The following is a 72,089-nucleotide window of genomic DNA, read 5'->3' on the forward strand; positions in this document are numbered from 1 at the left end:
CCTTCAGTGACCTTCCTCGTGATAAAACAGAGGTACCTGCCAAAAAATAAACGAAAACCGTTGCAAAACGAATGTTCCGGGGCCAAAACACGCAGTTCGGGGTCCCGAAAATGGGCTGTTAAGCACCGAAAATGGTATTCGACCTCGAAGTGGGTTTCTCAACCCCCAGTGTCCCTCAAAAGGGATGAAATAAGATGTATGCCAAAAATCAGAGCAATAGGAGATGGTTAAGCGGTCCCGAACCGAGGCACACGGCCAACGGTCCCGAAAACTGGGAACCGGACTCCGAAATGGGCAAAATGGCCTACGGCCACCAAATGTAGCCTACGGACATTGAGAGATGGCCTACGGGACCTCTCCCTCCCCTCAGGAAAAAAAACAGAGAAAACCGAGTCTGGTTCGCAAACCGAGACAAGGCACAGAAAAGGGTTCGGAAGTTCGGAGGCAGGGCTCACGGCCGCGACTCTGAAACTTCTGAATGAGCACACTATGCAACATCACCAAGTGCTCAATCGGTGACGTCTGAGTCTTAAGGTTGGTCAAAAATGGGGTGTCTACAACAACCCTTTACTACAGCTGCATCACAAGCATGTGATAAGGACATGGAAGCAATGAGAATTGAGATGGAGGCAATTCGTGAGGAGCGACAAAAAGATTGTGATGAGTTAATGAAAGAGCGAGAAGAGCGCGAGAGATATTACAATGAGATGTTAAAAGAGCGAGAGGAGCGCGAGAGTTTGGTAAGAACAATTTTATTAATTTCATATATACTTTGTTAAAATATGTTAGCTTTAAGAGGTGAAAATGTCATAAACTTAGTCGGAAAAAGGCGTTTGGGGGGTGAAAATACAGAACAACCCCCCAACCACTATTTTGATGTAACGGAAAGCTTTTCGGTGCCAAATGTGACCTGTAGGGATAGACGGTACGTAAATACGACACGTAGGTTGGGAGTTAGAGTTAAAAATGTCATAAACTTAGTCGAAAAAAGGCGTTCAGGGGGGCAAAAATGCAAAACAGCCCCCAACCACTATTTTGACATAACGGGAAGCTTCCCGATGCCAAATGTGACCTGTAGGGATAGACGATATGTAAATACGACACTTAGGTTAGGAGTTAGAGTTCAAAATGTCAAAAACTTAGTCGAAAAAAGGCATTCAGGGGAGAAAATGTAAAACAGCCTCCCAACCACTATTTTGATGTAACGAGAAGCTTTCCAGTGCCAAATGTGACCTATAGGGACAGATGATACCTAAATAGGACACGTAGGTTGAGAGTTAGAGTTGAAAATGTCATAAACTTAGTCGAAAAAAGATGTTTGGGGGGCGAAAATGCAAAACAGCCCCCCAACCACTGTTTAACATAACGGGAAGCTTCCCGGTGCCAAATGTGACCTATAGGGATAGACGGTACGTAAATAGGACACGTAGGTTGGGAGTTAGAGTTGAAAATGTCATAAACTTAATTGAAAAAAGGCATTCGGGGGTGAAAATGCAAAACAATCCCCCAACCACTATTTTGACGTAACGGGAAGCTTCTTGGTGCCAAATGTGACTTTTAGGGATAAACGGTACATAAATAGAACACGTAGATTGGGAGTTAGAGTTGAAAATGTCATAAACTTAGTCGAAAAAAAGCGTTCGGAGGGCGAAAATGCAAAACAGCCCCCTAACCACTGTTTTGACGTAACATGAAGCTTTCCGGTGCCAATTGTGACATGTAGGGACATACGGTACGTAAATAGGACACATAAGTTGGGAGTAAGAGTTCAAAATGCCATAAACTTAGTTGAAAACGATTTTTTAGTTGCCAAAAATGAAAAAATACTTAAATTATGTAAAATGATTACTTGTAAAATTGTACTGGTTGCCTAATATATACATTTGAGTTTTCCAAATTTTTATTTCGTATGTATTCAAGTATGAAAAACTAATAATTAATTTGAAAAGATTAATTAAGTTTGAGCTTTATATTTTTTTTTTTTTTATAATTTTAAATATGCCAATATTTAGTCAATACTAATGATTAATTTTATTTTTACAGATGATTTTTGACGTAGAATTGTGGATATGACTTTTTTTGACAAGTACAGAAGGCCATTGTTTTTATACCTCTGTCCTTATAATGGTTCATACAAATTATTTTTTTAGTGTGGTAAATATCTAAAATTTGGCCTGGTATAAATTAGTTTTTGGGGCGGTACAGATTATCTTTTTGGTGTGGAATAGATTTCTTTTTGGATATTAAATTTGGTTAATCCTCTGTTATGTATGGAACTAAATTTTTGAGGATGAATTATACTTAGTTCGTATGGAATTTGTATTACATTTAGAATTTGACGTAGAATTTGTTGGATGTTTGGAAGTGAAATGTGTGCACGTTGTTGAATGGTTGATAATATAATCAGTATTGATGGATTCTATTATTTATACATGGTACAGGTTGCATTAATACTGGATACAGGTGGTGGAGAAATTAAATAAAAAAAAAATTATATAGTATTTGGCGACTAAATATGTTGGTAGCCAAAAATGCAAGCAAAGGTATTTTGCTGCCTAATTATTTAGTAGTAAAAAAGAAACAAATGGCTTTTGGCGATCAAACAGTTAGTAGCCAAAACAAATCAGAATGAGGGAATAAACTATTGTCGACTAAATATTTTAGTCACTAAAAACATGGCATTCTTCAACAACTAAAATGTTTGGTCGTAAAAAATAATTAAATGAAAATTAAGAGGCTTTTGGCGACTAAAATGTGTAGCCGGTAAAAGTAACAACGACCAAACCATTTGGTCGCTAAATGTATTATTATATTACCGACTAAAATGTGTAGTTACAAAATGTATTATTATCTACAACAAAATTTATATTGCCGACTATAACTTTAGTCTCTAATAGTTGAATTCAGTTTTATGTGAGAACTGTCGGCGACTAATATTTTAGCCGCCAAAAGGTAACCTTTGCCGACTAACCCAAGTTTAGTAGCCTAAACGTTTACATTACCAACCAAAAATGGTTTAGTTGCCAATACTATCTCGATAGGGTATACGCGACGAACTTGACGACAAAAAAATTTAGTCGCTATTGAGTTTTGGCGACCAAACATGGGGATTTGGTCGACTAATATTTTAATTGCCAAATATGTCATTTCCTATAGTGATTGTGGGTGCTAGTGCTCCAAAGCAATTTTCTTCTTTTTATTGTGGTCAGAATTAGCTTGCACTACTAATCAAATTTGGTTTTGTATCTAGAATAGTTTCTTATAAAACATATCATAACTAATCAAACATTCCATATTTGGTTAGAAGTATAGGTGTATTGTTATAAATCTTGACATAGATCCTCCTAAAGTCCATGTGGTGATAGAGACACCTTCACAACCTTTGTTGCTCATATTTACCACATGTACTATTAACCGTTGATGTGTCTTGGAATTCAACTTAAGTGGTAGGTAATTAACATGAGATCAATAGGAGCAATTATCCAGCTTTGTTGGAGTTACTGATATGAGAATGTCATAATAAGATTTTGATTATTAATTTCTATGAGATCCATGTAGATCCCATAAAATTAAGACTCAAGATGTATTATTTTGATTATTGAATTTTGTGAGATTCACGTAAAGGGTCGAGATATATTTGTGACATTGTCTAGTCTAATGTAGCCTTAATTGGATGAATGCTAAGTTTTCAATTACATGTTAGATTTATAACTTTTTTTTTTTTTTTTTTGGTCTTAATTTTCATTATTTATGTTTTTTTGATCGGCACATGATTTTCATTATTGAGGCTCGAAACCTTATTTGCAGCTCTCACAAGCACTAAAAACAACTTTTATGGACAAGCCAAAAGATTTGCCATAGTAAAAAAAGATACAGACAACAAAAACTAGAAAATACTATACATATAATTGCAAATGTTAAATTATTTCAATAATCACAATTTATCTAAAATAAGAAAATCAAAAATCAAAAACTTGATACTCATCTAAATCAATGAAAGAGAAAGGGTTTGGTTGATCTAGAATATAGCATACAAAAACTAGTTGGATAATGGTGATGAAACTTGGTTGTACAAAAATGACAAATTTTTCTTTTGCAAATGTAACAAGAAAAAAGAAAAAGAAAAATGATTTTGGCAAAGCAATTTTACCTTTGATTATTGGAGTAGTTCTAATGAAATGACAATACTTTTACTTGCATAGAAATTAATTATAAAACCGTACACAATCTAATTTTTTTTTTTTATTTATTTATTATCAGCCACACAATCTATTGAGCCTCACAAAAAGATAAATTCACCTTATATGAGAGGTTTATGTCTATCTTTATGATTGATTTATGTGTTTATTAGATCCTTTCATCAAGCTATTTTTGTGTGTGCTCCGATTTGGAGGGGTTTGTTTTGGCTTATGGTGTTTTTCCACTTTTAGGTTAGATTGGCTATTCGGGTGCTTCTTCTATGCTGCTCTTTTTTACTTTTTATTTTTTTTATCTTAAGTAATGTTTTATTATCAATAAGAAAATATTACTTATTTGTTGATTAAAAAAATGAAAATAATATAATCTCTCATTTTTTAATTATCTAAAATTCTCAAATTTCAAAGTAAAATGATTTTAACCTGAAATAGAGTTAATTTATCATTGCATCTTTACTGCACATCCTATATACATTCATTCAATAATTAAAAAAATGTCATGCTTGTGTGAACAGTGACAGAGCCAATTAAGGCTTATGAGAAGAACATGAGAGCTTCTATTTCGACATACCAAACCATCTCTGTCCATATTTTTTCTCAAGACTCACACTAAATAATTTTGAAACTTTAGTTCCAGTATAATGTTCGTACGTGGTGTTTGTTTACACCTTTCAAAAATTAATTCCACACGAATTTTTGAAAACTCGGTCGAAAGCGGAAAAATTTAGACTAACCGGTCATCCGGCCGATTGACTAGAATTGTGCAATTTTTTTTTTTTTTTTTTTTGCAATTGACATGATAATTTTTATATATTCAATAAAAAAATATTTTCTGAATTTTTTTAATTTTTTTATGAGTTTTAATAGAATTTTGAGTTGCGTGTTTGGTTATGAATTGTAAGTTTTTGTATCAAATATCATAAGACACATCAAAAATTCCCCACTCAATTCAAAACTCATTCACCAAACAAATTTTCTACACTCAAATCATAATTCCAAAACTCAAACTCAAAACACAACTCTTATTCTCAAATCATATTTAGAAAGCTCTACCAAACGCAACCGAAGTTTTACTTAGTATTCATCATTTGTTGTCAAAAACACCCCTTACTTCTTGATCCTTTAAACTTAACCAAATCCTAGCCACAACTTGCCACCACCGCTGCCACAAACTTCTCTGTGTTCTCACTTTTATGCACTAAAAACCGATAGGCACTGCTGTTGTTTGCATATCCTATGAAAATACAATCAACAGTCTTGGGTCCAATTTTAACTTTTTTTGATTCTAGTATTGCCACCTTAGCTAAACACCCCCACACTTCAAGTATTTATAGGAAGGCTTTCGACCTTTCCATAATTCATAGGGTGTTTTATTAGACTTCTTATGAGGAATTTTGTTGAGAATATGATTAGGGGAAAGTATTGCTTCCCCTCACAAGTTCTAAGGTAACCCTGAACTTATTACCATGGCATTCATCATTTCTTTCAAAGTTCGATTTTTCCACTCAGTAATTCCATTTTGCTGAGGTGCTTAAGGCGCGGTGGTTTGATGTATTATTCCTAATTGTGAACATAACTCACCAAATGGTGTTTCATATTCACCACCTCTGTCACTTCTTATAGCCTTTATTTTCTTGCCAAGTTGATTCTCAACCTCAGCCTTAAATTCTACGAATTTTTCTAAGGCTTCATCCTTGCTTCGCAGCAAGTATACATAGCAATACCGAGTGCTATCATCAATAAAGGTTATGATATATTTTTTTCCTCCTCGTGTTTGAACAAATTTCAAATCACATATATCACTATGGATTAGATCCAGAGGTTCAGTATTTCTTTCAATTGACTTAAAAGATGCCTTAGTCAATTTTGATTCAACACATACTTCACACTTATGATTTGTATCAGTATGAAATTTAGGTAGATATTCTAAGTTAATTAATCTACGCAAAGCACCATAATTAACATATCCTAATCTACCATGCCACTTACATAAAGACTCAACAAAGTAAGCAGAAGATGTGTTATTTTTATTAAAAGTAGGAACCACTGTCATTACATTTAGTTTGAAGTGCCCATCGCTTAAGTACCCTTTCCCCACATACATCCCATTTTTAGTGAGTGCAAATTTGTCAGATTCAAACACAAGGCGAAACCCACTCTTACTCAGCAATGATCCAGATACTAGGTTCTTTCGAATTTCTGGTACATGCAGCACCTCTTTCAAAGTAAGTTCTTTACCTGATGTCATCTTAAGTACTACCTGTCCTTTGCCTTCAATCTTGAAGGTAGAAGAATTGCCCATATAAAGTTGTTCTTCATTATCTACCACTTGATATGTGGAGAACAACTTTTTCTCAGAGCAAATGTGGTGTGTAGCACCTGTGTCCACCCACCATGTTTTGGGGTTATTTACCAAATTCACTTCAGACACTATTCCGGACATATGTAATCCCGAAATCATTGCACAAAGATTTTCCTCCTCTGTTATGTTGGCTTGAGCAGGTTTCTTTTTCATGGTTCGTTGAGCCCGACGCTTGTAACAATCTTTGGCACGATGTCCTTGCTTGTCACATACATAGCATTTGCCTGTGAAGTTTTGAACCTCTCTAGTCTTTGAACCAGAGCTTCATTTTGAACTCTCACTAGGATACTTCATTTTCTTGCTGTTGTGCTTAGGCTTTTGTTCCACTACATTAGCCTTGGCCTCCATGAGATGACGCCCATTTTTCATTTCAGACCCATGGTTGTCTTCTTTAATCCTCAATCGAACAATCAAGTCCTCCAGTGACATCTCTTTGCGCTTGTGCTTTAAATAATTCTTGAAATCCTTCCAAGACGGCGGTAATTTTCAATTATTGCTGCTACCTGAAAAGACTCGCTCAGAGACATACCTTCTGTGTGAATTTCATGCAAGATAAGCTGTAGATCTTGGACTTGACTGATCACCATTTTGGAATCCACCATCTTATAATCCAGGAAGCGGCCAATAACAAATTTCTTTGTTCCTGCATCTTCCGTCTTATATTTGCGATCCAAGGAATCCCACAGCGTTTTTGCTAACTTGATTGGACTATACACATTGTACAACGTGTTGTCCAATCCATTGAGGATACAGTTCCTGCAGAGAAAGTCTGCATGTTTCCATGCATCTACTGCAGCGACAACTTGTGCATCACTCTCATCTTCCTTCAGAGTTGGCGCATCTTCTTGTAAAAACTTTGCCAAATTTAGGGTAGTTAAATAAAATAACATTTTTTGTTGTCACTTTTTAAAATCGGTACCACTGAATTTTTTAAGTTTTTCCCCATGGTTCATTGGAACATGTCCATGACCCGGGCTATGAGTCAGAGTAGGAGTAACAAGCGGAATAGAAACCACCGGTGGAGGCACAATGGGATTAGGAGTAATAACAGTACTCTCAGTTGCCATTTTTCTGATTAATAAAATAAAATAAATTAAACAGAAATTATTTTTCAATAGAACAAATAAACTAACAATATTCTAGAACAAAATATTCTATAGGAAAATAAATAACTAAATAAATATGAGGGGAACAAGATTTTATCTTTATTGGAAATAAAAACAGATTATATAGTATAAACTAAATCAAACAAATAATCTGCCAAAAGAATCAATTAAATTGACCAAATTAATTATCTTACCAAATTAATCAAATAAAATGACCAACAGTAATATGACCAATTAAAACAATCAATTACAGAGTCATACTGTGTAAGAAACATTACAAGTTTATTTAAACCAAAAAAGAAGAATACAGAAATCAAATGTTATATGGCAACCTGTAAATCAAAGGACACTTAGTTCTGTATTAGATAAAATTTCTGTATACAATTAATCTTTCTTTAATACACAGTATATGTTAAAGGCTATAAGTACCAAAATTCCTAAAGACAAAACTAATCATGCTCCAGATAAAAGAAATCAAAACAAATATATATATATATATCTATATATATAACCCACAAATATTTGTACACAGTGCACTCATGAAACAAAGACTGATATTACTCCATTATACGTAACTATTCACCCACAATGTGATAACAAACATGAATATATTTACATACACAAACAACGTTAATTTTCCTGTGAATTAATTTTTTTAAACGAAAAATGAAGAAACAGATTTACAGAAGTAAACCAGTAAACAAAGGACGAGAATTTCTGTCTTAAAAATTGTTGGAAATATTTTTCAATAAAAAATTAAATTAACAGAATAATTAAATTACAATAAATAATTAAACACAGAACAAGAGATAACTCACAACTTTCTGTAGAATGAAACTTAAGAACAAATTTGTGATTGAGGCCAGTGTTTGAACCCTGTGTCTTTAAGACAGAAATTCGTCCTCTCCTAAGGTGCTCGAGAATAATGGACGTCTTACTTCCAAGATTCAACAATTACCCCAAACAGATGCAGCACAGCGACCTGTTTGTACAGCGAACCAGGCTGCATTTTTCGAATTCACACAAGATGCAAAATGAAGAACGAAGGAAGCAATGAAGAGAGATGATGGAAGCAAAGGAACAAAAAAAAATTATTGTCTTTTTTTGAAATGGAGGGTTACTATATATATAAGTAATGAAGTGCCATTTCCGGAATAGAAGAACGTTATGATGAACAGTCGCCAGACTGGAGGCACGACTGGTCGGAGATGGAGAAGAATTATAACTGAAATTTTTGAATCCAAATTTCGGTATTTGAATTTTTCCCGCAGAAATTATTTGAAACATTTCAAATAATTTTGGAGCAAAAAATAAGGACAGGTTTGACCCATACCCACACTCGCGCCCGCGTGTGGTGGTGGTTTTGGGTTTGTCCATAACTCCTCCTCCTACAAAACTTGAGCACCCCTTGAGGCCCAACCCAAGGTCTCTAACTTGGAGCATATATACTTAGAGAAACTCTTTCATGTTTTCTATGTGGGACATGGTTTAGATACAAACTCAAAGGAGCCACACCAAACATATTCATGTTTATGAGGCTTCCTTCGGTATCAATTTGTTATTCACTCGAAAATGGTTTTAACCACCCGAGTATATATTCTTGTTCACCACATGGCAAGGAACGTGTTGCCACTCGAACCCGCCAAAACTAAGGTGTGGATCCTACATTAATGATAGCTCAAAATTACCGAAAATTAATGGTAATAATCATTTTTCTCTAACTGCTCTACCCTTGCCTAGCTTTCTCTGACCTCTTTTCAAGGCACACACTTAAATGTAACAATAATGTATTATAATGATATGTATTCTATTTTAATATTTTTGAAATATTTATAATTATTTATTTTACGATGCCAAAGCAAGATAGATTAATATAACTCAATATTTAACAAAAATCGTAACCATGTCACTATTTGAATGTTTGAAAAGTTATTATTTTAATTTTTAATTATTTTAACAAGTTAAAATTTTTATATTTAAAAATATAATTAAATTTTCTCATAATTAAACGTACTATTTATAAAAAAAAAAAAAAAAAAAAAAAAAAAAAAAAGTGAACTGAACGTCATCAATGCAAAGGACACCCCAATATCATAAAGTTTTCTCTCTCCTCCACCACACCCTAATTTAGATCCCAAATAGGGCCCTTTTTTCTCTCTCTAAAAACTGGGAGGATAAGGGAAGAAGAAAAAGCTCAAGTTTTGCTGTGAGAAAGGCATGAGAGTGGTATGGAGGTGGACGAGATTCAAACGCAGGGACACAAGTTTCCAAGGATAGGTAACGGTAGAGGTGATTGTAACAAGATAGGGCAAAAGGGGGAAGAACAATATCCTGATGATGAAGAAGATGGAGAAATCAAAAGGAGCGGCGGCGGCCGCAGCGGCGGTGGGATTGTTAGGGTTTCTAGGGCATCTGGTGGGAAAGATCGGCACAGCAAGGTTTGGACCTCGAAAGGGCTTCGGGATCGCCGTGTTCGCCTCTCGGTCACCACCGCTATTCAGTTTTACGATCTTCAAGATCGTTTGGGTTATGATCAGCCTAGCAAGGCTGTAGAGTGGCTTCTTAAAGCGGCCGCTAACTCCATTGATGAACTTTCTTCTATAAATACTTCATTTCCGGACACTCCTCAGCAATTGAGCGATGAAAAGAGGTCGAGTGCTGGTACTGAACAAGGGTTTGATTCGGCCGATTTGGAATTAGGTGGTGGTGATCAGACTTTTCATCATCAGAAGCACCAACAGCAACAACAACAGCATGTTTCTTTGTCGAGAGCAAGAGAGAGAAGGTTGCTAGCATGTCTTGTGATTTCTTGGGTGCTGTTTTGTTGGTGGATCATTAGTGGTGCTGTCCGGTGACACTGAAAATGAGAAATGGAATTAGAAATTGATGTGAGATGGGCGTCTTTATGGGATTTTAGGGATATGAAAAGGGACTGAACCTATGTTTTGTAATGGGGGTGAAGCTTAATTTTGTAATGTTCTGTTGTTTTGTGAAATGATAATGAACCTGTGTTCTGTATATTTATGTTGTTAAGTGAATTGAATATTAACTCTTTTTTATTGTGATGTTTTGGTTGAAAAGGTGAAATGAAAAACTAACATAATCAATTAAACACACAATGTTTTCTAATGCAATGAGAACAAACAGGTAATTTATAATGTAAAGTTATGTGACATGAAACTGAACATGTATTGACAACTAAACACTAACTGAATTAAACAAATTCATCATAGATAAATCATTGGCAATGACAAAAAAAATAGTAAGAATACAAACTAACATTCAATTAATCATATAAAATAACAGCAGCACCGGTCCACAAAACAAAATCCCACAAAAGCAATTGTCTTTCTTTGTTACCCTTGATACACAAACAAAACAAAAGAAAAATTCTTGGGCTGCTACCCTTGGTTGATTGGAATGTGGGTGAGAGGGAACTAGCCTACTACCCCTGCTTGACTGACTGGAATTTGGTGAATTGGCACTGCCTTGCTTGATGGAGTAGGCCTTTGCATTGACATTGGCATGCTAGATGTGCTTGACTGAGTGCACTTGGCCTTCTAACCTGCATGTTCAAACCAAGAGTATTCGTTATTCCTTTATCATCAATGTTTACTTTGAACATTTCAGTTTTATTTCAACCCTCAAAAGAAAATATATATAAAGATTTAAGACCCAAAAAACGAAAACTATGATGCCTTTCAATTGAAATATGCTCAATATGAGTGAAAAATTCAGAAACTTGTTCTAATGGAGTCTAAAGCACATTTGAATATAATAATATGCTGTAAGATTCAAACTAGAAAATAATTATTTGAATCTCTTAATTTGAGACACAAATGATGAGAACAAATTAAGATTCAAACTAGGAAATAATGGAGTCTAAAGAACTCTGGATATGGACATATACCAGTTGTTAGAAGTTGAAGATACGAATCAAAAGCACAAAAATCCAAACAAAGGGTAGATGCATAGACCCTTTACGGATTACCCAAAACAGGACCAGAAAGCATCAAATTCTACTTGAATTATACAAGAACTGAAATGCGTAGAGTCTCTAAACAGTGCTCCTAAATTGGGTTTTTGATAGAACCTTGGAGAGCATCAAATGTTTGCTTAAATTCTTCAAAGAAAAACCAAATTCACCAAATCGGTACTTGTAGAAATGGTATTGGAAGAATCAAATTCCTATTTTATAGATCGCAGACCAATTTACAGAGCTAGCAGGCTAGAGATAGAAAGTAAAAACCCTAGTTTCAAAAATTAAAGGCAAAATCCAAACCCAAACAGTCACAATTTATGATTTTGAACAGAAATTGAAATCAAAACAAAAACCCTAGTTTTGTGATATCGGGTTTACTTGAGATTCTTGTTGTTCTGGTAGATAATGAGGAGTAACTAACCAAATCTCCGTTGTCAGTTGAGATGTGTCGGCTCCGGTTGCTCAGTGTTAAGTGTGAGCGATGAAGAGGGATGAGAGAGTGTGTTTTGAAGAAGCGTCGGTTGAGATGTGTCAGCTCGATTGCTCAGTGTCAAGTGTGAGCAAAGAAGAGGGATGAGAGAGTGCATTTTGAAGAGAGGAGAGAGAACAATTATCACAATGGGTCTGGTCTGAGAGAAAGATAGAGAGGAGAGAGAAAACGTGCATGTGTTTTTTTTTGGAGTGGGTTTTGGAGAGAGAGTGGTTGCCAACGCTTTCTATCAAATTCAGGCCATTCAAGCCATAAATTTCGAGCTACCAGGCTTTATTCAAAACCTATAGGGCGTGACAAATGGTAACAAAGCAGACCCTGTCCAAACCTAACTACTTTTCCTTGCATGATTTTACTTCTAGTGTCTTTGTACTTAATAGTCTACGTATTTTCATATCCTTTTTTGCACTTCTATTGCCTCCAAAATCATCTTTTGAAAGACAAGCTTAGACTGAGCAAGCACTGCTAATGGAGGGTTTTTTGACAGAGAAGTGAATGGAATCGATCAACGAAAAGTACACATAATGGGTGTTTGGGAAGTTGCTATTTTAGTAGGCTAAAATTTGTGTTTGGAAAGATGATTGGATTTTCTTGCAGTTGGATGTGATGTTTGTGAGAGAAAAAGTGAAATGATTATGCGTTTGAAGTGACATTTTGTCTTATTGGCTATTTTAGCCTATTTTATCTTTTAGTGCTATTTTAGCCAAAAAAGCTAAAAAGCCTTCTTCCCAAACACCCCCATAATTTAATCTCCATTAATGAAATCCTCAGAGGGATAGAGTAACTAGAAACCTGACTTCTGAGTACAAAGTGAACCTTTAAAGTTATTGGGTCAAATTTTAACCGCCAAACTAGTACCCCTATTAGTGGAATCCATCAACTAAACATGAAAGTAAATTTTAAACGATGTGTAATTTACAACAAATTTTGGCAAAATACCCTAATTCCATAAGAATAATATCCATAAACAGGTTTTGACATAAGATTAAACAGCAATGCAGATCTCAGTTTGTTGTGAAGAAAATCAACTTTCTTGCACCTTTCATGTGTCACAGAAAGGATGGGAAAATTAGACAGAAAGTCTCAAACAGCAAGATATCCATACCTCAGGCAATATGCTCCGCAAGACTAAGAATCTTGACATGCTTTTTCTTCCTTAGCTCGTGTGGGACTGGCCCAAATACTCTGGTTCCTATTGGCTCGCCTTGCTTGTTGACAAGCACCACAGCATTGTCATCGAACTTGACCTCACTCCCATCACAACGGCCCCGCGGCATGGCAGCACGCACGACAACGCCATAAACAACATCTCCTTTCTTCACTTTGCCTCCAGGTTGGGATTCCTTTACTGATGCAACTATCGTGTCCCCCAGTCTCGCCCCTTTCTTCCCCTTCAGAGCTTGTATGCACATCACTCGTTTTGCCCCTGAGTTGTCCACAACTTTAAGATTGGTCCTCATCTGTATGAAAGTCCTGCATTGCTGCACAAGTGAAAAAAAAGAAAAAAAGAAAAAAGAGATTTCAAAAATGGATATATTAAAGTAGGTCACGACGAGTCACGACATCAAAGATTATTGGAGACTACTCGCATTGCTCTGTCATCAAGAATTGGTTAATTAATGACTAACTATTCAAATTAACCAGTGAAAATGACCAAGGGAGCCTTGAGACCATGACAAACATGGTGTTTTATGTTTTAAGGATATCAATCTAGTTAATTAACGAAATTCATCTTGGGCCAATTGAAGAAATATGGCAAGCAATTAAGAATTTCATCAGATAAATAACCAAGAAAAACCCTTCAATTTGATGGGCATTTATGAGCGGCCTCTTCTTACATGCACTTAAAAGAAACTCAAAAGTTATACTCTTGGCATTACCCAGTCATGCTATAAAATTCGATCTATAAACAAGACCTTATCCCAACTATTTCAGGTTGTCAACCTGGCTGAATTTACACCATTTCAGCATGCCAATAGACGTTAAAATCTATGTTAACCCATGCACATGCACAGTACTTCACAAGAACATACAAAAACCACCCTCTAAAGTTTCCACTTTTGAAAGACCATATAACACAAGTTTTCACTCACTTTCCGAAATAAATTAAAATATATTATCATGACTAAATAAACAAACCAAAGGGAAAATATAATTTTTGCAAGGCCTTGCCAACAAGTATTTAAGCAATGATAATGAGTCGCGCCAAGAAAGCCAGCAAAAAAAAAAAATCAGCACCTTGCATCAAAGATAAATGCATGAAAACCAAGGGCCACAATACAATGAGAAATGAAACGTTAAAGGTGAAAGAAACATCAAATAAAGAAACACACTGACCTGAAACAAGAACTCACTGCATGACATCTCATGTGGCGTTCCCTGTACACCAAGATTGTTGCCAAGGCCTCCCAACAATGAACGGGCAGCTAATTTTGTTGACCAACACATTAAATAAAACACAGACAGCAATCAGGGATTAGGAAACATGTGTGCAAGACAAACTACAGCATAAAAGGTAAAACTAATTTCAATTTTAATTTGTGAGAATAGGGGTATTAGCCACAAATGCAGTTTATGCCACAGTCCAGGTCACACAATGCATCCAAACATAAAGTTAACCCAACATCGACCACTAGACAGATGATCCAATCTGTACTATGCTGGTATGTTTCTGCATCCAATCACCCACATTAGCCACAGAGTAATGAAATGACATCACCTGCAGAAGCCATATCACATCCACATCATGTGAAGCAATTGTTTTCCCAAGATCAAAGAAGCCACATGAGTAAGCATGCAATCAGTTGAACTGAAGCATGCCCATGCTCATGTTCTGCAACTGATTCTGATGGGATGAATTTCAATAGACTACACAATGAGTTGTGGTGGCCTCTACTCTAGATTTCATGCTCTCAAGCAATTTCTATAGTAGCTTGATTTCATCAATTTAGGCACACAACAGATCTCTACATACCGTTAAGCAAAGCTTATTAGGTCTATTGAATCTATAATCTTTGATCAATATACACATCTTGCTAGGTTAATTAACAGTTCAGTTAGTCCCAAGAAGCATCAAGCAAAGCTTGAACAAGTAGAGCAGAGACGCTGAACTGGGGTAGAGACCAAGCTGAGCGTAACAATTTCAACAAAGAAAATATTTAATAGCTGAGTCCTAACCTTTGAACCAGTGGCCCCAATTACTAGAACCCAAAGAACAAGCTTTCATGAACAAAAATATTTGAAGAACAATAGACTAAGAAATTAATTACTAGAACACTTGAGGAAATGAAATTAACTAACGATAACTGTCGTACTAATGTAATGTCAACTAACTCAAAAATACAAACCAGTCAGTCACCACTTCAAAAACTATAAAGCTCACATACCACGCAATGATTTGGAAGGGAAAGCTGCAGCCATCTTTGCACTTAATTGCTGTGCCAATAAAACCAACAGTCCCCAATTTTCCCTGTCAAAGTGAAATAAATGCCAATTACATCAAATCTTCAATTTTTACGCTGAGAAATACATTCATAAAAATAGTCATATTTACAAAAACAGTACTAATGACATTTCTTCCAAAGACAACATGTGCTCTATATGCTTGGGTTAATTAACCACAATTTAACAAAAAGGGTCAAGACATGATCCTAGAAATCTTATCCAAAAGCAAAATCATTAACAAAAATAAAGAATTTGTTTAAAATGAATTGTTGCCTGAAATTGAACAACCATGATTGAAAGTATGAGAATAAAAACAAAGAAATCCTCATATTCTCTTCTTTTCTCTGGTCAACTAGGTTGTGCTTGGTTCATAGATTTGGGTAGCAATTTGGAAAGGGAAAAGATGCGTGAAATGTGAATGAAATATAACTACATTTCACACACTTTTTCTCTTTCCCTTTCTAAATCCCTATCCAAATCTATGAACCAAATAGGGCCTAAAGGGTGTGTAATGTGAATGAAATATAGCTACATTTCACACACCTTTTACACACTTTCTCTCTTTCCTTTTCCAAATCCCTAACCAAATCTATGATCCAAACATAGCCTAAGGCTCAGTTTGTTTAGAATAAAATAGGTAGAAAGTGAAAGAACGAGAAAAAAAAAATTAACTTATATGAGTTTGTTTAGCTTGAAAGTGGTAGAAAGTATAAGAAAACTAATTTTCTTGTACAACCCATCTTAGCATTGTAATTAATTTTTTATTTCTTGCTAAAAACACAAGAAAAATTGAATGTGTGAGTTATCTATAACTAAACTTTTAGATTTTTCTTACAAAATTTTCATCTTAATCAAATGCTTGTAAGAAAATATATTTTCTTTTCTTTCACTTCATTTTCTTTTACTTTCACTTTCTACCAAATTTTCTTTCTAATCAAACAGAGCCTAAAGAAAAATCCTCATCTTCCCTATTATGTTTAAAGACATTTTTCCCAAAAATATTTACTCATGACAGAGAAAAATCATTTTAATAAATAATCACTCTGATAGGCCAAAGAATTGCACTAATAATCCCTCTTTTCATAATTTAATATCATTGTAACAAAGCAATTTGTAGTACAATAACAAATTATAACATTAACAACCAAAAATGAAGTCAATATCACAGTATGCACTCAAAAAACAGGTTTTAGCAATTGATGAATAGTTCATTCATAACAAAACCAAACATTCAATATATATGTAAATTAAGACAAAGATGAAAAATAAACTAGATGATGCATTCTCATTAATTCAATTTACGATCTGATTCGAATTTGAAAGCTCTAATCGAAACAAAAGGCTGATATGTTGGGAGTATAAGAAAATGATATGAGAAAGAAGAATCTGAACTTACGAAGATAGAAGCGTTGAGAAAGAGACAAACAGACCTTGAATCCTCCTCCTCAGTCTGCGATGACGGCAGTGGCGGTGGCGCTACAGCAGAGAAACCCTGAAACTGCTGCGTACTTGGAAGAAAGAGTGAATGACTCTGCTGAAAGTGTGTGCATCTTCAGATCCATTAATTTAAGGGTATATAACCCGGCCCAAAAGGGTAAGTTATAGGTCCAACCCATATATCCATATGCATATGATGTCAAACAAAATAAAACATTCTAGATGGTGTGACTTATGTATCAGTAAGCCTATAATGTGTTCAGAAATGAGACAACAAATAATCTTTCAATGTAAATTAATAGAAACCATATAGAGGCATTCCTAAAACAACTCTAAATTAATCAAATCAGATTGGAAATAAAGAGCATCTATGAATAAAAAACAAAAGGCCAAAAGAGCATCTATGAATAAAAAACAGAAGCCCAATTTTATAAACACAAAGAAAATAATCAGATTTTTAATTAAGAGATTATTATGTTTAAGACAACAGATTTGAAACTTATCCGAGCCAGGTTCATTAATTGAAAAAATATATATTCAAAAGTCTTTGTACAATAACTTATTTTATATTAGCCAAAAATTATAAGGAGAATCATTGAACAGTGGGATAGGGAAAAAAAAATTATACAAACATTGGAGGTACTAAAGCATTGCTGGAGTAAAAACTCTAAGTTGCACCCCTCTATATTTTTTTTTTTGGGGGGGGGGGTCTCACTATTCAATAACTCCCCCAAAATTATATATATAAATATATATACAAACATAATTTGCAAAAATGGGTATGTACTATAATAAGAGATGAAAACCCACATACCATGTCTAATTGTCCAATTATACATAAACAATTTGTCAATAACACTCCTAGAGGTAATGGCTACTTCCACCAATGCCTAATATGGATGATACAACATACTGATTAAACGATTCAATGGCATCAAAAATATTATTTTGTAGTTGAAGCTATTTATACACCACAAACTATCATTATTTATGTTTGAATCAGATTTTATTTTACTGTCAATTGAATCAGATTTTACTTACTATCGACTGAATCAGATTTTATAAACATAGTGGGGAGAGTAGGGATGGCAATGGGGTGGATATTAATTTCCCATCACCATTCCCCTATAATAAATCTTTCCCATTCCCCATGGGTACTACCCTCCCCATCTCCTAATGGGTTTGGATTTTCCCCAATCCAACCTGACCATTTTTTTTTTAAAGGTTCACAACCAAAACTAAATATACATTCAATCTTATTTTATTTTATTTGGCTCAACAACAAAATCAAATACACATTAATTAATTAATTAAAAAGTTTGTTTTAAAATAATCAAATATATAATTTTGAGACAATCAAATAAGTTTTTAGTAATTAAAAAAAAATGTAGAAGAACCTGTCTGAATAAGGTGTTATAAGACTCAGATCAAATTACATCAGGGCATAAATACGGAATTGCATTAGGGCATAAATAACCCATTTCAAAAAACAAATGATAGCATTTAACTCTGTTCAATGAAATTTGACAACTGCACAAGCTAGGAGATATTGTACACTTTGTTGTTTAGGTTCTTTATAAAAGCACATTCTCTAACAATGATAGATATAAGTGAGCAATTAGATCAGTGCACCATTGGATATTACATGAAGGCACAAAATCTATATAATTCAAATTACTATGTAATATTATCACATTTCTACATCATGTATGATCGAAGGCACAAAATCTATATATTTCAAATAAATATGTAATATTATCACATTTCTACACTATGTAATGGTTGAGTTAATATTCAAAATACCACTGTTGAAAACAACATGCTACTATAAACAAAACATGAAATTCACTATGTTTTTTTAACATTTTGCCAATATGGTTAATCTTGATCAAGTAAATATGTTAAAATCATGTTAGGCTTATGCAAATCACTATTACATTTGGTGCCAAAGGATAACATTATGAGATCTAAGGAACATTCACTGCTTTCAGCCCAGTGCTTTCATCACTTCGTTACTCAAGAGTCAAGCCTCCCCAATTCATTCTTTCCCCATTAATTTGAGCTCCTCTAGGATATTTCCTAATTTAGTTTCAGAATGCAATTTCTTCTTTTCTCCTGAATTTTCTATCCAGCCTCTGCTGGTTGTGTATGCCAGATTATACCCTGAAAAGCAATCGTGCTAAAATTTCAAAAAAATTTTGTGACTCCAATTTTCATCTAAGAAAGATTTTTTCTACATCATCATTTCTGATGACCCAACTATCAAATTTCTTTTTGCCACTCTCACCTACTTTTCAAATTCTTTATACATTCTGTAACATCTTATCTGCTTTGAAGTCGCAGGGAGTTTTGCTTTGGAATGATTTGAAATTTACAGCTACGTCATGACCACATGCCCATATATGCAGACCAGGATAGTAAACCAAAGAAACATACAAATCAAAAGTTACAATTCCCTTTAACAGCTGAAATGAATATTTCTTCAAGTTCCCTCTACCCAACTGGATCAGCTGCGTTCAATAGCTATTGTTCATTGACTGCCTATGTTCAACCGGCTTAGTCATACATGTCAACCACAGCTATGCCTCTACGTTTCGGATTCAATCAACCTTCAAAAACCTTGGGACATATGGATATGATTAAAATGCAAGTGTCTTACTATATTCTTCTTAGAAACGCTCAACCACTTCCCTTTATGTGTGTTCCAAAATACTGGTACTTTCTTAACGAAATGTACAAAATGCAGCTTTTTGTCTCTTTCAAACAATGAAAATGACTCTAATTTGTCACGCAGTCAAACAAATTGCACATCCAAATTCTAGTCTACTGCAGCTTTTTGTCTCTTTCAAACAAACACACAAACACATGGTAGGTGTGCAAAAACCACTTACCAAATGCACACAATTGCAAATTCTCAACAGAAATACTAGTTATTGTACTGATTTCACAACTTCACCTACAGACTTAAAACCAAATAAAACCAATTAAAGTTATTGGCAAAAAAAACGTGAAAATTCCAACAAACTAGCCCCGAACTAAGAATCAACATAACCCAATAGGCACCAAGCAAAATGAGTTCAAATATTAGAAGGAAAGTGGAGTACCAAGTTGGGGAAGAACTTCTGATCCAGCAGAGAGGGTTCAAAAGCGAAAGTTCATCTCTTTCTCTGCAGAGATTTTCGATTCCGAAACCGACAAAAAGTGTGGGACTTGGGTTGATTCTTGAAAGAGTGAGAAGAGGCTGAATTGATGGAATCTGGAGTAGCTAAAGGAACTAAAAATGATTCATAAAAATCTAAACAAACCCAGAGAACGAGAGAAAGAGGGAACGAGAACCCTCAACACAACATATGGGAAATGGGCGGGTGCCCATTCCCGACCCATATCATATGCATCACCTAATTAATCCGATGGAAAAAAAGGAAAAAATTCATATATTTGAGTTGCCAAAAACAAAAAGTTATGAAAGATAAAAAATTTAATTTTCAAAAATTGAAATTTAAAAAATTGAAATCAAACACACTGATTTATACCTAAGGTACAAAACGACGTAGTGTTATGTTTGTCTTATGTTTTTTTGCGACAACAACTAAATATTTATGAAATTTTTTTTTTTTGATAAGTAGGAATGAAAGGGGCCAAAACGGGAAAAAGGAACAGTGGGGAATAAAAGGATAAAAAAAAAATGATAGGCAGGAATGAAATGGGCTAAAATGGAAAAAAAATAAATAAATAAAAAATAAAAGAAAAGTGGAAAATAAAAGGATGTAGGGTAATTGAGACGGTATATTTGCCAAAGTAAAAAACTAACTTTTGAGATGGCAAATTCTCTTGACTCAAATAATTATATGAAAATGTTTTTTTATTTTATTTTTAAGACAGTCATTTTTGCTAATGTCAATTCAATACTTTTGCGATGACAATTGTTACAAAGCAAATTATTAGACTCAAATACCCCTTTTTCTTGTAGTGTGGTGGTCAGTGGTGACCGAAGGTGGTAGGTGAGAGGAGAAACTAAAAATTTATTTTAAAAACAAGTGAAAATAAGACAATATTTTAGTATTTTGAATTTCTTATATTCAAAATGTTAAGTTATATATATGTGAAAGGTATTTAAAATAAAAATTAATTATCCCTAAGGGCCATCCAAGTCAGTAAGTGGGTAAGCAAGCTCCCCGTGTCATTGATGATGAGTTCAAATCCCATTCTTTTGGTTAATTTATTAATTGACCATATTTGATTTGATTTTCATAAATTTATATTAATTTTTTTAAAATAACTAAAATTTGGTTTCATGAAAAAATAAAAAATAACAATTAAAAGTATTTATCATTTTTATATAGCTTTATCACTTTGGAGGGTAAAAATAAATTTTAAAATAAAATTTTGATATTTATTTTTATCAAATTAATTTCTTTTTTTTTTTAATTTTAAAAATCATAGAATGAAACCAAATAGGGCCAAAATCTCTTAATTTTGAATTTGCTTTCATGGGTAGATCCAAAAGATTTTGTCCAACAATGGTGGGCCCAGTATGAGGTGGATAGGCCCATATACAACTGGGCTTCCTCACTAACAAATTAGATGTGAGCCAAACCTGTATTGTCTCATCCACCAAAGGAATAAAAATACATTACAGATCCAATTTTTTTTTAACAGAAAAAGTTAATATGAATTTGATTAGAAACTTTGCTTTTTTTTTTTTCTTTTTTCTTTTTGGGTGAAATCATTTATTTTTATTTATTTTTGGATACATGGGAGACTACTGACAAAGTTAAAGTCTTTTTTTGTGACAAAGTTTGAACACATACTCAAAATTGAAAAATATTCATCAAAGACAAAGCAAAAATAAGTCAACTTATTAGCTGCAGCCAAATGAAGTCACAAAATTAATTACAAAAATATCGAGATTGATCTCAGTAAAACAATCTTTTTAATGACGAATTTCAATCATTTGGTATGTATAATTAGAATTATTTTTTGTGATTAGGGCAAGTTAGGGAAGTTATAATAATAGCTAAGAAGTCACTAAAATTTTTAAAAAGTCTAAGAACTATACGAAAAATGTCAAAAAATTTCTCATTTATATTTTTCGCACATTTTTTTTTATAAAAAGTCAAAAAAATATTTCTAAACATACTAATTTTTTTCACCTTATATTTTAACTAAAAAACTAAAAAAAAATTCAAATAACCTATTCCCAAACCAATATGTATCTCTAAATGTGCTAAATCATTTTTAGATATTGATAATCAAAATTGTCAAAATTTAACCAAGCCAGCTCATTTAACCTTGGAATGACTGATTGTGGAAATTTGCCTACCAACGTTTGACTCAAATTCTAGTTAAGCCCACCAAAGTGTTAGATAATAGTCAAAACTCCAAAAATTTATATTAGTGTCTAAGTGTGTTGGCCTAAAAATTGGAAAGTTAGCTTGCTTGGTTCTCATTTTCTAAAAATAGTTTTCAGAAAATTTTACTTTTTTATTTTTTGTATTTTTTTATTTTTACTGAATTTTTTTAATATTTTATGCAAATTTTTTACTTTTTAGACACATCTAACATAAATACACCTAAAAAGTAAAAAAAAAATTTAAAAAAATCTTTTAAAAATTCACTAAATACCAAAAATATAAAAAAAATACAAGAATTTAGTACATTTTTATGTATTTCTTAATTTTTTAAAATAATTTTTCACAATTTTTTTACTTTTTAGATACATCTAAGTAAGGTGTATCTAAAAAAGTAAAAAAAAAAATATTTAAAATTTTAAAAATATTCATTAAAAATAAAAAAAACACAAAAATCAAAAAACTCAATTTTCAAAAAACTTAATTCAAAAAATTCAAACCAAACACACTGTATTTTTTTGTTCTTCATCCAAAAAAGTTAGTTAAGGTTGAAATGTACCTTCCTCGTTACGAATCCGGATCCTCCGTCGCACTTCCCTGTAGCCCTTCCCTGTCGCCCTCCAAAACGACGTCGTTTTGGAGGTTTTTTTTTTTTTTTTTTTTTTTTTTTCTTCTTCTTCTTTCTTTGTTTCTGACTCCACAACATACCCATTGTCTCTGACTCCACCCCTCTTCTTCTTCTTCTTCTTTCTTATTTTGATTTACTATTATTAATTGTTTCTGACTCCACCCCTCTTTCTTTTTCTTCTTCTTATTTTGATTTACTATTATTAATTATATTACCATTATTAATTCTTTCTGACTCCACCCCTCTTCTTCTTCTTCTTTCTTATTTTGATTTTCCCCTCTGGTTTCTGGGTCTCCAGATCTGCCTCTCTGCTTCATCTTTTTTTACCCACAAACCCAAGAACTAAAATCAAATTTCATCAATCATACCCTTTTCGAGTTGATTCGTCTTTTGTTTGGATTTCCTGTTTGATGTCACTGGACTGACCTTGTACCACTGGAACAAGTTCCTTACCTCTTGGATCTAAATGATATCCACCAGGCTCGTATGAGGAAATTGCTAACACATTACTTGCATCTAAAGAAGTGTAAGAATTTCCCATGGGCGTATCAACAATAACTATCGCTAATTTCTTCATCTCAACAAAGTCATCCATTAAGCTCATGTCTGAAACTCCAAAAATTTTGTGAGCCAACTCTATAGACTTTTCACCTTTTGAAAGTTCTCCAAGCTGTGCAAAAAAAAAAAAAAAAAAAAAAAATGGGAAGATCCTCCACCGCTTGAATGAAGTGTTTTGAGGGAGAGGGAGAGAGAGAGAGTTATCAGTGAGAAGAAGAAGAAGTTTTTGGTTAAGATGAAATGCTTTCGGCTTCATCACAGTGAGAAGAAGAAGAAAAAAAAATAGGAAGCTCCAAAAGCTTTGGTTCAGTTCGGCTTCATCATGTTTTGGGCTTCAAGAAGAAGAACACTTCTTCAGCTTCTATGGCTCTTCTTCCCCCCTTTCTCTTCTTCAATTTCTGATGCTGTGTTTTTTGTTTTTTTTTTTTGGTTCAGATTTGAAATCTGATTTTTTTTTACAGATTTACTCACAGATCTGTATTGAAAATATCAATTTAATCACAAACTTCACAATAAACTTCAAAAACAGAGATGGCAAAAATCCCCAAAAAATAAAAATAATCAAGAAATGAAAGAATTTAAATAGAATTGAAAGAGACCCAGAAAATGGGTTTTGTGAAGAGAGAGAGAGAGAGAGAGAGAGAGAGAGAAAGAGTAGTGAGTTGTGGTGTTGTTGGGTATGTGATGTATTGGTGTCTCTCTCTTTGTCTCGCGTCTGTCTGTTGAAAGAAGAAGAAACCCATCAGCAGAAAGAGAGAGAAAGAGAGAAAGAAACAAAGAAAGAAGAAGAAGAAAAGAAAAAAAAAGAAAAAAAAAAACCTCCAAAACGACGTCGTTTTGGAGGGCGACAGGGAAGGGCTACAGGAAAGTGCGACGGAAGATCCGGATTCTCCTCGTTACCACTTTGGTGGACTTTGATAAGATGCTCAAATTTGCCTTGAAGTGAAGAACACATTGGAGAAAATAATAAAAACAAACAAACAAAAGAGGAAAAATACAAGTGAGTAAAATCTTGAAATGAAATATTTAATTTTATTTCCAATGAATGAATGTTAATAGAGATTCTACTTCTATTTGCATTTTTATTTTTTCATAATTACTTTTACTATCTTTTTCATTAGTTTACAATTTTTAAACAATAATACAAGAAAAATATTAGAGACTCGCAATTTAACTTTCATAATTTACTCATAATGACATGATAATAAAGTTGAGATTTATAAAATTCATGACAAATTAAAATTGACATATAATCTATCATGTCAATATAGATAAAACTATGACACTCAAATTATAGGTCTTATTTTTTTTAAGATTTTACTAAAAAGCCATGTGGGGTGCTGGATAGATTATACAAAGCTGCAATAGCTATTAACATTCGAATAGACGTTATTCTTGTTACAGGTGAGTAAGTATCAAAATAATCTACCTCTTCAGTTTGCCTGTAACCTTTAACTACAAGTCTTGCCTTGTATTTATCAATTGAACCATCCGGCTTCATCTTCCTTTTAAAAATCCACTTGTAACCAAGAGGCTTACAGCCTGGTGGAAGATGCATCAATTCCCATGTATGATTTTGTAGGATTGATTCAATTTCACTATTGATAGCGTCTTTCCAGAAAGGAGCTTCAAGAGTAGACATTGCTTCTTTGAAAGTTCAAGGCTCCTCTTCCAATAAGTACGTTAAGAAATTAGGACCGAAGGATTTTTCTGTCCTAGCCTTTTACTATGTCTGGGTTCCTCCTCGACTTTTTCCTCTAGATTTTCCTCAACCTGTCCTTGATCATTGTCAAAAGCAGTATCATAGGTCCTTTTAGGCTCTTGTGTCAATTAACAAGGAAACACATTTTCAAAAAATGATGCATTCCTTGACTCGATAATTGTATTGACATGAATCTCTGTGTTCTCACTTTTATGCACTAAAAACCGATAGGCACTGCTATTGTTTGCATATCCTATGAAAATACAATCAACAGTCTTGGGTCCAATTTTAACTCTTTTCGGTTATAGTATTGCCACCTTAGCTAAACACCCCCACACTTTCAAGTATTTATAGGAAGGTTTTCGACCTTTCCATAATTCATAGGGTGTTTTATTAGACTTCTTATGAGGAATTTTGTTGAGAATATGATTAGTGGAAAGTATTGCTTCCCTTCACAAGTTCTGAGATAACCCTGAACTTATTACCATGGCATTCATCATTTCTTTCAAAGTTCGATTTTTCCGCTCAGCAATTCCATTTTGCTGAGGTGTTTAAGGCGCGGTGGTTTGATGTATTATTCCTAATTGTGAGCATAACTCACCAAATGGTGTTTCATATTCACCACCTCTGTCACTCCTTATAGCCTTTATTTTCTTGAGAAGTTGGTTCTCAACCTTAGCCTTAAATTCTATGAATTTTTCTAAGGCTTCATCCTTGCTTCGTAGCAAGTATACATAGCAATACCGAGTGCTATCATCAATAAAGGTTATGAAATATTTTTTTCCTCCTCGTGTTTGAACAAATTTCAAATCACATATATCACTATGGATTAGATTCTGAGGTTCAGTATTTCTTTCAATTGACTTAAAAGATGCCTTAGTCAATTTTGATTCAACACACACTTCACACTTATGATTTGTATCAATATGAAATTTAGGTAGATATTATAAGTTAATTAATCTACGCAAAGCACCATAATTAACATATCCTAATCTACCATGCCACATATATAAAGACTCAACAAAGTAAGCAGAAGATGTGTTATTTTTATTAAAAGTAGGAACCATTGTCATTACATTTTGAAGAGCCCATCGCTCAAGTACCCTTTCCCCACATACATCCCATTTTTAGTGAGTACAAATTTGTCAGATTCAAACACAAGGCGAAACCCATTCTTGCTCAACAATGATCCAGATACTAGGTTCTTCCGAATTTCTGGTACATGCAGCACCTCTTTCAAAGTAAGCTCTTTGCCTGATGTCATCTTAAGTACTACCTGTCCTTTGCCTTCAACCTTGGAGGTAGAAGAATTGCCCATATAAAGTTGTTCTTCATTATCTACCACTTGATATGTAGAGAACATCTTTTTCTCAGAGCAAATGTGGCGTATAGCACCTGTGTCCACCCACCATGTTTTGGGGTTGTTTACCAAATTCACTTCAGACACTATTCCGGACATATGTAATCCCGAAATCATTGCACAAAGATTTTCCTCCTCTGTTATGTTGGCTTGAGCAGGTTTCTTTTTCATGGTTCGTTGAGCCCGACGCTTGTAACAATTTTTGGCACGATGTCCTTGCTTGTCACACACATAGCATTTGCCTATGAAGTTTTGAACCTCTCTAGTCTTTGAACCAGAGCTTCGTTTTGAACTCTCACTAGGATACTTCATTTCCTTGCTGTTGTGCTTAGGCTTCTGTTCCACTACATTAGCCTTGGCCTCCATGAGATGACGCCCATTTTTCATTTCAAACCCATGGTTGTCTTCTTCAATCCTAAATCGAACAATCAAGTCCTCCAGTGACATCTCTTTGCGCTTGTGCTTTAAATAATTCTTGAAATCTTTCTAAGACAGCTGTAATTTTTCAATTATTGTTGCTACCTGAAAAGACTCGCTCAGAGACATACCTTCTGCGTGAATTTCATGTAGGATAAGCTGTAAATCTTGGACTTGACTGATCACCATTTTGGAATGCACCATTTTATAATCCAGGAAGTGGCCAACAACAAATTTCTTTGTTCCTGCATCTTCCATCTTATATTTGCGATTCAAGGAATCCCACAGCGTTTTTGCTAACTCGATTGGGCTATACACATTGTACAGCGTGTTGTCCAATCCATTGAGGATATAGTTCCTGCAGAGAAAGTCTGCATGTTTCCATGTATCTACTGCAGCGACAACTTGCACATCACTCTCATCTTCCTTCAGAGTTGGCGCATCTTCTCATAAAAACCTTGCCAAATTTAAGGTAGTTAAATAAAATAACATTTTTTGTTGCCACCTTTTAAAATCGGTACCACTGAATTTTTCAGGTTTTTTCCCATGGTTCACTGGAACATGTCCATGACCCGGGCCATGAGTCAGAGTAGGAGTAACAACCGGAATAGAAACCACCGGTGGAGGCACAATGGGATTAGGAGTAATAACAGTACTCTCAGTTGCCATTTTTCTGATTAATAAAATAAATTAAATTAAACAGAAATTATTTTTCAATAGAATAAATAAACTAACAATATTCTAGAACAAACTATTCTATAGGAAAATAAATAAGTAAATAAATATGAGGAGAATAAGATTTTATCTTTATTGGAAATAAAAACAGATTATATAGTATAAGCTAAATCATCGAAAAATGATTTGCACCCTCAATTTTGAAGACCCCCAGTGACCCCCAGCTGATGTGGCAGCACGCGATTGGTTGAATTTTTTTTTTTTTTTGATTTTTACTTGGTCCACAACCTCCCACGTGGAGTGGGGGTGCTGGGGGTCACCCCCCAACTGGGGGTCACCCCCCAACTGATCAAACAAATAATCTGCCAAAAGAATCAATTAAATTAACCAAATTAATTATCTTACCAAATTAATCAAATAAAATGACCAACAGTAATATGACCAATTAAAACAATCAATTACAGAGTCATACTGTGTAAGAAACATTACAAGTTTATTTAAACCAAAAAAGAAGAATACAGAAATCAAATGTTATATGGCAACCTGTAAATCAAAGGACACTTAGTTCTGTATTAGATAAAATTTCTGTATACAATTAATCTTTCTTTAAGACACAGTATATGTTAAAGGCTATAAGTACCAAAATTCCTAAAAACAAAACTAATCATGCTCCAGATACAAGAAATCAAAACAAATATATATATATAACCCACAAATATTTGTACACAGTGCACTCATGAAACAAAGACTGATATTACTCCATTATACGTAACTATTCACCCACAATGTAATAAAAAACATGAATATATTTATATACACAAACAACGTTAATTTTCCTGTGAATTAATTTTTTTAAACGAAAAATGAAGAAACAGATTTACAGAAGTAAACCAGTAAACAGAGGACGAGAATTTCTGTCTTAAAAATTGTTGGAAACATTTTTCGATAAAAAATTAAATTAACAGAATAATTAAATTACAATAAATAATTAAACACAGAACAAGAGATAACTCACAACTTTCTGTAGAATGAAACTTAAGAACAAATTTGTGTTTGAACACTGTGTCTTTAAGACAGAAATCTGTCCTCTCCTAAGGTGCTCGAGAATAATGAACGTCCTGCCTCCAAGATTCAACAATCACCCCAAACAGATGCAGCACAACGAACTGTTTGTACAGCGAACCAGGCTACGTGTTTCGAACTCACACATGATGCAAAATGAAGAACGGAGGAGGCTATGAAGAGAGAAGATGGAAGGAAAGGAACAAAAAAAAAAAAAACAATTGTCTTTTTTTGGAATGGAGGGTTGCTATATATATAAGCAGCGAAGTGCCATTTCCGGAACAGAGGAACGTTATGATGAACAGTCGCCAGACCGGAGGCACGACTGGTCGGAGATGGAGAAGAATTATAACCAAAAATTTTGAATCCAAAATTTCGGTATTTGAATTTTTCCCGCATAAATTATTCGAAACATTTCAAATAATTTTGGAGCAAAAAATAAGGACAAGTTTGACCCATACCCACACTCGCGCCCGCGTGTGGTGGTGGTTTTGGGTTTGTCCATAACTCCTCCTCCTACAAAACTTGAGCACCCCTTGGGGCCCAACCCAATGTTTCTAACTTAGAGCATATATACTTATAGAAACTCTTCCATGTTTTCTATGCGGGACATGGTTTAGATACCAACTCAAAGGAACCACACTAAACATATTCATGTTCATAAGGCTTCCTTCGGTATCAATTTGTCATTCACTCGAAAATGGTTTTAACCACCCGAGTATATATTCTTGTTCACCACATGGCAAGGAACGTGTTGCCACTTGGACCCGCCAAAACTAAGGTGTGGATCCAACATTAATGATAACTCAAAATTACCGAAAATTAATGGTAATAACCATTTTTCTCTAACACCTTTACCCTTGCCTAGCTTTCTCTGACCTCTTTTCAAGGCACACACTTAAATGTAACAATAATGTATTATAATGATATGTATTCTATTTTAATATTTTTGAAATATTGATAATTATTTATTTTACGATGCCAAAGCAAGATAGATTAATTTAACTCAATATTTAACAGAAATCAGATAGATTAATTTAACTCAATATTTAACAAAATTCGTAACCATGTCACTACGTGGATATTTGAAAAGTTATTATTTTAATTTTTAACTATTTTAATAAGTTAAAAATTTTATATTTAAAAATATAATTAAATCTTTTCATAATTAGATATGATATCTATAACAAAAAAAATAAAATGAAATGAACGTCATCAATGCAAAGGGACACCCCAATATCATAAAGTTTTCTCTCTCCTCCATACCCTAATTTAGATCCCAAATAGGCCCCCTCTTTCTCTCTCTCTAAAAACTGGGAGGATAAGGGAAGAAGAAAAAGCTCAAGTATTGCTGTGAGAAAGGCATGAGAGTGGTATGGAGGTGGACGAGATTCAAACGCAGGGACACAAGTTTCCAAGGATAGGTAACGGTAGAGGTGATTGTAACAAGATAGGGCAAAAGGGGGAAGAACAATATCCTGATGATGAAGAAGATGGAGAAATCAAAAGGAGCGGCGGCGGTGGGATTGAGATTGGCGGTGGCGGTGTTGGGCGGCTTTGTGCGGGGCCATCGTCTCGAATTGTTCGGGTTTCTAGGGCATCTGGTGGGAAAGATGGGCACAGCAAGGTTTGGACCTCGAAAGGGCTTCGGGATCGCCGTGTTCGCCTCTCGGTCACCACCGCTATTCAGTTATACGATCTTCAAGATCGTTTGGGTTATGATCAGCCTAGGAAGGCTGTAGAGTGGCTTCTTAAAGCTGCCGCGAAGTCCATTGATGAACTTCCTTCTATAAATACTTCATTTCCAGACACTCCTCAGCAATTGAGCGATGAAAAGAGGTCGAGTGCTGGTACTGAACAAGGGTTTGATTCGGCCGATTTGGAATTAGGTGGTGGTGATCAGACTTTTCATCATCAGAAGCACCAACAGCAACAACAACAGTATGTTTCTTTGTCGAGAGCAAGAGAGAGAAGGTTGCTAGCATGTCTTGTGATTTCTTGGGTGCTGTTTTGTTGGTGGATCATTAGTGGTGCTGTCCGGTGACACTGAAAATGAGAAATGGAATTAGAAATTGATGCGAGTTGGGCGTATTTATGGGATTTTGGGGATATGAAAGGGACTGAACCTATGTTTTGTAATGGGGGTGAAGCTTAGTTTTGTAATGTTCTGTTGTTTTGTGAAATGAGAATGAACTTGTGTTCTGTATATTTATGTTGTTAAGTGAATTGAATATTAACTCTTTTTTATTGTGATGTTTTGGTTGAAAAGGTGAAATGAAAAACTAACATAATCAATTAAACACACAATGTTTTCTAATGTAATGAAAACAAACAGGTAATTTGTGATGTAAAGTTATGTGACATGAAAATGAACATGTATTGACAACTAAACACCACCTGAATTAAACAAATTCATCATAGATAAATCATTGGCAATGACCAAAAAAAATAGTAAGAATACAAACTAACATTCAATTAATCATATAAAATAACAGCAGCAACGGTCCACAAAACAAAATCCCACAAAAGCAATTGTCTCTCTGTTACCCTTGATACACAAACAAAACAAAAGAAAAGAAAAGAAAAATTCTTGGGCTGCTACCCTTGGTTGATTGAAATGTGGGTGAGTGGGAACTAGCCTACTACCCCTGCTTGACTGACTGGAATTTGGGTGAATTGGCTCTGCCTTGCTTGATGGAGTAGGCCTTTGCATTGACATTGGCATGCTAGATGTGCTTGACTGAGTGCACTTGGCCTTCTAACCTGCATGTTCAAACCAAGAGTATTCGTTATTCCTTTATCATCAATGTTTACTTTGAACATTTCAGTTTTATTTCAACCCTCAAAAGAAAATATATATAAAGATTTAAGACCCAGAAAAGGAAAACTATGATGCCTTTCAATTGAAATATGCTCAATATGAGTGAAAAATTCAGAAACTTGTTCTAATGGAGTCTAAAGCACATTTGAATATAATAATATGCTGTAAGATTCAAACTAGAAAATAATTATTTGAATCTCTTAATTTGAGACACAAATGATGAGAACAAATTAAGATTCGAACTAGGAAATAATGGAGTCTAAAGAACTCTGGATATGGACATATACCAGTTGTTAGAAGTTGAAGATACGAATCAAAAGCACAAAAATCCAAACAAAGGGTAGATGCATAGACCCTTTACGGATTACCCAAAACAGGACCAGAAAGCATCAAATTCTACTTGAATTATACAAGAACTGAAATGCGTAGAGTCTCTAAACAGTGCTCCTAAATTGGGTTTTTGATAGAACCTTGGAGAGCATCAAATGTTTGCTTAAATTCTCCAAAGAAAAACCAAATTCACCAAATCGGTACTTGTAGAAATGGTATTGGAAGAATCAAATTCCTATTTTATAGATCACAGACCAATTTACAGAGCTAGCAGGCTAGAGATAGAAAGTAAAAACCCTAGTTTCAAAAATTAAAGGCAAAATCCAAACCCAAACAGTCACAATTTATGATTTTGAACAGAAATTGAAATCAAAACAAAAACCCTAGTTTTGTGATATCGGGTTTACTTGAGATTCTTGTTGTTCTGGTCGATAATGAGGAGCAACTAACCAAATCTCCGGTGTCAGTTGAGATGTGTCGGCTCCGGTTGCTCGGTGTTAAGTGTGAGCGAAGAAGAGGGATGAGAGAGTGTGTTTTGAAGAAGCGTCGGTTGAGATGTGTCGGCTCCGATTGCTCAGTGTCAAGTGTGAGCGAAGAAGAGGGATGAGAGAGTGCATTTTGAAGAGAGGAGAGAGAACAATTATCACAATGGGTCTGGTCGGAGAGAAAGATAGAGAGGAGAGAGAAAACGTGCACGTGTTTTTTTTTGGAGTGGGTTTTGGAGAGAGAGTGGTTGCCAACGCTTTCTATCAAATTCAGGCCATTCGAGCCATAAATTTCGAGCTACCAGGCTTTATTCAAAACCTAAAGGGCGTGACAAATGGTAACAGAGCAAACCCTGTCCAAACCTAACTACTTTTCCTTGCATGATTTTACTTCTAGTGTCTTTGTACTTAATAGTCTACGTATTTTCATATCCTTTTTTGCACTTCTATTGCCTCCAAAATCATCTTTTGAAAGACAAGCTTAGACTGAGCAAGCACTGCTAATGGAGGGTTTTTTGACAGGTATAGAAGTGAATGGAATCGATCAACGAAAAGTACACATAATAATGGGTGTTTGGAAAGTTGCTATTTTAGTAGGCTAAAATTTTTGTGTTTGGGAAGATGATTGAATTTTCTTGCAGTTGGATGTGACGTTTGTGAGAGAAAAAGTGAAATGATTATGCGTTTGAAGTGACATTTTGTCTTATTGGCTATTTTAGCCTATTTTATCTTTTAGTGCTATTTTAGCCAAAAAAGCTAAAAAGCCTTCTTCCCAAACACCCCCATAATTTAATCTCCATTAATGAAATCCACAGAGGGATAGAGTAACTAGAAACCTGACTTCTGAGTACAAAGTGAACCTTTAAAGTTATTGGGTCAAATTTTAACCGCCAAACTAGTACCCTTATTAGTGGAATCCATCAACTAAACATGAAAGTAAATTTTAAACGATGTGCAATTTACAACAAATTTTGGCAAAATACCCTAATTCCATAAGAATAATATCCATAAACAGGTTTTGACATATGATTAAACAGCAATGCAGATCTCAGCTTGTTGTGAAGAAAATCTACTTTCTTGCACCTTTCATGTGTCACAGAAAGGATGGGAAAATTAGACAGAAAGTCTCAAACAGCAAGAGATCCATACCTCAGGCAATATGCTCCGCAAGACTAAGAATCTTGACATGCTTTTTCTTCCTTAGCTCGTGTGGGACTGGCCCAAATACTCTGGTTCCTATTGGCTCGCCTTGCTTGTTGACAAGCACCACAGCATTGTCATCGAACTTGACCTCACTCCCATCACAACGGCCCCGCGGCATGGCAGCACGCACGACAACGCCATAAACAACATCTCCTTTCTTCACTTTGCCTCCAGGTTGGGATTCCTTTACTGATGCAACTATCGTGTCCCCCAGTCTCGCCCCTTTCTTCCCCTTCAGAGCTTGTATGCACATCACTCGTTTTGCCCGAGTTGTCCACAACTTTAAGATTGGTCCTCATCTGTATGAAAGTCCTGCATTGCTGCACAAGTGAAAAAAAAGAAAAAAAGAAAAAAGAGATTTCAAAAATGGATATATTAAAGTAGGTCACGACAAGTCACGACATCAAAGATTATTGGAGACTACTCGCATTGCTCTGTCATCAAGAATTGGTTAATTAATGACTAACTATTCAAATTAACCAGTGAAAATGACCAAGGGAGCCTTGAGACCATGGCATACATGGTGTTTTATGTTTTAAGGATATCAATCTAGTTAATTAACGAAATTCATCTTGGGCCAATTGAAGAAATATGGCAAGCAATTAAGAATTTCATCAGATAAATAACCAAGAAAAACCCTTCAATTTGATGGGCATTTATGAGCGGCCTCTTCTTACATGCACTTAAAAGAAACTCAAAAGTTATACTCTTGGCATTACCCAGTCATGGTATAAAATTCGATCTATAAACAAGACCTTATCCCAACTATTTCAGGTTGTCAACCTGGCTGAATTTACACCATTTCAGCATGCCAATAGACGTTAAAATCTATGTTAACCCATGCACAGTACTTCACAAGAACATACAAAAACCACCCTCTAAAGTTTCCACTTTTGAAAGACCATATGACACAAGTTTTCACACACTTTCCGAAATAAATTAAAATATATTATCACGACTAAATAAAGAAACCAAAGGGAAAATATAATTTTTGCAAGGCCTTGCCAACAAGTATTTAAGCAATGATAATGAGTCGCGCCAAGAAAGCCAGCAAAAAAAAAATCAGCACCTTGCATCAAAGATAAATGCATGAAAACCAAGGGCCACAATACAATGAGAAATGAAACGTTAAAGGTGAAAGAAACATCAAATAAAGAAACACACTGACCTGAAACAAGAACTCACTGCATGACATCTCATGTGGCGTTCCCTGTACACCAAGATTGTTGCCAAGGCCTCCCAACAATGAACGGGCAGCTAATTTTGTTGACCAACACATTAAATAAAACACAGACAGCAATCAGGGATTAGGAAACATGTGTGCAAGACAAACTACAGCATAAAAGGTAAAACTAATTTCAATTTTAATTTGTGAGAATAGGGGTATTAGCCACAAATGCAGTTTATGCCACAGTCCAGGTCACACAATGCATCCAAACATAAAGTTAACCCAACATCGACCACTAGACAGATGATCCAATCTGTATTATGCTGGTATGTTTCTGCATCCAATCACCCACATTAGCCACAGAGTAATGAAATGACATCACCTGCAGAAGCCATATCACATCCCGACATCATGTGAAGCAATTGTTTTCCCAAGATCAAAGAAGCCACATGAGTAAGCATGCAATCAGTTGAACTGAAGCATGCCCATGCTCATGTTCTGCAACTGATTCTGATGGGATGAATTTCAATAGACTACACAATGAGTTGTGGTGGCCTCTACTCTAGATTTCATGCTCTCAAGCAATTTCTATAGTAGCTTGATTTCATCAATTTAGGCACACAACAGATCTCTACATACCGTTAAGCAAAGCTTATTAGGTCTATTGAATCTATAATCTTTGGTCGATATACACATCTTGCTAGGTTAATTAACAGTTCAGTTAGTCCCAAGAAGCATCAGGCAAAGCTTGAACAAGTAGAGCAGAGACGCTGAACTGGGGTAGAGACCAAGCTGAGCGTAACAATTTCAACAAAGAAAATATTTAATAGCTGAGTCCTAACCTTTGAACCAGTGGCCCCAATTACTAGAACCCAAAGAACAAACTTTCATGAACAAAAATATTTGAAGTACAATAGACTAAGAAATTAATTACTAGAACACTTGAGGAAATGAAATTAACTACCGATAACTGTCATACTAAATGTAATGTCAACTAACTCAAAAATACAAACCAGTCAGTCACCACTTCAAAAACTATAAAGCTCACATACCACGCAATGATTTGGAAGGGAAAGCTGCAGCCATCTTTGCACCTAATTGCTGTGCCAATAAAACCAACAGTCCCCAATTTTCCCTGTCAAAGTGAAATAAATGCCAATTACATCAAATCTTCAATTTTTACGATGAGAAATACATTCATAAAAATAGTCATATTTACAAAAACAGTACTAATGACATTTCTTCCAAAGACAACATGCGCTCTATATGCTTGGGTTAATTAACCACAATTTAACAAAAAGGGTCAAGACATGATCCTAGAAATCTTATCCAAAAGCAAAATCATTAACAAAAATAAAGAATTTGTTTAAAATGAATTGTTGCCTGAAATTGAACAACCATGATTGAAAGCATGAGAATAAAAACAAAGAAATCCTCATATTCTCTTCTTTTCTCTGGTCAACTAGGTTGTGCTTGGTTCATAGATTTGGGTAGCAATTTGGAAAGGGAAAAGATGCGTGAAATGTGAATGAAATATAACTACATTTCACACACTTTTTCTCTTTTCCTTTCTAAATCCCTATCCAAATCTATGAACCAAATAGAGCCTAAAGGGGTGTGTAATGTGAATGAAATATAGCTACATTTCACACACCTTTTACACACTTTCTCTCTTTCCTTTTCCAAATCCCTAACCAAATCTATGATCCAAACATAGCCTAAGGCTCAGTTTGTTTAGAATAAAATAGGTAGAAAGTGAAAGAACGAGAAAAAAAAAAAAACTTATATGAGTTTGTTTAGCTTGAAAGTGGTAGAAAGTATAAGAAAACTAATTTTCTTGTACAACCCATCTTAGCATTGTAATTAATTTTTTATTTCTTGCTAAAAATACAAGAAAACACAAGAAAAATTGAATGTGTGAGTTATCTATAACTAAACTTTTAGATTTTTCTATATTTTTCTTACAAAATTTTCATCTTAATCAAATGCTTGTAAGAAAATATATTTTCTTTTCTTTCACTTCATTTTCTTTTACTTTCACTTTCTACCAAATTTTCTTTCTAATCAAACAGAGCCTAAAGAAAAATCCTCATCTTCCCTATTATGTTTAAAGACATTTTTTCCAAAAATATTTACTCATGACAGAGAAAAATCATTTTAATAAATAATCACTCTGATAGGCCAAAGAATTACACTAATAATCCCTCTTTTCATAATTTAATATCATTGTAACAAAGCAATTTGTAGTACAATAACAAATTATAACATTAACAACCAAAAATGAAGTCAATATCACAGTATGCACTCAAAAAACAGGTTTTAGCAATTGATGAATAGTTCATTCATAACAAAACCAAACATTCAATATATATGTAAATTAAGACAAAGATGAAAAATAAACTAGATGATGCATTCTCATTAATTCAATTTACGATCTGATTCGAATTTGAAAGCTCTAATCGAAACAAAAGGCTGATATGTTGGGAGTATAAGAAAATGATATGAGAAAGAAGAATCTGAACTTACAAAGATAGAAGCGTTGAGAAAGAGACAAACAGACCTTGAATCCTCCTCCTCAGTCTGCGATGACGGCAGTGGCGGTGGCGGTGGCGGTGGCGCTACAGCAGAGAAACCCTGAAACTGCTGCGTACTTGGAAGAAAGAGTGAATGACTGCTGAAAGTGTGTGCATCTTCAGATCCATTAATTTAAGGGTATACAACCCGGCCCAAAAGGGTAAGTTATAGGTCCAACCCATATATCCATATGCATATGATGTCAAACAAAATAAAACACTCTAGATGGTGTGACTTATGTATCAGTAAGCCTATAATGTGTTCAGAAATGAGACAACAAATAATCTTTCAATGTAAATTAATAGAAACCATATAGAGGCATTCCTAAAACAACTCTAAATTAATCAAATCAGATTGGAAATAAAGAGCATCTATGAATAAAAAACAAAAGGCCAAAAGAGCATCTATGAATAAAAAACAGAAGCCCAACTTTATAAACACAAAGAAAATAATCAGATTTTTAATTAAGAGATTATTATGTTTAAGGCAACATATTTGAAACTTATCCGAGCCAAGTTCATTAATTGAAAAAATATATATTCAAAAGTCTTTGTACAATAACTTATTTTATATTAGCCAAAAATTATAAGGAGAATCATTGAACAGTGGGATAGGGAAAAAAAAAATTATACAAACATTGGAGGTACTAAAACATTGCTGGAGTAAAAACTCTAAGTTGCACCCCTCCATATTTTTTTTTGGGGGGGTCTCACTATTCAATAACTCCCCCAAAATTATATATATAAATATATATACAAACATAATTTGCAAAAATGGGTAAGTACTATAATAAGAGATGAAAACCCTCATACCATGTCTAATTGTCCAATTATACATAAACAATTTGTCAATAACACTCCTAGAGGTAATGGCTACTTCCACCAATGCCTAATATGGATGATACATCATATTGATTAAACGATTCAATGGCATCAAAAATATTATTTTGTAGTTGAAGCTATTTATACATCACAAACTATCATTATTTATGTTTGAATCAGATTTTATTTTACTGTCAATTGAATCAGATTTTACTTACTATCGACTGAATCAGATTTTACAAATATAGTGCAAGCCAGGGAGAGTAGGGATGGCAATGGGGTGGATATTAATTTCCCATCACCATTCCCCTATAATAAATCTTTCCCATTTCCCATGGGTACTACCCTCCCCATCTCCTAATGGGTTTGGATTTTCCCCAATCCAACCTGACCATTTTTTTTTTTAAAGGTTCACAACCAAAACTAAATATACATTCAATCTTATTTTATTTTATTTGGCTCAACAACAAAATCAAATACACATTAATTAATTAATTAAAAAGTTTGTTTTAAAATAATCAAATATATAATTTTGAGACAATCAAATAAGTTTTTAGTAATTAAAAAAAAATGTAGAAGAACCTGTCTGAAGAAGGTGTTATAAGACTCAGATCAAATTGCATCAGGGCATAAATACGGAATTGCATTAGGGCATAAATAACCCATTTCAAAAACAAATGATAGCATTTAACTCTGTTCAATGAAATTTGACAACTGCACAAGCTAGGAGATATTGTACACTTTGTTGTTTAGGGTCTTTATAAAAGCACATTCTCTAACAATGATATATATAAGTGAGCAATTAGATCAGTGTACCATTGGATATTAGATGAAGGCACAAAATCTATATAATTCAACTTACTATGTAATATTATCACATTTCTACATCATGTATGATTGAAGGCACAAAATCTATATATTTCAAATAAATATGTAATATTATCACATTTCTACATTATGTAATGGTTGAGTTAATATTCAAAATACCACTGTTGAAAACAACATGCTACTATAAACAAAACATGAAATTCACTATGTTTTTTTAACATTTTGCCAATATGGTTAATCTTGATCAAGTAAATATGTTAAAATCATGTTAGGCTTATGCAAATCACTATTACATTTGGTGCCAAAGGATAACATTATGAGATCTAAGGAACATTCACTGCTTTCAGCCCAGTGCTTTCATCACTTCGTTACTCAAGAGTCAACCCTCTCCAATTCATTCTTTCCCCCATTAGTTTGAGCTCCTCTAGGATATTTCCTAATTTAGTTTCAGAAAGCATTTTCTTCTTTTCTCCTGAATTTTCTATCCAGCCTCTGCTGGTTGTGTATGCCAGATTATACCCTGAAAAGCAATCGTGATAAAATTTCAACAAATTTTTGTGACTCCAATTTTCACCTAAGAAAGATTTTTTCTACATCATCATTTCTGATGACCCAACTATCAAATTTCTTTTTGCCACTCTCACCTACTTTTCAAATTCTTTATACATTCTGCAACATCTTATCTGCTTTGAAGTCGCAGGGAGTTTTGCTTTGGAATGATTTGAAATTTACAGCTACGTCATGACCACATGCCCATATATGCAGACCAGGATAGTAAACCAAAGAAACATACAAATCAAAAGTTACAATTCCCTTTAACAGCTGAAATGAATATTTCTTCAAGTTCCATCTACCCAACTGGATCAGCTGCGTTCAATAGCTATTGTTCATTGACTGACTATGTTCAACTGGCTTAGTCATACATGTCAACCACAGCTATGCCTCTACGTTTTGGATTCAATCAACCTTCAAAAACCTTGGGACATACGGATATGATTAAAATGCAAGTGTCTTACTATATTCTTCTTAGAAACGCTTAACCACTTCCCTTTATGTGTGTTCCAAAATACTGGTACTTTCTTAACGAAATGTACAAAATGCAGCTTTTTGTCTCTTTCAAACAATGAAAATGACTCTAATTTGTCACGCAGTCAAACAAATTGCACATCCAAATTCTAGTCTACTGCAGCTTTTTGTCTCTTTCAAACAAACACACAAACACATGGTGGGTGTGCAAAAACCACTTACAAAATGCACACAATTGCAAATTCTCAACAGAAATACTAGTTATCGTACTGATTTCACAACTTCACCTACAGACTTAAAACCAAATAAAACCCCTTAAAGTTATTGGCAAAAAAAACGTGAAAATTCCAACAAACTAGCCCTGAACTAAGAATCAACATAACCCAATAGGCACCAAGAAAAATGAGTTCAAATAGTAGAAGAAAAGTGGAGTACCAAGTTGGCGAAGAACTTCTGATACAGCAGAGAGGGTTCAAAAGCGAAAGTTCTTCTTTTTCTCTGCAGAGATTTTCGATTCCGAAACCGACAAAAAGTGTGGGTCTTGGGTTGATTCTTGAAAGAGTGAGAAGAGGCTGAATTGATGGAATGTGGAGCAGCTAAAGGAACTAAAAATGATTCATAAAAATCTACTAAACAAACGCAGAGAACGAGAGAAAAAGAGGGAACGAGAACCCTCAACACAACATATGTGAAATGGGCGGGTGCCCATTCCCGACCCATATCATATGCATCACTTAATTAATCCGATGGAAAAAAAGCAAAAAATTCATATATTTGAGTTGCCAAAAACAAAAAGTTACGAAAGATAAAAAATTTAATTTTTAAAAATTTAAATTTAAAAAATTAAAATCAAACATACTGATTTATACCTAAGGTACAAAACGATGTAGTGTTATGTTCGTCTTATGTTTTTTTGCGACAACAACTAAATATTTATGAAATTTTTTTTTTTTGATAGGCAGGAATGAAAGGGGCCAAAACAGGAAAAAGGAACAGTGGGGAATAAAAGGATAAAAAAAAATGATAGGCAGGAATGAAATCGGCTAAAATGGAAAAATAAAAAATAAAAAATAAATAAAAGAAAAGTGGAAAATAAAAGGATGTAGGGTAATTGAGACGGTATATGTGCCAAAGTAAAAAACTAACTTTTGAGATGGCAAATTCTCTTGACTCAAATAATTATATGAAAATGTTTTTTTATTTTATTTTTAAGACAGTCATTTTTGCTGATGTCAATTCAATACTTTTGCGATGACAATTGTTACCAAAGCAAATTATTATACTCAAATACTCATTTTTCTTGTAGTGTGGTGGTCAGTGGTGGTGACCGAAGGTGGTAGGTGAGAGGAGAAACTAAAAATTTATTTTAAAAACAAGTGAAAATAAGACAATATTTTAGTATTTTGAATTTCCTATATTCAAAATGTTAAGTTATATATATGTGAAAGGTATTTAAAATAAAAATTAATTATCCCTAAGGGCCATCCAAGTCAGTAAGTGGGTAAGCAAGCTCCCCGTGTCATTGATGATGAGTTCAAATCCCATTCTTTTGGTTAATTTATTAATTGACCATATTTGATTTGATTTTCATAAATTTATATTAATTTTTTTAAAATAACTAAAATTTGGTTTCATGAAAAAATAAAAAATAACAATTAAAAGTATTTATCATTTTTATATAGCTTTATCACTTTGGAGGGTAAAAATAAATTTTAAAATAAAATTTTGATATTTATTTTTATCAAATTAATTTCTTTTTTTTTTTTAATTTTAAAAATCATAGAATGAAACCAAATAGGGCCAAAATCTCTTAATTTTGAATTTGCTTTCATGGGTAGATCCAAAAGATTTTGTCCAACAATGGTGGGCCCAGTATGAGGTGGATAGGCCCATATACAACTGGGCTTCCTCACTAACAAATTAGATGTGAGCCAAACCTGTATTGTCTCATCCACCAAAGGAATAAAAATACATTACAGATCCAATTTTTTTTTAACAGAAAAAGTTAATATGAATTTGATTAGAAACTTTGCCTTTTTTTTTTCTTTTTTCTTTTTGGGTGAAATCATTTATTTTTATTTATTTTTGGATACATGGGAGACTACTGACAAAGTTAAAGTCTTTTTTTGTGACAAAGTTTGAACACATACTCAAAATTGAAAAATATTCATCAAAGACAAAGCAAAAATAAGTCAACTTATTAGCTGCAGCCAAATGAAGTCACAAAATTAATTACAAAAATATCGAGATTGATCTCAGTAAAACAATCTTTTTAATGACGAATTTCAATCATTTGGTATGTATAATTAGAATTATTTTTTGTGATTAGGGCAAGTTAGGGAAGTTATAATAATAGCTAAGAAGTCACTAAAATTTTTAAAAAGTCTAAGAACTATACGAAAAATGTCAAAAAATTTCTCATTTATATTTTTCGCACATTTTTTTTTATAAAAAGTCAAAAAAATATTTCTAAACATACTAATTTTTTTCACCTTATATTTTAACTAAAAAACTAAAAAAAAATTCAAATAACCTATTCCCAAACCAATATGTATCTCTAAATGTGCTAAATCATTTTTAGATATTGATAATCAAAATTGTCAAAATTTAACCAAGCCAGCTCATTTAACCTTGGAATGACTGATTGTGGAAATTTGCCTACCAACGTTTGACTCAAATTCTAGTTAAGCCCACCAAAGTGTTAGATAATAGTCAAAACTCCAAAAATTTATATTAGTGTCTAAGTGTGTTGGCCTAAAAATTGGAAAGTTAGCTTGCTTGGTTCTCATTTTCTAAAAATAGTTTTCAGAAAATTTTACTTTTTTATTTTTTGTATTTTTTTATTTTTACTGAATTTTTTTAATATTTTATGCAAATTTTTTACTTTTTAGACACATCTAACATAAATACACCTAAAAAGTAAAAAAAAAATTTAAAAAAATCTTTTAAAAATTCACTAAATACCAAAAATATAAAAAAAATACAAGAATTTAGTACATTTTTATGTATTTCTTAATTTTTTAAAATAATTTTTCACAATTTTTTTACTTTTTAGATACATCTAAGTAAGGTGTATCTAAAAAAGTAAAAAAAAAAATATTTAAAATTTTAAAAATATTCATTAAAAATAAAAAAAACACAAAAATCAAAAAACTCAATTTTCAAAAAACTTAATTCAAAAAATTCAAACCAAACACACTGTATTTTTTTGTTCTTCATCCAAAAAAGTTAGTTAAGGTTGAAATGTACCTTCCTCGTTACGAATCCGGATCCTCCGTCGCACTTCCCTGTAGCCCTTCCCTGTCGCCCTCCAAAACGACGTCGTTTTGGAGGTTTTTTTTTTTTTTTTTTTCTTCTTCTTCTTTCTTTGTTTCTGACTCCACAACATACCCATTGTCTCTGACTCCACCCCTCTTCTTCTTCTTCTTCTTTCTTATTTTGATTTACTATTATTAATTGTTTCTGACTCCACCCCTCTTTCTTTTTCTTCTTCTTATTTTGATTTACTATTATTAATTATATTACCATTATTAATTCTTTCTGACTCCACCCATCTTCTTCTTCTTCTTTCTTATTTTGATTTTCCCCTCTGGTTTCTGGGTCTCCAGATCTGCCTCTCTGCTTCATCTTTTTTTACCCACAAACCCAAGAACTAAAATCAAATTTCATCAATCATACCCTTTTCGAGTTGATTCGTCTTTTGTTTGGATTTCCTGTTTGATGTCACTGGACTGACCTTGTACCACTGGAACAAGTTCCTTACCTCTTGGATCTAAATGATATCCACCAGGCTCGTATGAGGAAATTGCTAACACATTACTTGCATCTAAAGAAGTGTAAGAATTTCCCATGGGCGTATCAACAATAACTATCGCTAATTTCTTCATCTCAACAAAGTCATCCATTAAGCTCATGTCTGAAACTCCAAAAATTTTGTGAGCCAACTCTATAGACTTTTCACCTTTTGAAAGTTCTCCAAGCTGTGCAAAAAAAAAAAAAAAAAAAAAAAATGGGAAGATCCTCCACCGCTTGAATGAAGTGTTTTGAGGGAGAGGGAGAGAGAGAGAGTTATCAGTGAGAAGAAGAAGAAGTTTTTGGTTAAGATGAAATGCTTTCGGCTTCATCACAGTGAGAAGAAGAAGAAAAAAAAATAGGAAGCTCCAAAAGCTTTGGTTCAGTTCGGCTTCATCATGTTTTGGGCTTCAAGAAGAAGAACACTTCTTCAGCTTCTATGGCTCTTCTTCCCCCCTTTCTCTTCTTCAATTTCTGATGCTGTGTTTTTTGTTTTTTTTTTTTGGTTCAGATTTGAAATCTGATTTTTTTTTACAGATTTACTCACAGATCTGTATTGAAAATATCAATTTAATCACAAACTTCACAATAAACTTCAAAAACAGAGATGGCAAAAATCCCCAAAAAATAAAAATAATCAAGAAATGAAAGAATTTAAATAGAATTGAAAGAGACCCAGAAAATGGGTTTTGTGAAGAGAGAGAGAGAGAGAGAGAGAGAGAGAGAAAGAGTAGTGAGTTGTGGTGTTGTTGGGTATGTGATGTATTGGTGTCTCTCTCTTTGTCTCGCGTCTGTCTGTTGAAAGAAGAAGAAACCCATCAGCAGAAAGAGAGAGAAAGAGAGAAAGAAACAAAGAAAGAAGAAGAAGAAAAGAAAAAAAAAGAAAAAAAAAAACCTCCAAAACGACGTCGTTTTGGAGGGCGACAGGGAAGGGCTACAGGAAAGTGCGACGGAAGATCCGGATTCTCCTCGTTACCACTTTGGTGGACTTTGATAAGATGCTCAAATTTGCCTTGAAGTGAAGAACACATTGGAGAAAATAATAAAAACAAACAAACAAAAGAGGAAAAATACAAGTGAGTAAAATCTTGAAATGAAATATTTAATTTTATTTCCAATGAATGAATGTTAATAGAGATTCTACTTCTATTTGCATTTTTATTTTTTCATAATTACTTTTACTATCTTTTTCATTAGTTTACAATTTTTAAACAATAATACAAGAAAAATATTAGAGACTCGCAATTTAACTTTCATAATTTACTCATAATGACATGATAATAAAGTTGAGATTTATAAAATTCATGACAAATTAAAATTGACATATAATCTATCATGTCAATATAGATAAAACTATGACACTCAAATTATAGGTCTTATTTTTTTTAAGATTTTACTAAAAAGCCATGTGGGGTGCTGGATAGATTATACAAAGCTGCAATAGCTATTAACATTCGAATAGACGTTATTCTTGTTACAGGTGAGTAAGTATCAAAATAATCTACCTCTTCAGTTTGCCTGTAACCTTTAACTACAAGTCTTGCCTTGTATTTATCAATTGAACCATCCGGCTTCATCTTCCTTTTAAAAATCCACTTGTAACCAAGAGGCTTACAGCCTGGTGGAAGATGCATCAATTCCCATGTATGATTTTGTAGGATTGATTCAATTTCACTATTGATAGCGTCTTTCCAGAAAGGAGCTTCAAGAGTAGACATTGCTTCTTTGAAAGTTCAAGGCTCCTCTTCCAATAAGTACGTTAAGAAATTAGGACCGAAGGATTTTTCTGTCCTAGCCTTTTACTATGTCTGGGTTCCTCCTCGACTTTTTCCTCTAGATTTTCCTCAACCTGTCCTTGATCATTGTCAAAAGCAGTATCATAGGTCCTTTTAGGCTCTTGTGTCAATTAACAAGGAAACACATTTTCAAAAAATGATGCATTCCTTGACTCGATAATTGTATTGACATGAATCTCTGTGTTCTCACTTTTATGCACTAAAAACCGATAGGCACTGCTATTGTTTGCATATCCTATGAAAATACAATCAACAGTCTTGGGTCCAATTTTAACTCTTTTCGGTTATAGTATTGCCACCTTAGCTAAACACCCCCACACTTTCAAGTATTTATAGGAAGGTTTTCGACCTTTCCATAATTCATAGGGTGTTTTATTAGACTTCTTATGAGGAATTTTGTTGAGAATATGATTAGTGGAAAGTATTGCTTCCCTTCACAAGTTCTGAGATAACCCTGAACTTATTACCATGGCATTCATCATTTCTTTCAAAGTTCGATTTTTCCGCTCAGCAATTCCATTTTGCTGAGGTGTTTAAGGCGCGGTGGTTTGATGTATTATTCCTAATTGTGAGCATAACTCACCAAATGGTGTTTCATATTCACCACCTCTGTCACTCCTTATAGCCTTTATTTTCTTGAGAAGTTGGTTCTCAACCTTAGCCTTAAATTCTATGAATTTTTCTAAGGCTTCATCCTTGCTTCGTAGCAAGTATACATAGCAATACCGAGTGCTATCATCAATAAAGGTTATGAAATATTTTTTTCCTCCTCGTGTTTGAACAAATTTCAAATCACATATATCACTATGGATTAGATTCTGAGGTTCAGTATTTCTTTCAATTGACTTAAAAGATGCCTTAGTCAATTTTGATTCAACACACACTTCACACTTATGATTTGTATCAATATGAAATTTAGGTAGATATTATAAGTTAATTAATCTACGCAAAGCACCATAATTAACATATCCTAATCTACCATGCCACATATATAAAGACTCAACAAAGTAAGCAGAAGATGTGTTATTTTTATTAAAAGTAGGAACCATTGTCATTACATTTTGAAGAGCCCATCGCTCAAGTACCCTTTCCCCACATACATCCCATTTTTAGTGAGTACAAATTTGTCAGATTCAAACACAAGGCGAAACCCATTCTTGCTCAACAATGATCCAGATACTAGGTTCTTCCGAATTTCTGGTACATGCAGCACCTCTTTCAAAGTAAGCTCTTTGCCTGATGTCATCTTAAGTACTACCTGTCCTTTGCCTTCAACCTTGGAGGTAGAAGAATTGCCCATATAAAGTTGTTCTTCATTATCTACCACTTGATATGTAGAGAACATCTTTTTCTCAGAGCAAATGTGGCGTATAGCACCTGTGTCCACCCACCATGTTTTGGGGTTGTTTACCAAATTCACTTCAGACACTATTCCGGACATATGTAATCCCGAAATCATTGCACAAAGATTTTCCTCCTCTGTTATGTTGGCTTGAGCAGGTTTCTTTTTCATGGTTCGTTGAGCCCGACGCTTGTAACAATTTTTGGCACGATGTCCTTGCTTGTCACACACATAGCATTTGCCTATGAAGTTTTGAACCTCTCTAGTCTTTGAACCAGAGCTTCGTTTTGAACTCTCACTAGGATACTTCATTTCCTTGCTGTTGTGCTTAGGCTTCTGTTCCACTACATTAGCCTTGGCCTCCATGAGATGACGCCCATTTTTCATTTCAAACCCATGGTTGTCTTCTTCAATCCTAAATCGAACAATCAAGTCCTCCAGTGACATCTCTTTGCGCTTGTGCTTTAAATAATTCTTGAAATCTTTCTAAGACAGCTGTAATTTTTCAATTATTGTTGCTACCTGAAAAGACTCGCTCAGAGACATACCTTCTGCGTGAATTTCATGTAGGATAAGCTGTAAATCTTGGACTTGACTGATCACCATTTTGGAATGCACCATTTTATAATCCAGGAAGTGGCCAACAACAAATTTCTTTGTTCCTGCATCTTCCATCTTATATTTGCGATTCAAGGAATCCCACAGCGTTTTTGCTAACTCGATTGGGCTATACACATTGTACAGCGTGTTGTCCAATCCATTGAGGATATAGTTCCTGCAGAGAAAGTCTGCATGTTTCCATGTATCTACTGCAGCGACAACTTGCACATCACTCTCATCTTCCTTCAGAGTTGGCGCATCTTCTCATAAAAACCTTGCCAAATTTAAGGTAGTTAAATAAAATAACATTTTTTGTTGCCACCTTTTAAAATCGGTACCACTGAATTTTTCAGGTTTTTTCCCATGGTTCACTGGAACATGTCCATGACCCGGGCCATGAGTCAGAGTAGGAGTAACAACCGGAATAGAAACCACCGGTGGAGGCACAATGGGATTAGGAGTAATAACAGTACTCTCAGTTGCCATTTTTCTGATTAATAAAATAAATTAAATTAAACAGAAATTATTTTTCAATAGAATAAATAAACTAACAATATTCTAGAACAAACTATTCTATAGGAAAATAAATAAGTAAATAAATATGAGGAGAATAAGATTTTATCTTTATTGGAAATAAAAACAGATTATATAGTATAAGCTAAATCATCGAAAAATGATTTGCACCCTCAATTTTGAAGACCCCCAGTGACCCCCAGCTGATGTGGCAGCACGCGATTGGTTGAATTTTTTTTTTTTTTTGATTTTTACTTGGTCCACAACCTCCCACGTGGAGTGGGGGTGCTGGGGGTCACCCCCCAACTGGGGGTCACCCCCCAACTGATCAAACAAATAATCTGCCAAAAGAATCAATTAAATTAACCAAATTAATTATCTTACCAAATTAATCAAATAAAATGACCAACAGTAATATGACCAATTAAAACAATCAATTACAGAGTCATACTGTGTAAGAAACATTACAAGTTTATTTAAACCAAAAAAGAAGAATACAGAAATCAAATGTTATATGGCAACCTGTAAATCAAAGGACACTTAGTTCTGTATTAGATAAAATTTCTGTATACAATTAATCTTTCTTTAAGACACAGTATATGTTAAAGGCTATAAGTACCAAAATTCCTAAAAACAAAACTAATCATGCTCCAGATACAAGAAATCAAAACAAATATATATATATAACCCACAAATATTTGTACACAGTGCACTCATGAAACAAAGACTGATATTACTCCATTATACGTAACTATTCACCCACAATGTAATAAAAAACATGAATATATTTATATACACAAACAACGTTAATTTTCCTGTGAATTAATTTTTTTAAACGAAAAATGAAGAAACAGATTTACAGAAGTAAACCAGTAAACAGAGGACGAGAATTTCTGTCTTAAAAATTGTTGGAAACATTTTTCGATAAAAAATTAAATTAACAGAATAATTAAATTACAATAAATAATTAAACACAGAACAAGAGATAACTCACAACTTTCTGTAGAATGAAACTTAAGAACAAATTTGTGTTTGAACACTGTGTCTTTAAGACAGAAATCTGTCCTCTCCTAAGGTGCTCGAGAATAATGAACGTCCTGCCTCCAAGATTCAACAATCACCCCAAACAGATGCAGCACAACGAACTGTTTGTACAGCGAACCAGGCTACGTGTTTCGAACTCACACATGATGCAAAATGAAGAACGGAGGAGGCTATGAAGAGAGAAGATGGAAGGAAAGGAACAAAAAAAAAAAAAACAATTGTCTTTTTTTGGAATGGAGGGTTGCTATATATATAAGCAGCGAAGTGCCATTTCCGGAACAGAGGAACGTTATGATGAACAGTCGCCAGACCGGAGGCACGACTGGTCGGAGATGGAGAAGAATTATAACCAAAAATTTTGAATCCAAAATTTCGGTATTTGAATTTTTCCCGCATAAATTATTCGAAACATTTCAAATAATTTTGGAGCAAAAAATAAGGACAAGTTTGACCCATACCCACACTCGCGCCCGCGTGTGGTGGTGGTTTTGGGTTTGTCCATAACTCCTCCTCCTACAAAACTTGAGCACCCCTTGGGGCCCAACCCAATGTTTCTAACTTAGAGCATATATACTTATAGAAACTCTTCCATGTTTTCTATGCGGGACATGGTTTAGATACCAACTCAAAGGAACCACACTAAACATATTCATGTTCATAAGGCTTCCTTCGGTATCAATTTGTCATTCACTCGAAAATGGTTTTAACCACCCGAGTATATATTCTTGTTCACCACATGGCAAGGAACGTGTTGCCACTTGGACCCGCCAAAACTAAGGTGTGGATCCAACATTAATGATAACTCAAAATTACCGAAAATTAATGGTAATAACCATTTTTCTCTAACACCTTTACCCTTGCCTAGCTTTCTCTGACCTCTTTTCAAGGCACACACTTAAATGTAACAATAATGTATTATAATGATATGTATTCTATTTTAATATTTTTGAAATATTGATAATTATTTATTTTACGATGCCAAAGCAAGATAGATTAATTTAACTCAATATTTAACAGAAATCAGATAGATTAATTTAACTCAATATTTAACAAAATTCGTAACCATGTCACTACGTGGATATTTGAAAAGTTATTATTTTAATTTTTAACTATTTTAATAAGTTAAAAATTTTATATTTAAAAATATAATTAAATCTTTTCATAATTAGATATGATATCTATAACAAAAAAAATAAAATGAAATGAACGTCATCAATGCAAAGGGACACCCCAATATCATAAAGTTTTCTCTCTCCTCCATACCCTAATTTAGATCCCAAATAGGCCCCCTCTTTCTCTCTCTCTAAAAACTGGGAGGATAAGGGAAGAAGAAAAAGCTCAAGTATTGCTGTGAGAAAGGCATGAGAGTGGTATGGAGGTGGACGAGATTCAAACGCAGGGACACAAGTTTCCAAGGATAGGTAACGGTAGAGGTGATTGTAACAAGATAGGGCAAAAGGGGGAAGAACAATATCCTGATGATGAAGAAGATGGAGAAATCAAAAGGAGCGGCGGCGGTGGGATTGAGATTGGCGGTGGCGGTGTTGGGCGGCTTTGTGCGGGGCCATCGTCTCGAATTGTTCGGGTTTCTAGGGCATCTGGTGGGAAAGATGGGCACAGCAAGGTTTGGACCTCGAAAGGGCTTCGGGATCGCCGTGTTCGCCTCTCGGTCACCACCGCTATTCAGTTATACGATCTTCAAGATCGTTTGGGTTATGATCAGCCTAGGAAGGCTGTAGAGTGGCTTCTTAAAGCTGCCGCGAAGTCCATTGATGAACTTCCTTCTATAAATACTTCATTTCCAGACACTCCTCAGCAATTGAGCGATGAAAAGAGGTCGAGTGCTGGTACTGAACAAGGGTTTGATTCGGCCGATTTGGAATTAGGTGGTGGTGATCAGACTTTTCATCATCAGAAGCACCAACAGCAACAACAACAGTATGTTTCTTTGTCGAGAGCAAGAGAGAGAAGGTTGCTAGCATGTCTTGTGATTTCTTGGGTGCTGTTTTGTTGGTGGATCATTAGTGGTGCTGTCCGGTGACACTGAAAATGAGAAATGGAATTAGAAATTGATGCGAGTTGGGCGTATTTATGGGATTTTGGGGATATGAAAGGGACTGAACCTATGTTTTGTAATGGGGGTGAAGCTTAGTTTTGTAATGTTCTGTTGTTTTGTGAAATGAGAATGAACTTGTGTTCTGTATATTTATGTTGTTAAGTGAATTGAATATTAACTCTTTTTTATTGTGATGTTTTGGTTGAAAAGGTGAAATGAAAAACTAACATAATCAATTAAACACACAATGTTTTCTAATGTAATGAAAACAAACAGGTAATTTGTGATGTAAAGTTATGTGACATGAAAATGAACATGTATTGACAACTAAACACCACCTGAATTAAACAAATTCATCATAGATAAATCATTGGCAATGACCAAAAAAAATAGTAAGAATACAAACTAACATTCAATTAATCATATAAAATAACAGCAGCAACGGTCCACAAAACAAAATCCCACAAAAGCAATTGTCTCTCTGTTACCCTTGATACACAAACAAAACAAAAGAAAAGAAAAGAAAAATTCTTGGGCTGCTACCCTTGGTTGATTGAAATGTGGGTGAGTGGGAACTAGCCTACTACCCCTGCTTGACTGACTGGAATTTGGGTGAATTGGCTCTGCCTTGCTTGATGGAGTAGGCCTTTGCATTGACATTGGCATGCTAGATGTGCTTGACTGAGTGCACTTGGCCTTCTAACCTGCATGTTCAAACCAAGAGTATTCGTTATTCCTTTATCATCAATGTTTACTTTGAACATTTCAGTTTTATTTCAACCCTCAAAAGAAAATATATATAAAGATTTAAGACCCAGAAAAGGAAAACTATGATGCCTTTCAATTGAAATATGCTCAATATGAGTGAAAAATTCAGAAACTTGTTCTAATGGAGTCTAAAGCACATTTGAATATAATAATATGCTGTAAGATTCAAACTAGAAAATAATTATTTGAATCTCTTAATTTGAGACACAAATGATGAGAACAAATTAAGATTCGAACTAGGAAATAATGGAGTCTAAAGAACTCTGGATATGGACATATACCAGTTGTTAGAAGTTGAAGATACGAATCAAAAGCACAAAAATCCAAACAAAGGGTAGATGCATAGACCCTTTACGGATTACCCAAAACAGGACCAGAAAGCATCAAATTCTACTTGAATTATACAAGAACTGAAATGCGTAGAGTCTCTAAACAGTGCTCCTAAATTGGGTTTTTGATAGAACCTTGGAGAGCATCAAATGTTTGCTTAAATTCTCCAAAGAAAAACCAAATTCACCAAATCGGTACTTGTAGAAATGGTATTGGAAGAATCAAATTCCTATTTTATAGATCACAGACCAATTTACAGAGCTAGCAGGCTAGAGATAGAAAGTAAAAACCCTAGTTTCAAAAATTAAAGGCAAAATCCAAACCCAAACAGTCACAATTTATGATTTTGAACAGAAATTGAAATCAAAACAAAAACCCTAGTTTTGTGATATCGGGTTTACTTGAGATTCTTGTTGTTCTGGTCGATAATGAGGAGCAACTAACCAAATCTCCGGTGTCAGTTGAGATGTGTCGGCTCCGGTTGCTCGGTGTTAAGTGTGAGCGAAGAAGAGGGATGAGAGAGTGTGTTTTGAAGAAGCGTCGGTTGAGATGTGTCGGCTCCGATTGCTCAGTGTCAAGTGTGAGCGAAGAAGAGGGATGAGAGAGTGCATTTTGAAGAGAGGAGAGAGAACAATTATCACAATGGGTCTGGTCGGAGAGAAAGATAGAGAGGAGAGAGAAAACGTGCACGTGTTTTTTTTTGGAGTGGGTTTTGGAGAGAGAGTGGTTGCCAACGCTTTCTATCAAATTCAGGCCATTCGAGCCATAAATTTCGAGCTACCAGGCTTTATTCAAAACCTAAAGGGCGTGACAAATGGTAACAGAGCAAACCCTGTCCAAACCTAACTACTTTTCCTTGCATGATTTTACTTCTAGTGTCTTTGTACTTAATAGTCTACGTATTTTCATATCCTTTTTTGCACTTCTATTGCCTCCAAAATCATCTTTTGAAAGACAAGCTTAGACTGAGCAAGCACTGCTAATGGAGGGTTTTTTGACAGGTATAGAAGTGAATGGAATCGATCAACGAAAAGTACACATAATAATGGGTGTTTGGAAAGTTGCTATTTTAGTAGGCTAAAATTTTTGTGTTTGGGAAGATGATTGAATTTTCTTGCAGTTGGATGTGACGTTTGTGAGAGAAAAAGTGAAATGATTATGCGTTTGAAGTGACATTTTGTCTTATTGGCTATTTTAGCCTATTTTATCTTTTAGTGCTATTTTAGCCAAAAAAGCTAAAAAGCCTTCTTCCCAAACACCCCCATAATTTAATCTCCATTAATGAAATCCACAGAGGGATAGAGTAACTAGAAACCTGACTTCTGAGTACAAAGTGAACCTTTAAAGTTATTGGGTCAAATTTTAACCGCCAAACTAGTACCCTTATTAGTGGAATCCATCAACTAAACATGAAAGTAAATTTTAAACGATGTGCAATTTACAACAAATTTTGGCAAAATACCCTAATTCCATAAGAATAATATCCATAAACAGGTTTTGACATATGATTAAACAGCAATGCAGATCTCAGCTTGTTGTGAAGAAAATCTACTTTCTTGCACCTTTCATGTGTCACAGAAAGGATGGGAAAATTAGACAGAAAGTCTCAAACAGCAAGAGATCCATACCTCAGGCAATATGCTCCGCAAGACTAAGAATCTTGACATGCTTTTTCTTCCTTAGCTCGTGTGGGACTGGCCCAAATACTCTGGTTCCTATTGGCTCGCCTTGCTTGTTGACAAGCACCACAGCATTGTCATCGAACTTGACCTCACTCCCATCACAACGGCCCCGCGGCATGGCAGCACGCACGACAACGCCATAAACAACATCTCCTTTCTTCACTTTGCCTCCAGGTTGGGATTCCTTTACTGATGCAACTATCGTGTCCCCCAGTCTCGCCCCTTTCTTCCCCTTCAGAGCTTGTATGCACATCACTCGTTTTGCCCGAGTTGTCCACAACTTTAAGATTGGTCCTCATCTGTATGAAAGTCCTGCATTGCTGCACAAGTGAAAAAAAAGAAAAAAAGAAAAAAGAGATTTCAAAAATGGATATATTAAAGTAGGTCACGACAAGTCACGACATCAAAGATTATTGGAGACTACTCGCATTGCTCTGTCATCAAGAATTGGTTAATTAATGACTAACTATTCAAATTAACCAGTGAAAATGACCAAGGGAGCCTTGAGACCATGGCATACATGGTGTTTTATGTTTTAAGGATATCAATCTAGTTAATTAACGAAATTCATCTTGGGCCAATTGAAGAAATATGGCAAGCAATTAAGAATTTCATCAGATAAATAACCAAGAAAAACCCTTCAATTTGATGGGCATTTATGAGCGGCCTCTTCTTACATGCACTTAAAAGAAACTCAAAAGTTATACTCTTGGCATTACCCAGTCATGGTATAAAATTCGATCTATAAACAAGACCTTATCCCAACTATTTCAGGTTGTCAACCTGGCTGAATTTACACCATTTCAGCATGCCAATAGACGTTAAAATCTATGTTAACCCATGCACAGTACTTCACAAGAACATACAAAAACCACCCTCTAAAGTTTCCACTTTTGAAAGACCATATGACACAAGTTTTCACACACTTTCCGAAATAAATTAAAATATATTATCACGACTAAATAAAGAAACCAAAGGGAAAATATAATTTTTGCAAGGCCTTGCCAACAAGTATTTAAGCAATGATAATGAGTCGCGCCAAGAAAGCCAGCAAAAAAAAAATCAGCACCTTGCATCAAAGATAAATGCATGAAAACCAAGGGCCACAATACAATGAGAAATGAAACGTTAAAGGTGAAAGAAACATCAAATAAAGAAACACACTGACCTGAAACAAGAACTCACTGCATGACATCTCATGTGGCGTTCCCTGTACACCAAGATTGTTGCCAAGGCCTCCCAACAATGAACGGGCAGCTAATTTTGTTGACCAACACATTAAATAAAACACAGACAGCAATCAGGGATTAGGAAACATGTGTGCAAGACAAACTACAGCATAAAAGGTAAAACTAATTTCAATTTTAATTTGTGAGAATAGGGGTATTAGCCACAAATGCAGTTTATGCCACAGTCCAGGTCACACAATGCATCCAAACATAAAGTTAACCCAACATCGACCACTAGACAGATGATCCAATCTGTATTATGCTGGTATGTTTCTGCATCCAATCACCCACATTAGCCACAGAGTAATGAAATGACATCACCTGCAGAAGCCATATCACATCCCGACATCATGTGAAGCAATTGTTTTCCCAAGATCAAAGAAGCCACATGAGTAAGCATGCAATCAGTTGAACTGAAGCATGCCCATGCTCATGTTCTGCAACTGATTCTGATGGGATGAATTTCAATAGACTACACAATGAGTTGTGGTGGCCTCTACTCTAGATTTCATGCTCTCAAGCAATTTCTATAGTAGCTTGATTTCATCAATTTAGGCACACAACAGATCTCTACATACCGTTAAGCAAAGCTTATTAGGTCTATTGAATCTATAATCTTTGGTCGATATACACATCTTGCTAGGTTAATTAACAGTTCAGTTAGTCCCAAGAAGCATCAGGCAAAGCTTGAACAAGTAGAGCAGAGACGCTGAACTGGGGTAGAGACCAAGCTGAGCGTAACAATTTCAACAAAGAAAATATTTAATAGCTGAGTCCTAACCTTTGAACCAGTGGCCCCAATTACTAGAACCCAAAGAACAAACTTTCATGAACAAAAATATTTGAAGTACAATAGACTAAGAAATTAATTACTAGAACACTTGAGGAAATGAAATTAACTACCGATAACTGTCATACTAAATGTAATGTCAACTAACTCAAAAATACAAACCAGTCAGTCACCACTTCAAAAACTATAAAGCTCACATACCACGCAATGATTTGGAAGGGAAAGCTGCAGCCATCTTTGCACCTAATTGCTGTGCCAATAAAACCAACAGTCCCCAATTTTCCCTGTCAAAGTGAAATAAATGCCAATTACATCAAATCTTCAATTTTTACGATGAGAAATACATTCATAAAAATAGTCATATTTACAAAAACAGTACTAATGACATTTCTTCCAAAGACAACATGCGCTCTATATGCTTGGGTTAATTAACCACAATTTAACAAAAAGGGTCAAGACATGATCCTAGAAATCTTATCCAAAAGCAAAATCATTAACAAAAATAAAGAATTTGTTTAAAATGAATTGTTGCCTGAAATTGAACAACCATGATTGAAAGCATGAGAATAAAAACAAAGAAATCCTCATATTCTCTTCTTTTCTCTGGTCAACTAGGTTGTGCTTGGTTCATAGATTTGGGTAGCAATTTGGAAAGGGAAAAGATGCGTGAAATGTGAATGAAATATAACTACATTTCACACACTTTTTCTCTTTTCCTTTCTAAATCCCTATCCAAATCTATGAACCAAATAGAGCCTAAAGGGGTGTGTAATGTGAATGAAATATAGCTACATTTCACACACCTTTTACACACTTTCTCTCTTTCCTTTTCCAAATCCCTAACCAAATCTATGATCCAAACATAGCCTAAGGCTCAGTTTGTTTAGAATAAAATAGGTAGAAAGTGAAAGAACGAGAAAAAAAAAAAAACTTATATGAGTTTGTTTAGCTTGAAAGTGGTAGAAAGTATAAGAAAACTAATTTTCTTGTACAACCCATCTTAGCATTGTAATTAATTTTTTATTTCTTGCTAAAAATACAAGAAAACACAAGAAAAATTGAATGTGTGAGTTATCTATAACTAAACTTTTAGATTTTTCTATATTTTTCTTACAAAATTTTCATCTTAATCAAATGCTTGTAAGAAAATATATTTTCTTTTCTTTCACTTCATTTTCTTTTACTTTCACTTTCTACCAAATTTTCTTTCTAATCAAACAGAGCCTAAAGAAAAATCCTCATCTTCCCTATTATGTTTAAAGACATTTTTTCCAAAAATATTTACTCATGACAGAGAAAAATCATTTTAATAAATAATCACTCTGATAGGCCAAAGAATTACACTAATAATCCCTCTTTTCATAATTTAATATCATTGTAACAAAGCAATTTGTAGTACAATAACAAATTATAACATTAACAACCAAAAATGAAGTCAATATCACAGTATGCACTCAAAAAACAGGTTTTAGCAATTGATGAATAGTTCATTCATAACAAAACCAAACATTCAATATATATGTAAATTAAGACAAAGATGAAAAATAAACTAGATGATGCATTCTCATTAATTCAATTTACGATCTGATTCGAATTTGAAAGCTCTAATCGAAACAAAAGGCTGATATGTTGGGAGTATAAGAAAATGATATGAGAAAGAAGAATCTGAACTTACAAAGATAGAAGCGTTGAGAAAGAGACAAACAGACCTTGAATCCTCCTCCTCAGTCTGCGATGACGGCAGTGGCGGTGGCGGTGGCGGTGGCGCTACAGCAGAGAAACCCTGAAACTGCTGCGTACTTGGAAGAAAGAGTGAATGACTGCTGAAAGTGTGTGCATCTTCAGATCCATTAATTTAAGGGTATACAACCCGGCCCAAAAGGGTAAGTTATAGGTCCAACCCATATATCCATATGCATATGATGTCAAACAAAATAAAACACTCTAGATGGTGTGACTTATGTATCAGTAAGCCTATAATGTGTTCAGAAATGAGACAACAAATAATCTTTCAATGTAAATTAATAGAAACCATATAGAGGCATTCCTAAAACAACTCTAAATTAATCAAATCAGATTGGAAATAAAGAGCATCTATGAATAAAAAACAAAAGGCCAAAAGAGCATCTATGAATAAAAAACAGAAGCCCAACTTTATAAACACAAAGAAAATAATCAGATTTTTAATTAAGAGATTATTATGTTTAAGGCAACATATTTGAAACTTATCCGAGCCAAGTTCATTAATTGAAAAAATATATATTCAAAAGTCTTTGTACAATAACTTATTTTATATTAGCCAAAAATTATAAGGAGAATCATTGAACAGTGGGATAGGGAAAAAAAAAATTATACAAACATTGGAGGTACTAAAACATTGCTGGAGTAAAAACTCTAAGTTGCACCCCTCCATATTTTTTTTTGGGGGGGTCTCACTATTCAATAACTCCCCCAAAATTATATATATAAATATATATACAAACATAATTTGCAAAAATGGGTAAGTACTATAATAAGAGATGAAAACCCTCATACCATGTCTAATTGTCCAATTATACATAAACAATTTGTCAATAACACTCCTAGAGGTAATGGCTACTTCCACCAATGCCTAATATGGATGATACATCATATTGATTAAACGATTCAATGGCATCAAAAATATTATTTTGTAGTTGAAGCTATTTATACATCACAAACTATCATTATTTATGTTTGAATCAGATTTTATTTTACTGTCAATTGAATCAGATTTTACTTACTATCGACTGAATCAGATTTTACAAATATAGTGCAAGCCAGGGAGAGTAGGGATGGCAATGGGGTGGATATTAATTTCCCATCACCATTCCCCTATAATAAATCTTTCCCATTTCCCATGGGTACTACCCTCCCCATCTCCTAATGGGTTTGGATTTTCCCCAATCCAACCTGACCATTTTTTTTTTTAAAGGTTCACAACCAAAACTAAATATACATTCAATCTTATTTTATTTTATTTGGCTCAACAACAAAATCAAATACACATTAATTAATTAATTAAAAAGTTTGTTTTAAAATAATCAAATATATAATTTTGAGACAATCAAATAAGTTTTTAGTAATTAAAAAAAAATGTAGAAGAACCTGTCTGAAGAAGGTGTTATAAGACTCAGATCAAATTGCATCAGGGCATAAATACGGAATTGCATTAGGGCATAAATAACCCATTTCAAAAACAAATGATAGCATTTAACTCTGTTCAATGAAATTTGACAACTGCACAAGCTAGGAGATATTGTACACTTTGTTGTTTAGGGTCTTTATAAAAGCACATTCTCTAACAATGATATATATAAGTGAGCAATTAGATCAGTGTACCATTGGATATTAGATGAAGGCACAAAATCTATATAATTCAACTTACTATGTAATATTATCACATTTCTACATCATGTATGATTGAAGGCACAAAATCTATATATTTCAAATAAATATGTAATATTATCACATTTCTACATTATGTAATGGTTGAGTTAATATTCAAAATACCACTGTTGAAAACAACATGCTACTATAAACAAAACATGAAATTCACTATGTTTTTTTAACATTTTGCCAATATGGTTAATCTTGATCAAGTAAATATGTTAAAATCATGTTAGGCTTATGCAAATCACTATTACATTTGGTGCCAAAGGATAACATTATGAGATCTAAGGAACATTCACTGCTTTCAGCCCAGTGCTTTCATCACTTCGTTACTCAAGAGTCAACCCTCTCCAATTCATTCTTTCCCCCATTAGTTTGAGCTCCTCTAGGATATTTCCTAATTTAGTTTCAGAAAGCATTTTCTTCTTTTCTCCTGAATTTTCTATCCAGCCTCTGCTGGTTGTGTATGCCAGATTATACCCTGAAAAGCAATCGTGATAAAATTTCAACAAATTTTTGTGACTCCAATTTTCACCTAAGAAAGATTTTTTCTACATCATCATTTCTGATGACCCAACTATCAAATTTCTTTTTGCCACTCTCACCTACTTTTCAAATTCTTTATACATTCTGCAACATCTTATCTGCTTTGAAGTCGCAGGGAGTTTTGCTTTGGAATGATTTGAAATTTACAGCTACGTCATGACCACATGCCCATATATGCAGACCAGGATAGTAAACCAAAGAAACATACAAATCAAAAGTTACAATTCCCTTTAACAGCTGAAATGAATATTTCTTCAAGTTCCATCTACCCAACTGGATCAGCTGCGTTCAATAGCTATTGTTCATTGACTGACTATGTTCAACTGGCTTAGTCATACATGTCAACCACAGCTATGCCTCTACGTTTTGGATTCAATCAACCTTCAAAAACCTTGGGACATACGGATATGATTAAAATGCAAGTGTCTTACTATATTCTTCTTAGAAACGCTTAACCACTTCCCTTTATGTGTGTTCCAAAATACTGGTACTTTCTTAACGAAATGTACAAAATGCAGCTTTTTGTCTCTTTCAAACAATGAAAATGACTCTAATTTGTCACGCAGTCAAACAAATTGCACATCCAAATTCTAGTCTACTGCAGCTTTTTGTCTCTTTCAAACAAACACACAAACACATGGTGGGTGTGCAAAAACCACTTACAAAATGCACACAATTGCAAATTCTCAACAGAAATACTAGTTATCGTACTGATTTCACAACTTCACCTACAGACTTAAAACCAAATAAAACCCCTTAAAGTTATTGGCAAAAAAAACGTGAAAATTCCAACAAACTAGCCCTGAACTAAGAATCAACATAACCCAATAGGCACCAAGAAAAATGAGTTCAAATAGTAGAAGAAAAGTGGAGTACCAAGTTGGCGAAGAACTTCTGATACAGCAGAGAGGGTTCAAAAGCGAAAGTTCTTCTTTTTCTCTGCAGAGATTTTCGATTCCGAAACCGACAAAAAGTGTGGGTCTTGGGTTGATTCTTGAAAGAGTGAGAAGAGGCTGAATTGATGGAATGTGGAGCAGCTAAAGGAACTAAAAATGATTCATAAAAATCTACTAAACAAACGCAGAGAACGAGAGAAAAAGAGGGAACGAGAACCCTCAACACAACATATGTGAAATGGGCGGGTGCCCATTCCCGACCCATATCATATGCATCACTTAATTAATCCGATGGAAAAAAAGCAAAAAATTCATATATTTGAGTTGCCAAAAACAAAAAGTTACGAAAGATAAAAAATTTAATTTTTAAAAATTTAAATTTAAAAAATTAAAATCAAACATACTGATTTATACCTAAGGTACAAAACGATGTAGTGTTATGTTCGTCTTATGTTTTTTTGCGACAACAACTAAATATTTATGAAATTTTTTTTTTTTGATAGGCAGGAATGAAAGGGGCCAAAACAGGAAAAAGGAACAGTGGGGAATAAAAGGATAAAAAAAAATGATAGGCAGGAATGAAATCGGCTAAAATGGAAAAATAAAAAATAAAAAATAAATAAAAGAAAAGTGGAAAATAAAAGGATGTAGGGTAATTGAGACGGTATATGTGCCAAAGTAAAAAACTAACTTTTGAGATGGCAAATTCTCTTGACTCAAATAATTATATGAAAATGTTTTTTTATTTTATTTTTAAGACAGTCATTTTTGCTGATGTCAATTCAATACTTTTGCGATGACAATTGTTACCAAAGCAAATTATTATACTCAAATACTCATTTTTCTTGTAGTGTGGTGGTCAGTGGTGGTGACCGAAGGTGGTAGGTGAGAGGAGAAACTAAAAATTTATTTTAAAAACAAGTGAAAATAAGACAATATTTTAGTATTTTGAATTTCCTATATTCAAAATGTTAAGTTATATATATGTGAAAGGTATTTAAAATAAAAATTAATTATCCCTAAGGGCCATCCAAGTCAGTAAGTGGGTAAGCAAGCTCCCCGTGTCATTGATGATGAGTTCAAATCCCATTCTTTTGGTTAATTTATTAATTGACCATATTTGATTTGATTTTCATAAATTTATATTAATTTTTTTAAAATAACTAAAATTTGGTTTCATGAAAAAATAAAAAATAACAATTAAAAGTATTTATCATTTTTATATAGCTTTATCACTTTGGAGGGTAAAAATAAATTTTAAAATAAAATTTTGATATTTATTTTTATCAAATTAATTTCTTTTTTTTTTTTAATTTTAAAAATCATAGAATGAAACCAAATAGGGCCAAAATCTCTTAATTTTGAATTTGCTTTCATGGGTAGATCCAAAAGATTTTGTCCAACAATGGTGGGCCCAGTATGAGGTGGATAGGCCCATATACAACTGGGCTTCCTCACTAACAAATTAGATGTGAGCCAAACCTGTATTGTCTCATCCACCAAAGGAATAAAAATACATTACAGATCCAATTTTTTTTTAACAGAAAAAGTTAATATGAATTTGATTAGAAACTTTGCCTTTTTTTTTTCTTTTTTCTTTTTGGGTGAAATCATTTATTTTTATTTATTTTTGGATACATGGGAGACTACTGACAAAGTTAAAGTCTTTTTTTGTGACAAAGTTTGAACACATACTCAAAATTGAAAAATATTCATCAAAGACAAAGCAAAAATAAGTCAACTTATTAGCTGCAGCCAAATGAAGTCACAAAATTAATTACAAAAATATCGAGATTGATCTCAGTAAAACAATCTTTTTAATGACGAATTTCAATCATTTGGTATGTATAATTAGAATTATTTTTTGTGATTAGGGCAAGTTAGGGAAGTTATAATAATAGCTAAGAAGTCACTAAAATTTTTAAAAAGTCTAAGAATTATACAAAAAATGTCAAAAATTTTCTCATTTATATTTTTCGCACATTTTTTTTTATAAAAAGTCAAAAAATATTTCTAAACATACTAATTTTCTTCACCTTATATTTTAACTAAAAAACTAAAAAAAAAATTCAAATAACCTATTCCTAAACCAATATGTATCTCTAAATGTGCTAAATCATTTTTAGATATTGAAAATCAAAATTGTCAAAATTTAACCAAGCCAGCTCATTTAACCTTGGAATGACTGATTGTGGAAATTTGCCTACCAAGGTTTGACTCAAATTCTAGTTAAGCCCACCAAAGTGTTAGATAATATTCAAAACTCCAAAAACTTATATTAGTGTCTAAGTGTGTTGGCCTAAAAATTGAAAAAAGCTAATAATTTTTTGTTCTTCATCCAAAAAAGTTAGTTAATGTTGAAATGTACCTTCCTCATTACCACTTTGGTGGACTTTGATAAGATGCTCAAATTTGGCTTGAAGTGAAGAACACATTGGAGAAAACAATAAAAACAAACAAACAAAAGAAGAAAAATACAAGTGAGGAAATATTTAATTTTATTTCCAATGAATGAATGTTAATAGAGATTCTACTTCTATTTGCATTTTTATTTTTTCATAATTACTTTTACTATCTTTTTCAATAGTTTACAATTTTTAAACAATAATACAAGAAAAGTATTAGAGACTCACAATTTAACTTTCATAATTTACTCATAATGACATGATAATAAAGTTGAGATTTATAAAATTGAATTCATGACAAATTAAAATTGACACATAATCTATCATGTCAATATAGATAAAACTATGAGACTCAAATTATAGGTCTCATTTTTTTTAATCCAAAATACAACAAAAAACTTATTAATATGCACACACATGTTAAAATATCTTTAATTATTTATATAATTTTTTATTACACACCCATTTATACAAAATATACAAACATTTTAGCGTCCCATGCTACGTTAACTTGAAAGTTAAATCTTTTTTTTCAAATTTAATAATGTATCAGTCTATTAGACTATTTAAAGCAATTCTCTCTCTCACTCATGTTTTTTCTAATCATCAATCAATAATAATTTTTACATATCATTGAATCTAAAAAATAAAATTAAAAAAATAGACTTATATATTTTTTAATCTAGTACAATATTAAAAATGACACGTGAAGGTTAAAAAAACAATAGTAAATATATATTACATGTTCTCGAGAATTAGGTTGGATCGGGTAGTCTCTCATCCATTACACGTCCGCACTTAGACGAATTGAGAAAAATTAATTTGCATCCGTCCATTTAGTTAGCGGATGAGGATTGAGCGGGCAGTACGTGTGGGTGGATGCATATTGATTTGGCAGTATAAACTTTTTTCCAGACTACTTTTTGTTGGAAATTGTAGAAAAATTCTGGGTAAAACTAAAATTTTTTCTCAAGTTTGGTCTATTTTTTAGGTGGGCCCCGAGTGTTGATTTACTCGGGTCAAAGTGGTAACGCGTTCTATGCCGCGTTGTGATTCACGTGGTATATTTAGTTGCTCAAAACCATTACCGAGTGAATGGGAAATTGAAGCCAAAGTGTGCTCCATGGAAATGGAGTTTTGGTGGAAATTCCTTAAGGTTGTAAATTGGCTTGTCCCACATTGATTTGGTGAGAAGTTTTGAAAGGGTTTATAAGGCTTGGGTGAGATACTTGGGGTGTGCCCCAAGGGGTACCCAAGTGTTTTAGAGGGAGAGGTTATGGGCTAGACCCATTGGACCCAAAAATCACCACACGCGTGGGTGCGTGGTGTGTGGTTGGGTTGGGCTTCTAATCTTTTTGGGCCAAAAACATTTGAATTTAATTTTATTTTTTGGTAAAATAAAATCCAGAATTCAAATTAAACTGATTTGGATTTTCTGTACATCCAAACAGGGCCCTTCCCGTTTTCAAACAGAAATAAACTAGTTTGGAATTAGTGCACACCCAAACAGGGCCCTTCCCGTTTTTTGCTACATGTTTGAATTATTAACATATTCAAATCTGTTTGAATTCAAAACCAACAGGTATCATACCTGTTCAATTTAAAACCAAGAGCCACCTTTACATCTATAAATAGGACCACCCTCATTTGATGTTTTTAATTCAGAAATTTCGTATTTCACCTCTGCTTATTCTATTCTTCATTTCATTGCATTTTATTTCTGAAAGAAAGAGTGTAAACACTTAGTGTGTTCGTAAGGCAAACAATTTGTAGTGCTGCTATTGTTTGTGGTAGATCATTTCATCCTGGGAGATAAACGTCCAAATTCTGAAAGCACCGTGGAAAGGACGAATCTGTCTTAAGGACACAGTGTCAAACACTGGACTTGATCAGTTTATAATTCGAAGAAATTAAATCAAGTAAGTTATTTAATTAATTTTTGTGTTATTGTTATTTATTTAAATCAGATTTTAATTTTGTTTTTGTAACAAAATAAAATTTATTTTATTTATTTATTTATTATTTTGAGTTTGATTTTTGTAATCAAACAAATTCTCTCATTTTCTTTATTTCTTTAAATTCTAATTGTTGTTTTGTACACAATAGAATTAAATCTTTTAAATACAGTGAAGATTGTCCAACACTTTTTTCAATAATTATTTATTATTTTGTGTCCAAAATTTTTTATTCTTTATTTTTTTATAATAAAATAAATGGCCAACTTTTATATTTTATAAATAGTATAATTACTAAATAAAAGGTTATTTTTTAACAAATAAAACATAAAAATATAATTTCATTTTCTTAAGAGTGTTGGCAGATTAGTGTGACTCGAGTGACCTCTCATTTACCATTTGTTCAACCTATGGTGGATTGAGAAAAATATATTATATCTATCCGTTCGAATTATTAAAATTGTCCATTTTATAGCGGATTGATTCGAATCATTTAATTTTAAGAGATCGGGTGCATGTTATATTAAGAGGCAAAAATGGTAGTAGGGTTCTCTTACCGTGTGTGCCCCTAGATATCATATATACTTTTATCATAAAATGTGTAATTTTTTAACAAATTGATGCAATAAAATATATCATAATTAAATTATAAATTTTTATAATATTAAGGGTAAATTAGAAATACACCTCTTGAGATTTGCTTAAAATATGAATTATCCCTTATGGTTGAAAAATTACAAATACCTTCCTGTCCGAATTTTTTATTTAACATAATTAATTGAAAAAGAAAAATTTCTAATTGTTCATCTATACAATAATAAAATTATCTGAATTATTAATTGAAATAAAATTTTAACCTTATTAAAAACTGTTAATTAACTTGATAATTTAATAATAAAATGACCTATTTATTATGAAATTAAAAATCTTATGAAACATAATATAATTTTTAGAATTACAAGAATAATTTATAATTTAGATAAATTTCAAAATATATATTTATAATTTACGTTAATATTAATCATAAAATTTTCAATATTTTATTACTTTAATTTATAACGAAATTACACATTGGGCTATTTTGGGAAGTTGGCTTTTAGCCACTGTTTTTGGTTTGTAGCAAAAGCTAAAAGTTGGCTTTTTTGTCTTTTTTTTCATTTGGGAAATTGGTTTTTAGCTAACGGTGAAATTACAATTTTACCCTAATGGGTCAAAATGTGTTACATAGGTGAAGTTGTAAATATTTTAAATAAATTGGGATAGTTTGGTCATTTTATTATGATTTGACATCATAGACAAACATTAATAAAAAAAGTCAAAAGTCACTTTTTATCAACTTCCTAAATCATTTGTCTAAAAAAGTCAAAAACTTAATTAAAAGTTAAAAAATTACTTTTTACCATCTTCCCAAAATAAGCCATTATATAATAGAAAATAAATGATAAAAAAGAAAAAGAAAAAAGAGTCCATACTCTGATGCTTCACGAAGACCGCGACACGTGGTCTCTGTCTTCTTCATCGAGAAGTCCAGCCCAACGCATTGGTTGATTACACGCCTGACTCTTCTCTCAGACCAGGACACGTGCCTTTGCCTCCCCTTCTCTCTCTAAGGAGTGATTTGAGAAATTAATTAAAAGTTAATTTTAAAATTTTTTTATGTATAAAAAATATGAAATATGATGTAATTAAAATTGGATTAAAAATTAAAAGTTAACTTTTAACTGAGTTGCCAAATTGTCCCTAAAATTACACACACGTCACACTATCAATTGTGTCACCTAAGTTTATTTTTATTTTTATTTTTATTTTTTAATTTTTTTTTACAAACATTAATATGTTAATATAATTAAATTACAACTAATATAATTAAATTACAACTAAAATAGCTTGCCTTTGTTTTATTAGTTCGAATCTCCAATCTCTTTCTCATCACATTGGTCATCTATTTATTTATATATACCCGGTTTGAAAATTAATTATTTTAATTAATTTTTTAAAATTTTATAAAAATATGTAGAAAAATAAATAATAGTGTGACAATAAAGTGTGTTTTTGGCGAAAAGCTATGGTTGCCAAACGGGTATAAAGTAAACAAGTCATTTGATGTTCAAACTTTTTTTCTTATGCTTATATATCTAAGAAAAAATAAAAAAATAAATATTGATGTACTAAAAGGGATTTGAACTTAGGGGGATGCACCAATAAATTTCAAATTAATAACTTATACACTGTTTAGTTCTAAAAGTTTTCTTATAGACTGAAAGGTCCCATTACAATGTTTCAAACATCAGATTAATGTTTCGAACATTAGATTTCGAACATCAGATTAATGTTTCGAACATTAGATTTTGAACATCAGATTAATGTTTCAAACATTAGATTGATGTGCAAATGAGACTAAATGGAGCATAAGAAAACTTTTAGGACTAAATGGTTCAACTTTTCAGAAACTAGGACTTATGGATAAATTTTCCTTGAACTTAAGACTATTAATCAAATAAATAATACTTTTGCCAATTAAGCAATAGACCATAAATGTTTTCAATTCAAAATAACTTTTTTATTTTACTGATTTAATAGCACACTCATCGAATGGACACATACCCACTAGTGCATATAAAAATAAAAGCATATAAATTAATAAATTTGTAATTTTGTTCCCCAGCCATATGAGTTATTTTTATCATAATGTTTAGGAAGTTGGTTTTGGTTAAGGTTAAAATAATTAATAAAATAAAATATCACATCTAAATTATAATTATTTTACTTTTTCTTTTACAACCATCAAATCAATTACAAAAAAAGTCAACTGTTATCCTAAACATAACTTTTTTAATTAAACTAAAATAGCCAAGTTTTCAAACCAGCCTATAATGTTTAAGTGAATTATGTTCCAAACTTTATAGCTCTATTCTTGCATGTCACAAGTATTTATTAAGAAAAAACAATAATTTATATAAATTTTTTTTCACTCACCCTTTATGTTTATTTGAATGATGTTTTCAATACATACTGACAATTTTATTAATATACTCACAAATTTGATCAAAAGAATTATTATTACTAGGTATAGAATCTACACAAATTTCATAGTTGTGTTTTGATCAATAATTTAAGTAGACATTTGAAAACAAAAAGAACAAATGTAAAGATAATATGAAAGAAATATATACTAAATTTTATTTATTTTTGCTTTTTCCTTTTAAAATCTGTATGTATATTCATAATCTAAACACAACATATAAATATACATGTGTTAGTTTTTCTAACGAGAAGTTAAGTCCATAAATATAAATAGTGCCACTCCAATAACAAAATAAAATATGACTATTTTATTTTTATTTTCCAAAAAATATTTCTCTTAGTATTTAATGGGGGCACAACTACGATCCTCTCTGATTGTGACACAATGTTTAATTTGATTTTATTATAATATTGGGCAAATACTTAACAAGTGAGAAAGTAAGAAAAAAATATTTAAAAAATATTAAAAAATATTTTAAAATTCATACAAAATCTATTAAATTTTATATCATATTTAATTTATCATTTAAGCCAAAATTGTCATCATTGCATTAATTTAATTGGTCAAACTGCTTTTATCTATTACAAATGCCATGACGACTAATAATGTCATAAATAAATTAATATAAAAAAAAATAACAATTATAATATTATTGTGCCTCGTTTGGGAAGTGGGTTGACTTTTTAAATTTTTAGTTTTTTTGGTTATTTTAGCCTGGACTAAAAAGTTTGGTTTGGAAATGATTTTTTGGCTTTTTTGGCTTTTTTAACTTTTTTTGTGAGAAAAGAATGTAATGATTGGATGTGATATTTTATTTTTTGTGACTAAAATAGCCTATTTTATTTTTTGTGACTAAAATAACTAAAAAAATCCCGTTTAACTCTTACCCAACGGAGCCTGTCTTAAATTATTTTTCTCAAAAAAGCTCTCTGCATTGATGCCCTCAAAAGAGGATTTTTTCTCTCCTCATATTCTTCTTCTACGGTCTTACCTCTACCTAGGGGTGCAACTCGGGCGGGTTCGGTCGGGTTGGGGGTCTGCCCAAGCTCGACCCGAATTGTATTTGGCACTGCCCAAGCCCGCCCAAGCCCGACCATGAACCCGAACATTGTTGCCCAAGCCCGGCCCAAGCTTTGTATTTTGAACTCGGGTTGCCCGAATTGCCCGAGTTCAGAAACCTGTAGGTAGATCTAAGGGTAGACATAAAAGATGCTAATCTAATGGTAGAAAACTAACCAAAAAAAAATAAAAAATAAAAATTAAGACTAACTCTTTTACTTAATAGAAGACTAACCAAAAAATAAATAAATAAATAAAAATTAAGACTAACTCTTTTACTCAATTTATATATATTACATAATTTATTAAATTATATATATATATTATATTTTATATATTATATATTATATAATTTATATAATATATTAAATTGAATTCGGGTTCGGGTTGCTCGGGTTGGCTATTGGTTCTGCCCAAGCCCGGCCCGAATTGCAATTCGGGCATCAAAAATCTGCCCAAGCCCATCCAGATTACAAGATATAGTTGCCCAAGCCCTAAAAAAACTCGGGCTGGGCTCGGATTGCTCGGGTTGAGCCCGCCCGAGTTGCACCCCTACCTCTACCCGTTTACCTTTGTACTTGGCGAAAATTACTTCTCGGTGGTACTACCATAAAATTATAACTAATTCATGATAAATCTTAGTATAACTTTAATTATTAATATATATATATAATTTATTATTTATTTGTATTTTTTTTTTTGAATGTACACTTATTTGAATTTTTCCCTTATACTTAAACAGGTAAAGCTCATATATTATATTTAAAAATTACTAATGCTATATGCACCAATTAGTACACTATTGATGATGTGACATAATTTAAGAAATTTTTGATATTTGTAATTTGTATAATGAATGGGTCAACAATAATGTCATAACTAGTATTAATTAATACACTAATTGATGCAGGTACCACTACTCTTTTAAAAAATATAGTTATATAAAAAAAAATATGTATTTAATAGTTGGCTTCTTTTTAACCGGCAAGTGAAGGAGCCTGGAAATGCGAAACACGCCTCAAGTGTCAAGTAGGTTATGGTTATTAATTTATTTATTTTTTAAATTGTGTTTAGATCATAAATTTAAAAATTAAAAATTTTAAAAATGTGATGTTGATATGAATAAAATATAAGTTATTTTTTGTTTATTATTTTTATTATTTTTGTCTTTTTTCTTTTCAAATTTATATATAAATTTATAATCTAAATACAATATTTATAATTTTTACTTTAATTATTAACTGTTTATACATTAACATGATTTTGACAAGAATCATGGTACAACCACCTTCATCTCTCCACGCCCATATTTGTTTATAGCGAATTGGGACCCATACTAGTGATGGGGACGGTTGGGTTTTCGTATGATTGCCCATTTACTTGTGTTAAAAAAAAAAAAAACATTAAATAAGATATAGACATAGAAAAATAGTTTGTTTATACAATTTTTTCTTAAACCCTTGAATGATATGACAAGTAAAATTTAAAAAATTGACTAACATTTCAATATTATCTCAAAACTCTTTTATAAGTATTTTGTCTTACCATCTAATTCGGGAGATTTTGGAGAAAAAAATTATGTAAATATAGTACTGCTGTAATATAAGTTAAAACGATGAGTCACACACGTAAAATCTATTATAAGTGTCCTTTGTGTCATATTTGTATTTTATTTTGTAAAAATTTACTTAGATTTATTCGTGCTCTTCACAAAACTATCTTATTCATGTTTCATGTTTGGAGGCTTTTAGAGAAGATTATTTTTTACAAAAAATCATATTAAGCAGACAATTACAACCACATGAATGGTTTATTCTCATAATCATACTTCTTGTTCATTTTTTAAATATAAAAGTCATATTATTATGTGATTATAATTGTCTAATCAATATAATTTTTTTACATGAATAATTGAATAAAATTTTATAATATAAACAATTTATGCGAGTCCACTAAAATCCAACATTCACCTCTAATCTAATGAGAGAGAATCGTAATTCTATTTATAATATATGTCATCATATTATAAAATATAAATTTGAGATGCACATATGCGTTTATATAGAAAATATATATATGGACATTAAACCAATCATTAGCGTCATTACTTACACTAAATTTGTATTAGAAAAATGAGATGGATGGAATTATTTGAAGGGTAACTCTCCTTCTCTATAACATTCGCAAGATCTCAACATGGTTCAACTAGAATTGATGAGTCTACAAAAAAAAATTATTTAATTCCACAAACACTTGATTTATTAAATGGAAACTAATAAAAACTTATAGAAAATAGAACATAAGGACTAAAATTTGACAATATAAAAGTAACAAGAATTGTGAAATAATAAAGACAAGGGGAGACAAAGATGCGTGGTCCAATAGACACCACAATGTTGTTTGTTTAATGTGGAAGTACAATTTTACTTTCATATGAGGCCATTCACACCAATGTGGTAGTCGTGGGCCTCCCAACACTCCCTTCCGTGGGTTGTGTGATATTATTTAGGAAAAACAATATTGATAGGAATCCCCACAAAACATAATCCTCACAATCCTTAAAATGAATTGAACCATTCATGTCACTGTCAGACACAACTCTTCAAAAAAATTCAAACGCATCACTGGTCAATACATCAATAGAGATCACGGGGGTCCTCTTTTGTGGGGTCCCAAACATTTTCTTCTGTAGTGTAAGTTTTTTTTTCTGTGTATAAGGCAAGTCTTTCCAATGTATTAGATTTGTATAAAAAAAAAAATTCACCTGTAGTGTAATTATTTTTAGATTGTTCAACTGAAATGCTATTTGCCCAATTATTTATGC

General features: G+C 33.1%; 4 protein-coding genes, 1 non-coding gene and 1 pseudogene across 12 annotated transcripts; 3 read left to right on the forward strand and 3 right to left on the reverse strand.

The window, feature by feature from the left end:
- Positions 1 to 9,730: 9,730 nt before the first annotated feature.
- LOC145798509 (transcription factor TEOSINTE BRANCHED 1-like) lies at positions 9,731 to 10,682 on the forward strand. The gene has a single exon (XM_082886326.1). It carries the CDS (start codon positions 9,893 to 9,895, stop codon positions 10,517 to 10,519), a length of 627 nt encoding a protein of 208 aa, XP_082742452.1. The 5' UTR covers positions 9,731 to 9,892; the 3' UTR covers positions 10,520 to 10,682.
- A 196-nt stretch (positions 10,683 to 10,878) lies between these two features.
- LOC114277580 (large ribosomal subunit protein uL14mz) lies at positions 10,879 to 20,368 on the reverse strand. 7 transcript variants are annotated; one of them, XM_082886328.1, is made up of 6 exons: positions 20,122 to 20,368; positions 16,977 to 17,111; positions 15,523 to 15,605; positions 14,474 to 14,562; positions 13,242 to 13,617; positions 10,879 to 11,229 (listed from the first exon to the last, which is right to left on the reverse strand). In XM_082886328.1, exons 3-5 carry the CDS (start codon positions 15,554 to 15,556, stop codon positions 13,243 to 13,245), a joined length of 498 nt encoding a protein of 165 aa, XP_082742454.1. In that variant the 5' UTR covers positions 15,557 to 15,605; positions 16,977 to 17,111; positions 20,122 to 20,368; the 3' UTR covers positions 10,879 to 11,229; position 13,242. The 7 variants fall into 7 exon arrangements, with proteins under 7 accessions (XP_082742454.1, XP_082742453.1, XP_082742458.1 ...); XM_082886327.1 differs by having other exon boundaries at positions 16,977 to 17,114; positions 20,122 to 20,362; XM_082886332.1 differs by having other exon boundaries at positions 17,011 to 17,111; positions 20,122 to 20,330.
- A 9,777-nt stretch (positions 20,369 to 30,145) lies between these two features.
- Positions 30,146 to 30,814, forward strand: LOC145799307 (transcription factor TEOSINTE BRANCHED 1-like). The gene has a single exon (XM_082888857.1). The coding sequence runs from the start codon at positions 30,146 to 30,148 to the stop codon at positions 30,812 to 30,814; it is 669 nt and encodes a 222-aa protein (XP_082744983.1).
- Positions 30,815 to 31,172: 358 nt separating this feature from the next.
- Positions 31,173 to 40,761, reverse strand: LOC114291111 (large ribosomal subunit protein uL14mz). Its single transcript, XR_014339474.1, has 6 exons — positions 40,462 to 40,761; positions 37,338 to 37,420; positions 35,830 to 35,912; positions 34,778 to 34,866; positions 33,556 to 33,929; positions 31,173 to 31,533 (listed from the first exon to the last, which is right to left on the reverse strand). It is a non-coding gene; the product is annotated as a large ribosomal subunit protein uL14mz (transcript).
- Positions 40,762 to 50,485: 9,724 nt separating this feature from the next.
- LOC114277546 (transcription factor TEOSINTE BRANCHED 1) lies at positions 50,486 to 51,154 on the forward strand. The gene has a single exon (XM_082888858.1). The coding sequence runs from the start codon at positions 50,486 to 50,488 to the stop codon at positions 51,152 to 51,154; it is 669 nt and encodes a 222-aa protein (XP_082744984.1).
- Positions 51,155 to 51,512: 358 nt separating this feature from the next.
- Positions 51,513 to 61,101, reverse strand: LOC145798510 (large ribosomal subunit protein uL14mz-like; annotated as a pseudogene). Its single transcript, XR_014339475.1, has 6 exons — positions 60,802 to 61,101; positions 57,678 to 57,760; positions 56,170 to 56,252; positions 55,118 to 55,206; positions 53,896 to 54,269; positions 51,513 to 51,873 (listed from the first exon to the last, which is right to left on the reverse strand). The product of XR_014339475.1 is annotated as a large ribosomal subunit protein uL14mz-like (transcript).
- Between the last annotated feature and the right edge of the window lie 10,988 nt (positions 61,102 to 72,089).

This window comes from Camellia sinensis, chromosome 9 (assembly GCF_055761805.1).
Source record: "Camellia sinensis isolate YWXY chromosome 9, ASM5576180v1, whole genome shotgun sequence".
Lineage (NCBI taxonomy): Eukaryota > Viridiplantae > Streptophyta > Magnoliopsida > Ericales > Theaceae > Camellia > Camellia sinensis.

Coding starts and splice junctions, on each gene's coding strand:
- LOC114277580 (XM_082886328.1), bottom strand. CDS start 15,556: ATGGCTGCAGCTTTCCCTTCCAAATCATTGCGTG. Junction 14,563..15,522: donor CCCTTCCAAATCATTGCGTG/GTATGTGAGCTT, acceptor CAACAAAATTAG/CTGCCCGTTCATTGTTGGGA. Junction 13,618..14,473: donor GCAGTGAGTTCTTGTTTCAG/GTCAGTGTGTTT, acceptor TCACTTGTGCAG/CAATGCAGGACTTTCATACA.
- LOC145798509 (XM_082886326.1), top strand. CDS start 9,893: ATGGAGGTGGACGAGATTCAAACGCAGGGACACAAGTTTCCAAGGATA.
- LOC145799307 (XM_082888857.1), top strand. CDS start 30,146: ATGGAGGTGGACGAGATTCAAACGCAGGGACACAAGTTTCCAAGGATA.
- LOC114277546 (XM_082888858.1), top strand. CDS start 50,486: ATGGAGGTGGACGAGATTCAAACGCAGGGACACAAGTTTCCAAGGATA.